The sequence below is a fragment of the Castanea sativa genome, chromosome 3 (genome assembly GCF_040712315.1).
Source record: "Castanea sativa cultivar Marrone di Chiusa Pesio chromosome 3, ASM4071231v1".
NCBI classification, from domain to species: domain Eukaryota; kingdom Viridiplantae; phylum Streptophyta; class Magnoliopsida; order Fagales; family Fagaceae; genus Castanea; species Castanea sativa.
In genome coordinates this window covers 17,557,390-17,629,478 of record NC_134015.1, presented here as the reverse complement: position 1 = coordinate 17,629,478, position 72,089 = coordinate 17,557,390, and the positions used below count along the sequence as shown (strand labels likewise).

Below are 72,089 nucleotides of genomic sequence, written 5' to 3'. Positions count from 1 at the left end.
GTCTTTTGAGGAATTAGTATTCTCTCACAACTTGATGAAAATTCTTGTATTCACTTCTCTCTCTCTCTCTCTCTCTCTCTCTCTCTCTCTCTCTTTTCCGGTTGAAGTCTTTTCTAGCTTGATGTACTAATCTTTTTTCTCACAGTTCAATACTTTTTCAAAATCTTATCTCTCCTTGATGGGTTTTCTTCCTTTCTAGCTTGATGGAGTGAATTATCTCTTTCTTTGATGAACTCTCTTTTCTGAACTTGATGAACTCTTCATCGGTCTCATTGTCTTCAATGAGGACCTTATCAAGTGGTGCTGAATCCATAAGGTCAACACTTCCTCATCTTGAATTTTAAGCAAGCATACTTAATTTTCCCATCCAAGGTTTAAGTTTTTAGTGGGTTCATTGAAAAATAGGCTAAGTATTTAGAGGGTCAAATTGGATAGGAATGGATAATTATTGTAATAGGTGTCAAGGAATAATGTGGATTACCAAAGGCGGCCTCCTATCCCTAGTAATGCTCACTTGCTAGCACAGTGTCTTAAGCTCTTTTGATAAGTTATTCTTGGAATAAGAGTTCAAATGCTCCAATGATATGACAAAATCTTGAGAGATTGGGATTGAGTGTATGTGGCTTGGGAATTATGAATGAATTGATGAATTTCTTTGATTGCCTTTTAGGACATTTTCTTCTTATATTCTAAATGTTTACCAAAAGTCCTTACATGGATTGAATGAAGTTAAATCCCTCTTTGGAACAAATTGATTGATAGAGCAATTAATCATCATGATTTGGAAAAATTTTTATCAAATGGATCTTCTTATATTCTCTTGAAAAGAAGGCTTTTGAAAGACTTTTGGATTCTTTGAAAGGGAGGCTTTGGGAAAAATCCTGTAGTCTTTGAAAGAACAAAAAGGGTTTGTCAAAAAAAGTTACTCAAAATGCCCAATGCTCCCAGTCCAATTTCTTTTGAAAATGAATTGAAGGCCTAGTGCCCCTAGTCCAAAAGATCTTTTTTGTTTTTTTTTGAATTTTTTATGTACATATGAACAACATGATGAATCAAAAGCATCAAACACAACATGGGCTTTATTGAGCAAATAACCAACTAGAAAGAAAATCCCAAATAAACAATAAAACCAGGTAGCCAATCTAAAAAATTGTAAGATGAAATTCAAGTAAAGTTTGGAGGAGGTCAAGGTTCAAGTGGGCCAAGATGCCCTTCAAGTTTGAGCTTTTCAAAAAATTGGCTTGTAGGAATGTGGAGTTCATTGAACTTTCTTTGAGGCCTATAATTGACAGTTGATGATGTTTGGGGAACTACAACATTGATTGCCTCCTCATTGGTGGTGTGGGTTGCAGCTTCCACTTGAGTACCAGCTATGACCAAGGCTTTGAAGTTCGGAAAGTATTGGGCAAAAAGATGCTTGTAGAATATGGGTAACAAATTCTTCACCACCATTTGGATTTGCTCTTCATCACTAGGTCTTGTGATCATCTGGGTTGCCTTGGCTCTCCATTTGGTTATGAAGGCGGTAAAGGACTCCTTCGGCTATTGTTTAGTGGTCTCCAAGTCTCTCCTCTTCACATCCACTTCTATGTTGTACTTGTATTGATTGTGAAACTCGCGGTAGATGTCTTCCCAACTCCTTACTCTAGCATAATCGAGGTTGAGGAACCACCTAAGAGTGGCTCTAGTCAAGGTATTCTGAAACATTTGAGCAAGTAGTTCTTCAATTGCTCCTAGGGGCTGCATAACCCTCATGTATATCTTTAAATGGGACTTTGAGCAGCCTGTCTTGTCAAACTTGCCTAAAGTTGGCATCTTGAATTTGGGAGGCAATCTCACATCTGGGAAAAGTGAGAGTGATTGGTAGTCCATGAGGTCTTCCATCTTGCGAGCTCTTTTGATCATCTCTTCTACCTTGTTTATCCTCTTATTGTTCTTCTTCTCACCCTCCATAGTTGGGGAACTATGATTGGTCTTGTTCTCTTCTCAGCCACCCTTCAGGTTCTGAAATTGTTGCACAATAAGGTCCATGTCTTCCCTCAATTGGATTTGACTAGCTACCATGGTGTTGAGTAACTATTGAGTGTTCATGGGTTCTTTAGTGTTTGGATGTTCTCCCCCTTCCACCATAGTGATGAAGTCTTTGGACTTCTTGTGGCTTAGGCTGTCTCGTCGGTTGAACACGAGATTGTGATGTTGCAGTAGTGGAGTGTCTTCTATGCTCATAGGCTTCAGCATTGTGATGGGCTTAGAATTGGAACTATTAACTTGAGTGTCGTCCTTAGATTCTCTTTGGAGTCTTCCCTCTGATCTTGATTGAATTCTCCCTTAAGAACTGGCTTGGTTAGGCCAAACAAAGCTAGGTCCCCATCTACATCAATCTCTCAAACAAATAAACATATACAAAATGCAATGCAATTTTAACATGGACCAGCCTAAGGGTAGGTTCTAAGTCATTACATTGTAGGGTGGGTTTGTAGTTTCATTATTTCCCATAGCTAGGACGTTGCACCTCCCAACTTGTAATGTAATGAATATTATGTGGATACAAATGGCATGGTCTATCCTTTATAGTCAACAAGAACTGATCCGGTGACTTTGACTCTGAGTTGGTGAGTTCACCACTAGGTACCCGAATCTAGTGAAGACCGATGATCCATGGTTACTACCACCATATTGTTGAGATGGGTGCATACATATTTGTTGTTTTGATGGCACACACTATAACAGTTAAGGAAAACTCTTAACAATCAATATGGAAACACAAACAAAAAATACCATACAAACATATCAAGACATAAATAAACAAACAAACAACAATGTCATGCAAAATCATGCAAAAGAGGAGGGAATATATTTGATCACTTAAAGTCTAACACGAAGCTTAGCTCTCGACATCCCTAGTGGAGTCGCCACTATGAGAGACTGTAAAGCTGGGGTGCTCTCAAAAAAGAGATTCGGGTGCTTTGAAGGGCACCTCTCTTTTTGGGTATGTGGTGTGGAGTTGCAACTTATTTTTTATACAAAAAATAAGAAAAACAAATACAAATTACATGCTCAAAATGCTTCATTGTCATTGATTGAATAAAGACAAATACAATCTTAGTAAATTGAACCTTACAAGGCTTTGAGTCCTAGTTACAGTCTATGCAAAAGAATACAAAACTTTTGGTCTTAGTTACAATCTACCAAAAAAAAAAAAGTTTTTAAAAAGGACAAAACACTAATTTGCCTTTTAAAAAATCCTAAGCTCAGGGGCTAGGTTATGGAATAGGAAGGTATTAGGCACCCATTCTACCCAGACTAAGCCTGGTCTTCTAGATTCTAATGACCAATACACCCTTTTTTGCATGATGTTAAATGTTATGTTGAACACATATGACAGACACTTGACAAAAATTAATTTGAATAAATTTGCCTTATGAATATGTTATTTTTTAAAAGGAAAAATTCAAATCTATTTTGAGGGTAAAAAGAATAAGACTTGGTTTGTAAAAAAATCAGGTCCATTTTTGTAAAAGAAAAAAAATGAAAGATTTTATCAAGAAAAAATCAGATCTATTTTGTGTAAAGTAAAAAAAAAGAGTGATTTTATCAAGAAAAATCAGATATTTTTTGAAAAGTATAAATAAATAAAAAAAGATTTTTTGGTTTATAAAAAAATAAATCAGATCTGTTGTCGGAAATAAAATAAAAAAAAGACTTTTGAAAGAGGATTCACATTCATGAGATAAATTCATTATGCATGCATCACATACTAAGAAAAAGAAAAGACTACAACCTAATTTTCAATCCCTTCTTTTAAATTTTAAAATCTGCAATTGTGTAACAACAATTAAAAATGATCATTTTTTGCGTTAAAAATGATCAAATCTGAAAAATTCAGATCAGTTTTGTGTTAAAAAAAAAAATTAGATCTGAAAAATTCAGATCAATTTTTGAATTAGAAAAAATCAGATCTGAATAAATTTAGATTAGTTTTTATGTTTAAAGATATCTTTGATAATCAGCAGATTTTGAGATTTAAGAAGGAACTCACAACCAACAATCATCTAAGAACATATTAAAGAAAAATTGAAGCAAAACATGGTAATTATATATCAAGAACAAGAAATAATAAAACATGTTAAACCTATTCATGCATCATCAACCAAAATTAATAAAGAAAAGAAATAAAATACCTCTTGCATGAGCTTGCTCTTCTATTGAAAGAATATTTTAGGATTCAAAGAAATTTATTTAACTTTTTAAAGCCTAAAATACTTCACTTACAAAAAAAGAAATTCCTAAGGCAAGTGCCTCCAAAACATCTTTAATGTAAGGGGAATTGAAAAGAAGAAAAGAGCCAGAAAAGAGGGGGGGGGGGGGGAGGCTCAAAATGTGTAGAAAAAGTGTGCTGAATTTTGAGAGGCATCTACTATTTATAGAGGCTGAAAAGCTTTGAAAAATTAGCTGAATGATCAGATACGAATTGGATATGTCCTTATCTCTAAAAAATCGAAAAGGGTAAGGTTTATCTCAATCCAGGAGTCCTCAGGCTAGTCCTCAAGTTTTTGCCAATCATCACTTCAAGAGTGCCAAATGGTCCTCTTAGGTGTCGGACCCATGTTCTAATTTTGGTCCACTTTGGACTTCGTTTTGGAGGATTTTTTAGCCGGGAATTGCATTTAGACGCATTTTTAACCCGTATTCTAAAAATTAAACCCCTTTTCTAGATATTCAGGCCTTTAAAGTGATGATTATCTTGTAGATAAACACTCCAAAAAAGTCTTGATCATCCACAATTTCTTTGTTATCTAATTATCTACTTTATTCCCACGCAAGCAAGTCTATTTTTGACAGTAACTACCAAACAATCACAAAATTATTTAATTAATTTTAACTACCTAGCCAATCAGAATTAATTTAAATTAATTATGCGTGGTTGGTTCCACCTAAGCAAAATGCATGCAAACCATGCAAACCGTGCAAACTTGATCATGCAATATCCTTCAATCCAACAGTCTGATTTGGAAATCGGACATATCGTCGTGACCGTTAGAACCTCAAGATCGTTTTTATGATATGCAATGAATGAATTAATGCATGTAATGCAACTCTAACTTTTGGGTATATGAAGTCATTCTAGCCATTTTCCTTGATTAAATTATGGGTGTAAAATCGAGTGTCTACACATATTCTTTTGTTTAGCAAACAAGCCATGTTCAAGAACACCAAAAAATATTCTTTTGTTGTTACTTTTCACACACCAAAAAATTCTGTATGTTTCTCCCTTTGTATCTAACTAATTATCTAATTAGGTTGGCCTTTTGGGCTTTTCCAATTAGGCTTAAGTGTATGGCTTGGAGTGGGACCAAAAGGGACCAATAAGACACTAGCTCCAATGGGTCTTGGGCTTTTTTGTCAACTCTTGACAAGTCTAAAGTTACCATTAATTATATTTAATACCACTATATAAATATATTTGCACTCTAGGTCTTATTTATAAATTATATCCAAAAACTTTATTGTACATGCAACCCCTTCATAAAATATTCGTAGTAATACAAAGTCATGAATATAGATTGCCACTTTGAAGATTACTACATCTTAATTCCTTGAGTACCTGGTTTAATCCTGCAAGTTATTCATCATATATTTATGAAATCCAATTCCATAAATATATACTTTATTAACTCCTTACTAAGGTGGTTAGGCTTAACTCTCTGAATAACTGAACCCATTAAACTTATCTTAAAGGAATATTTTGCATCTCCATTAAGAGACTATGAATTTCATCTTGAAAATATATGTTTCATCAACACTAAATCTGATTATCCAACATACTGAGGTTTTGATCGTTTCTTTAGACCTCACTCCTGATATATCAATACAACCTACACTTCATGATCAGGTTCATTATCATTTTAAGATTAAGGGTTCATGTAAATAGAAGTCGTGAGTTTATTATTCATTTGACAGTCGTTAGGAGAATAATAAATCACACACTGGCCTAGTTTAATATGTTTTAACTCTTAAAACATATCAACATACCAACTAGAAACCTACATTTCCCTAATCAAAACAAATCATCTTAGTTGATATGTTATAGTTTTCGCAGATGAAATGCCCAATTTTATCACCGACTACGAATTAAAATTCTGAGTTTACAAAGAACTTGTGATTTATATCTTCTGTGATTAAATCACATAAATCACATACTATATGCATCTTATGGACTATATGATAATATCCAAATATTCATGTTACCATTATTTTTAGATAATAATAAAACGACTTTATTAACCACAACATTAAGTCATACATAATGTTATACATAGTATCATACAATAGGACTTAATGGCACACATCCTAACAGTTCATATAATATCTATTTGTATTTGTAGTTTATTGGTTATACAAACAGTTCATTCATAGATTTTTGAAAGAGCAAGAAATTTTTATATGATTTAACTATATATTGGAAAAGAATTAGTTAATCAAGTAGCTCGTAAACAAATTTAAGCTTGTTCAATAAGAAAATGAGCCAAGTTTGAACATCAAATCTTATTTGGTAATGAGCTCGAACTCTGATTGTATTTGAAAGAAAATTAAATGAACAAACATCAACTTTTAAAACCCAACTCGACTTATCTATAGTCCTAATAGTATATTCTGATGTAATCGTGTTGAATCATATTATATTATATATTATGCTACTTGATGTTTCATCTAATTTTGATTTGTGGGGGATTGACAACTCCAATCGTGTTTAATATATTATGAGATTTTGTTATCAAATACTTATTAAAATATGTGTAGGCATCGTTTTTACAAAACTCGTATTAAAATAAAAACTTTAAAAGTCAAATTCTTAGAAAGGTATAGATGTGGAAAAAGTATTTTGTATCAAATGATATCATATCATCCATATTAGAACTCAATAAATGAGAGACGTGTATATAAAAATAACGACCCAGTAATACATGGTATAATTTGATACCAAACACCTTCTCATACACGTGAGGTTAGCTAATTTGCTTGTTTTAGTTTTTGAACTTGTTTTGCACCACTTGTCTTTTTTTTTCTTTTCTTTTTTTTTAAGATATTGCATCACTTTTCCTAATTTAGTAAGTTTCCATTATTTTCTTAACAAGGATTAATTTAATTGGACTATAACAAAGGTGGAGGTGCAAGTTGCAACTCGAATTTAAGGACTCCCAATGGTTAAGTTCAAGACCCCCAACTTTTAGGACACCCTACGACCCACAAATTCAAAAATAGTTAAATGTGCCAATAAAAATTGGGGCAAATTGCAAATTACATTTCCAAAGTTTGGGTTTGATTGGATTTTACACCCCAAAGTTTTAAAAACTTGATTTTACGCCTTAAAGTTTGGTTCTGTTAGTTATTCTCCCCACACAATTAATTTTTGCTATTAAGTGATACATCATTATGCTGATGTGTTTGACTTTTGCCAAATCAACCTCAAAACTACGTCATTTTAGTGATGACCAAGCGAAAAGATGGCATGCATCAAAACTATGTCGGTGACCACGATGATGGTAAAACCATCAGTGCTCTCTCTCTCTCTCTCTCTCTCTCTCTCTCTCTCTCTCTCTCTCTCTCTTAGTGTTATTGCTGCTGGATTTGTACAATTTTAGGAATACTAAAGCTTTTATAGATTAAGCAATTTTTTTTTTTTGAAAATTTAGTTGTTAGAAGTTGTGGATTATTATTAGTGTATATTTCATGATTCTATTTCTTTTTGATGCATTGGCTTATTGGCTGGTTTAAGTTTAGGTCTTCCGTAAGAGGAATTATACCCCACTTTAAAAAAAAAGAAAAAGAATTAAACTCCATTTATTCCACTTTCAATCATTGGTTCATTCATTTGATAAGATTAGATAGACATGTCTCTGTCTTACACTACCCACAAAAATTGAAATTAAGTTCCACAAATGATTAAGAACATATGTAGTATGTCTAAGCTTCACTTACTCCAGTGCTAAGAGTTGCAATAACTATATGTATTCAAGATACGCGGCGAAAATGGGCTTTTACCCTTTTCGCGAAAAAAAAAAATCAGCATGTTGCCTCATTTCCCAAACTAATTAGAGAAATGCTCCTCTTTTGAAACTCGATTTTTTTCAAAATCGAGTTAACCCCTATAGCGGCGTTTTAAGGAGCTTATAGTGGCATTTTGGAACTTGACCTCCATAAAATCGAGTTATAGGTAAAAAAAAAAAAAAAAAAAAAATCTGCATGGAACTCGAGTTCATGGAGCTCGAGTTCCAAAATTCCACTATATGTCCTTAAAACGTCACTATAGGCTCCCTAAAACTCTGCTATAGGGCTCGAGATTTTTTTTTTAACTCGATTTTGAGAAAATCAAGTTTCAAAAGAGGAGCATTTCCCTAATTAGTTTGGGAAAGGGGGCAACACGCTGATTTTTTCTTTTTTTGCGAAAAGGGAAAAGCCCATTTTCCCCTAAGATATGCAGATGAAAGGTTAAGGGCCAACAAAAATAATAAGAGCAATACAAATTGCAAGATGATATCAGAAGCCATAACATTAGGTACCTATTTATCCAAAAAAAATACAAACCCCTAGTTATAGACACACCGTGCTACCTCTCTAAAATCCTATTTCTAGATATTAGTAGAAAGTGTAATATCAATGGCCCCTTACAATGCAATTAAATTAGCATTATGTCTCAGGAACACAATAGGAATTCTTGATCTTGAATATTGTACATATCACTGTTATCTCATATTCTTTTGGTAATTTGGGCTACTTTTTTGCTTGAGATCTTTTGTCATTCTATAGAAGTTGTGGATTATTATGAGATATAATAGTCTAAATCATTTTATCATCTTCTCACACAACTAAGTTGAGTTAATTCCTAATTGTTTTCCATTCTTGTATATGCTTTTATTTTCACATAATGTTTTCCACTTGTAATCTTTCTTTTTCCTGTCATCCTTGAAATTCCACTTGAAATTCTCCTCTTGAATCGAATGATCATCTAAACGATTTATGATTTTGTTTTCCTTAATTCTTCTTGAAATTTTTTAACTTCTTAAAGATCTTTGTAAGGTATGCCACCTCCTTTTTAATGTCTCTCTCATCAGGATTTGAACTCTTCAATCCTTCAATAGATTTGAGAGCAATGGACTCTCTAGAATTGCGAGAGGGAAATCCCATCTCATAGGTTTGAAGAGATCCCACCAAACCTTGGATTTTGATTTGATCAATATCCTTTCTCTCTTTAATCACAACAAATTTAGGTTGAGAACTTCAGGCCAAGACCTTAAGACCTTTATCATAATCTTCTCATTTGGGATCCTTTCACCAAGGTTGAGCTTAGATGTCACTATCTCATTGAGTTTGGAGTAGAATGAGTTGAATGATTCGTCTTCACCCATCTTCAGCTCTTCAAAGTGAGTCATAAGCATTCGAAGTTTTGTGTCTTTGACTCCTTTGGTACCTTCATACTTGGTTTGTAGAATGTCCCACGCTTCTTTAGTCGTGTCCGCGTGAGATATCCTATGAAATTCTTCTAAGAGGCACACCACAAAATAAAGCATTCAAAGCTTTTTTTTTAGCATTAGATTTATATTTTGTAACCATATCCCATTTAGCCTTAGAACTACCGGGTGCTACCTAACTTTCCTCAATGAAAGTCCAAATGCTGTCATTAATGGAATAGAGGAAAGCATGCATGCTTCTCTTCTAAAAAACATAATTGCTCCCATCAAAGAGTGGATCGGTAGCTAGTGATTGGCCACATTCCATAATGTTATGAAACCAAAAGAACACCACAAAACAGGGAAAAACCATAAAAATGTAAAAGCAATCAGAAACAAGGGTTCATGGACCACAGTGAGTGATGTGAATCACTAAACAATTTGTACCTACTCAGATACCAATTGAAATATGCTATATTATTCACAGCAAATATTTAGAACCCTAAAAATCAAGGTTTTATAGCTAAGTTGATTTTAACACTAAACTAAACGATGTAATCCAAGTGTAAATGACTTAACCAATTTCCATACGAACTAACTACTCTACACAAAACAAGGAAATATAGTAAGGTAAAGGAAATAAAGAGGAAAGCAAGCAAACCACTATAAACACCAAGAAGTGCTTGGGACGAGGAAAACTCGAGCCTTGGACGTAAAAACCTCTCCCCCGACAACCCGTTAGAAATCTTTACTAGGCAAGGTAGTTGCAATACATTAGGACACTAAGACTGAAAACACGAATTTTTCAAGGGTTACCTTCCCACGAAGTTACTCGCGAAAAACGTCTCTGAAACACAAAATTTTTCGCAGGTAAGCTTTACTCGCAAAATAGTCGTGAGACAGTCGCGAAAGCTTTTGTCTGAATTTTGTGTTTTCACAAAATTTTTTGTGGATAAGCTTTACTCACGAAATAGTCTCGAAAGCTTCTGCCTGAATTTTGTATTTTCATTATTTCCTTTAACTCATTTTCGCGGGAAGAGCTCAGTCATGTGATACTCGCGAAAATGCCACTGAAGGGAATTTTGAAATTTTTTTAAGTGTGTTTTAAATGTATAAAGAGCAAGGCTATGTGTGATTAGATTACACATGTTTCTAACTAAAAGACCTAATGAGATCAAAGATATTAGTTAAATAGAACTCTTAGTCCTAAATAGTTTGGGACTTGTCTTTTTGTAAACATTCTAATGAGATTGGAATTGTTTTATGATTGAAATTCCTTAATTTATTTTAATTAGAGATTTTTAATGAGATTAAAATTCTAATTAAAGTTATATAGTTTCTAATGAGATTAGAATACTATATCCAGTAAATTAAGGATAGAGTTCTATACATAACTAATTTTTGATTCATTAGTGTTTAAGGAAGCCTAAATAGTTTAGGACTTCCATTTTAAGTAGTGATTCTAATAAGATTAGAGTCTTCAACAAGTACAAGGTTATTAGTTGTGATAGGATCACAATTATTTAAGAAAAACTCAAATAATGAGTGGGAGTGTTGAAATAACCCTTTTGTTAAGTTTATTGTAATGTGAATAGATACCTTGTCTTGACTTCAAGTCTTACATTTCATGCGGAGGGTATTTGCTTCACGGATTACAAGGTTAAACTTCTTTGTGATTGTGCAAATATTTGTTACGCTATTGTGACGTGACTTAGTTACATCACATTGAATTTAAACAATTAAACACATTTGATGTGTAGGGTTATAATTGTGATTAGATCACAAGGATTTCATGACAATCCACATGTTTTAAAATTTCTAGTGGGAGAGAGATTCAAGGGTTAATTCTCACGGCCTCCATTACTGGTTTATAGGAGTATGATTAGACACCTCGCCTTGGCGTATATGCCTTACTCCCTTCGGAGGGTGTTTAATTCATGGTACTACAAATTAAACTTCTTAATGATAGATGAAGTGTGTTTTTACATTGAGAACGACCACACTTCCGTGGAGTTACTTGGTGACTTACATAGATTCTAGGCAATGGTGTACACTAGACTAAGTGTAATGTTAAGCTCCCTTCGAAGCTATGTCATTATTACTTAGAGGCTAAAGGATAAGCAGCAAATTATTTTTGTTTGGTAAGAGTTACCATAATAGCATTTGATGATGCGAAGAAAATCAGTAGGATAGATGCTTCAGACTTGAAAGGACCACCTGCTCTCTCAATGGCCTGAAAAAGAAAGAAAAGCGATCAAAGGTGACCGGGGTTGCCAGCCAAGAACCCTCCAATGGCAAAGTTAGTTTTCTCTCTATATTTTTGGAGTTCCAACTTTTTGGGAGCAGTCAAAACGTACTTTTGCTTTGTCTGAATGAGCGTTTATATAGTATTCTAATAGACGGTTATCACACTTGTAACCTCCCCTGGATTCAAGGAGGTACAAGGATTTAAAGATAACTTCCATAACCGTTTAGGAGTTATATACTTCTTACACAACGGTTACCGGAAATTATGCGTGAAATAAGGAGTTGTCACATTACACTCGAGTTTCCTTCAAGACGAGCTCGTCGACTCTCTAAACGAGCGTCTCATTCCCTGGTCATGCGGACCTCATCCAAAGTTCTTCCTCTTTGGACAAGGTAGTTATAAGTAAGGTTTTTCAGGGGTTCTTGCAATACTAGCTGGGTCATGGATAACCTCTATGGACGACTTCAAGATAGGTTCTATCGTACCCTATCAGTTGCCCTCTCGTCCAAGGGTCGTCCAGAGCTTTTGGTTTTTGGACACATGTTTCATTATGTCACCCCACGTGTCTCGATCTTGATGGTGGGGTTCCCATGGCTTCGGATTGTGCCACGTGTCATCACTATATGGGTTAATCGTTGCGTCGATTTGGGTTTTCGAGGAAGTTTCCACGTGGTTCTTCCTGATTGAGCACGTCGTTCCAGGTTCCAATTTTCAACGCCTATAAATAATGGATTTCCTCCCATACCCTCTACATTTTTCAAATTTTCTGGTTTGACATTTCTCCTCCATCACCTCGTCTAGAAGTATTCCAGCGTTCCTAGTTTTCCTTCGTCTAGAGCCAAGTATTTTCTCTACACTCGTCTTTAGGTTTCTCTTAAATTTCCACAATGTCAGAAGTTTTTTCTTCATCTAGTAATAGTGTTGATAGAGAGATAGACGAATACCACAACTCAACTAGTTACAGTGGCTCTAGCAGTAATAGCAGTAGTAGTGGAGGTAACACCACAGACGAGTACGTTTCTGGGGTTCCCCTAGAAGTCTTCCAAGAGGAATTTAGGACGAGAGTGGCGTCTGGGTCTGGGCATGGTCCTTCCAGTGCACCCTCGTCCACTCAAAAGGACGAGGTTGAGACCATCTATAGCTGTGTTGTGGGGGTTCCTGCTAAGACAGACAAGAGGAAATTAGCATCTCTTAGGAGATGGTATCAGATTCAAGATGAGCTAAATTCTAGGTTGGCCGTCCGTGATGAGTGGTGTTGCCAACCTCACTTTGGCATAGGAGTTTACGAGGCCTGTCTTCTAGGAGGTCTTAGGTTGCCTCTCAATGCATTTGCTAGGGAGTTGCTCACTAGATTGGGTTTAGGGCTGTGTCAGTTCAATCCCAATGCATGGAGACTCATTGTTTCTATGCAAATTTTGTGGAGAGAGGTTTTTAAAGGGGATTGTCCCCTTACCATGGAGGAATTCCTTTTCTATTACAAACCCTCTGAAATTAGCCAATCCCGTGGCTTTTATCAGTTTACAGCCAGGAGAAGAGATTATAGAATTATAAAATCGTTGGTTACATCAGATAGGAATTGGAAGACGGAGTTTTTCTTCATCTCAGGTTTTTGGGCAGGGCACCCTGTTGAGGTGGGCAGGGATTCATTTGCCCTATATACAGGAGAGTTAGGGAACCTTCATCCTAAAGTTAAGCTTATCACTATTGTAGCATTACCGTTATCATATGTCTTTCTATACTAACTAAGCTCCTCGTCCTTACTGTAGGTGTTAGAAGGCAATCTTTGAATAAGTTTTATTTGGGTCGTGTTCAAAAGGCTCGTCTTCACCCAGAGAGGGACTTCCATTCTTTGGTTTCCCTTCAACATCTTGGGACTTGGGGACTTGGCTCTGAACCCTCTCTAGAAGCCCTAGCTCACGAAATAACAACTCATCGACGTAAGTTCTTGCCCTAAGATTTCATCTTCATTTTGTTCGTCTTGCCATCACCATAATCATATCGTCATAGGTACATATATGATGATTTGGTCATTTATTTTTTGCAGGGATGGCTACTATGAAAGAGAACAAAGGCAAGGGAGTTGTGGACGAGGCCAATAGGCGAGACACTAAAACTAGGGCTCGTCCTGCTGTTGGTGACAAGAGAAGCCTGTCGAAGGCTATTAATCTTGAAAACCTCCCTAGCCGTTTAAAGGAGAAGAGAGCGAAGCATAGGAGGTCGTCCAAGCCTGGGGTCGTCACTCCTGCTGTCCCTGTTCCTCTTCCGTCTCAATCACCGCCCATCCAGATCCTTAACATGGAGTCGTCTGAGCCTACCCACACTCCTCCGTCTAAAACTGGTGTTCCTACCTCGTCCCAGCCTCCTGTGGAAGTTGTTTCAAACCTCCCCGAGAATGAGGACTTGGCCTGGGAGAGGTTTGAGAAGGCAGTTTCTGGCGAGAACTTGGTTGCGTGCTATAACATGTCCTTGAGAGAGTTTGAATACTCAGGCGTCCACGACCTTTTCAAGGTAATTAATATTAACTTCTCTTCATTTTTTATTATTATTATATATCTTCCTCGTCATATGCTTATTTCCTTTGCTTTATACAAAAATTCGTAATTACTTGTGCAGGTTATGTCAAAGTTTATAGCCGTGTCCAGACAGGCTACTGAGCTGGATAAGACGAGGCTTTTCTTGGAGAGGAGGATACAGGAAGTCAGGGACGATTGTAAAGGCTGGGCTGAAACAGTGGCTAAGGCTAAGGAGGAAACCAAGGGTTTGCTGAACCTCGTCGAAGAGCTAAGAGCTAACATAGTAGAGAAAGACACTCGTCTTGATCACTTTCAGAAGAAGACCGACGAGTTAAGAAATTCTCTTGAGAAGGCTAAGGAAGATGTTGTGGAGGAATTTAAGGCCTCAAAGCAATTAATCGACCTTCTGGACGCCAACTATGCAGCCGAATTTGAATATTTTCGCATGGAGGCGAAGGAGAAGTTTCCCGAGGTTGATTTTAGCTCTTTCGTCCTTCAATTAAGGGGTGCTGCTAGTTCTTTTCTCCAGACTAGTTCTGAAGATGTCAATATTGAAGATGATGCCTCGACTAAGCCTGCCTAGGACGACCCCAATGCCTAATGCCCCTGCTACCTGAAGACTTTTTATCTGTTCAAAGTGTTCCTTTTATTTCTTTGCTTTGGTCCACTGTGTTTAGGACCTTTTTCAAATGTATTTGAATACAATTATTTCGTCCAACATTTTCTGGACGAGTTTATTTACAATTGCCTTTTAAGGCTTACTTCACAGGGGTTTTTGGACGATGGTCGTCTACCCTTGTTTTAAATTTCGATGAATATATACTTTTATCCAATACTGAATTTTATTGTATGGATGAATCTATGCTCTTTTCACCATTAGATGTTATTGGCTTTTTAAACAGTGAGCACTGTAGTGTTGTATGGTCGTCTATGAGCTTTTCTTATGGATGATCTACTTACGTATGGATGTCTTTGTTAACTTTTAATTTTCCTATTGTAACTCGTCTCAGGAATGGCAACAATGATCATTGTCTTTTTCCTCGTCCATGGGCTAGGCAGTTGGCATCTGTCTTTTGAATAGACGTTTTAGGTGTTTTTTTTTTTTCTCGTCCTAGATTCTGAGCATCTTGGCCAGATGCTCGTCCATGGACTAGCTTCACTGTGTGCCTTTTATGCTTTAGCCTCTCTTTACTTTACCCTCGTCTTGAAGAAAGCTTATGAACGTTACATTCCTGCGACCAGAGATTTCCATTCGTCTTAGGGTTTTGCCCCCCTTGTAGGTATTATTATGGGAGTTAGATTTGTGCGTAAAATACACTGAAAATCCAAACCATATTATTACATGGACATTGTCCACAAATATGGCACACGTTTAGAAGCTAGTGCCTTAAGAAAATGCTGAGTACATAACCTCATCTTTTGTAAGCTGGTCCATAAGTGGTGCAAAAGTTTAAGAACTAGTGCACTTTTTATTCTCAATACACACCATAGTAGTAGTAAGAACACAATAGTAAATATAAGCGAACACGCAGATCATGGCTGTAACTTCATCACTGACTTTCCTCATCCCTGCTTATTACTGATAGTACCTCCTGAGGTGCTCCACGTTCTAGGGATGCTCTAACTTCTGCCCATCCAGAGCTTCCAAGTAGTAAGACCCTTGCCTCTTGCAATTGATTACCCTGTACGGTCCTTCCCAATTAGGTCCCAATTTTCCATGAGCTGGGTTCCTAGTTGCCAAGGAGACTCTTTTGAGAACAAGGTCCCCCCCACACTGAACCGTCTGGGATTCACCATGGCGTCATGCTGTCTAGCCATAAGATTCTTGTATCTTGCTATCCTTTGCTCCGCATCCATTCTTATCTCATCAATAAGATCGAGGTCAAGACGAAGCTGTTCCCCATTCTCTTTCTCCTGATACTCCATCACTCGATGATTAGCCATATGAACTTCCGCTGGTATGACAGCTTCACTTCCGTAGGCTAGTTTAAAAGGGGTTTCTCTTGTCGGAGTCCTTACGGTCGTCTTGTAGGCCCAAAGAACACCTGGTAACTCGTCTGGCCATATCCCCTTTGCCCCCTCAAGCCGAATCTTGATGATTTTCAACAGGAATCGGTTCACTACTTCTGCTTGTCCAATCGCCTGTGGATGGGAGGGTGAAGAATAGTGATTCTTGATTCCAAAATGCTTGCAAAAGTCCCTAAAAGGTGTGTTGTCAAATTGACGTCCGTTATCCGACACTAATACCCTGGGAACTCCGAACCTACATAGAATATTCTTCCATAAAAAATTTTTAACGTTTTGCTGAGTAATTGCTGCAAGAGGTTCGGCTTCTACCCACTTGATAAAGTAATCGATCCCTACCACCAAAAACTTCATTTGGCTAGTTTCCATGGGGAAAGGGCCTAGAATATCCAGTCCCCACTGTGCAAAGGGCCACAGGGCCGTCATTGGGGTCTGGTACTTTGACGGCCGTCTAGGTACATTGCTATAGCGCTGACATTGGTCACATACCTTGACATAGGCCTTAGCATCTGCCTGCATTATAGGCCAATAGTAGCCGACACAGACGATCTTATGGACTAGTGATCTCGCTCCTGAATGATTTCCACATGCTCCTTCATGAACTTTCCTCAAAACATAGTTTGACTTGTCAGGAGTCAAGCACCTTAAGTAAGGTTGAGAAAAACCTTGCTTGTACAGTACTTCATTTATGAGGACGTACTTGGCTGCCCTGACCCTTAACTTCCTTGCTTCATCTTTGTCTTCTGGAAGCTTTCCATCTTTATGATAAATTACTATTGGATTCATCCAATTTTCTCCTCCTATATGCTGTATGTCAGGGATGTCTATGCTTGGCATATATTGGATGTTATCACACTCGTCCGTAACTCCTTCCGAAGCTGCTTTTGCCAAGGCATCCGCTTCCATATTTTCCTCCTTGGGGAGTTGAACAAAGCTTACTGCTGAAAATTTTCGTGCGAGTCGTTTCACCTTGTTGAGGTATTTCTTCATCCGATCTTCCTTAGTATCACACATCCCATTCACTTGGTTGATGACTAGCTGAGAATCTCCTCTGATTGTTATCAACTCCACCCCTAACGACTTAGCCAATTCCAATCCTTTGAGTAGAGCTTCGTACTTAGCTTCTTTGTTGGTGGTTTGATACTGTAGACGGCTTGCATACTCCAGCTTGTCACTCTCGGGGGATTTCAGTATAACTCCAATTCCTCCTGCATATAGTGTGGACGATCCGTCTACATTAATCACCCATTTTTCAACTCCTTCGTCCTTGTCTAGCTCATCCTGGCTAGGAGTGAACTCTGCGATGAAATCTGCTAATGCCAGCGCCTTTATTGCACTTTTTAGAAGGTATCTGATATAAAACTCGCTAAGTTCAACAGCCCACTGTATTAGCCGTCCAGCAGCTTCCAACTTGTTCATTGCCTTCTTTATGGGGTGGTTTGTTAGGACGTTGATGATATGAGCTTGGAAATAATGCCTCAACTTCCTAGAAGCCGTGATCAATGCAAAGGCTAGCTTCTCCATCATCGGGTATCGTCCTTCTGCTCCTCCCATTGTATGGCTTGTGTAATAAACCGGTTTTTGGATTCTCCTTTCTTCTCTGACCAACGCTGAGCTTATTGCGTGTGGGGACACTGCCAAATACAAATACAGCTCTTCTCTAGGTATAGACAGACTCAACAGCGGCACTGTCATGAGATATGTCTTCAAGTCTTGGAAGGCACTTTGACACTCGTCCCTCCACTCAAATGCCTTCCTGAGGACTTTAAAGAATGGCAAACATTTGTCAATTGCTTTCGACACAAACTTGTTGAGGGTGGCGACTCGTCCGGTAAGAAACTGGACTTCCTTGATATTTTTCGGTGGTTCCATATTCAGTATCGCCTGGATTTTGTCTGGATTTGCTTCAATTCCTCTATACGAAACCATGAACCCCAAAAATTTCCCCGACGAAACTCCGAAAGCACACTTGCTTGGATTTAATTTCATGTTGTACCACCGCAGTGTATCAAAGGTCTCTTGAAGGTCGTCCAGATGATTGTCCTCGTCCTTACTTTTCACCAGCATGTCGTCTACATAAACCTCCACATTTCACCCGATTTGAGGACGGAACATGTGGTTAACCAGTCTTTGGTATGTTGCTCCTGCATTTTTCAAACCAAAGGGCATTACTTTGTAGCAATACAACCCTTGGCTTGTAATGAATGAGGTTTTCTCTTGATCCGCTTTATCCATCTTTATCTGGTTGTAACCTGAGAAGGCGTCCATGAAGCTAAGGACTCTGTGACCTGCCGTCGAGACCACCAACTGGTCAATGCGTGGCAATGGGTAACTATCCTTGGGGCAAGCTTTGTTTAAGTCGGTGAAGTCCACACACATTCGCCACTTGCCATTAGCTTTCTTCACAATGACCACGTTCGCTAACCAATCTGGATAATAAACCTCTCGGATGAACTCCACGGTAACTAACTTTTGTACTTCTTCCTTGATGGCATTGTCTCGCTCAGGAGAGAAAACCCTTTTCTTCTAGCACACTAGTTTTGAATAAGGACACACGTTCAAGCTATGAGTAATAACACTTGGATCAATGCCAAACATGTCTTCATGACTCCATGCAAAGACGTCGAGGCTTTTTTTCAAAAACCGGACCAAAGCATGTTTTGCCCCTTCTTCCATACTCGCCCCAATTCTAGTGAACTTCTCAGGCTAGTTCTCGTCCAAAGGGACGTCTTCTAACATTTTAGTGGATTCCGCTGTGATCCTCCTCCCATCTATACTCATTGCCTACATGTGCTCATTCATTGCCAGCATGGCTAAATAGCATTCTCTGGCGGCCAATTGATCTCCTTGTACTTGGCCCACTTCGTGCTCGGTCGAAAATTTGATGGACAAGTGGTAGGTAGAGGTTACCGCCTTCCAACTATTCAGAGTTGGTCTTCCAATAATTGCATTATATGACGATGCACAATCAACCATAAGGAAATTTACCTCCTTAGTTATCTGCTATGGATATGTTCCAACAACCACTGGTAATGTGATGGTGCCTACCGGTTGTACCTTCATTCCCCCGAATCCCACCAATGGCGAATTCACTAGTTGAAGCTGATCTCGTCCTAGCCTCATTTGCTGGAAGGCGGGGTAGTAAAGAATGTCTGCAGAACGGCCATTGTCTATCAACACCCTTCTGGTCATGTAGTCAGAAATGAGTAGGGTGATGACTATCGCGTCATCGTGTGGGTGGTGGAGTCGTCTTGCTTCCTCATCTGTGAACGTAATAGCCAGCTCGTCCACTTCCCTTGTCTTAGGAGGTCGTCTAGACACCTGGATGTTCTTCACTACCTTCAGGTATGTTTTCCTCAACTTGGACGACTGTGCTGTCGAGTTTCCTCCTATAATTACCCTTATCTCTCCTAGTGGGGATTATGATGACTCTTCCACCTTAGCTTTCAGTTTCTCATCTCTCTGGTCTCATCCAAGGAAGTTTCTTAGCTTTCCTTGTCTAATGAGATTCTCTATCTGTTGCTTCAAATCAAAGCACTCGTCCATGTCATGCCCGTGGTCTCTATGAAAATGGCAGTACTTGCTCCTATTGTGCTTGTTAGGATCTCCCTTCATCTTATCCGGCCCCTTCAAGGACGGATCATCCTTGATTTGCATAAGAACCTGCTCTAGTGGCACAGTCAGGGGTGTGTATTGCTGATTCCTCATTGAGGAACTTGCCTTCTTACCATCCTTGTCTTTTCTCTCATCTACCTAAGCCTTCTTTTGACAAGGTCCCTGATCTGAGTAACATTGGTGGCCTACTTCCAAGTGCTCTGCTCTCTTTCTCTTCTTAGCTATAATAGCATCCTCAATATTCATGAAATTCTGGGCCGAATGGACGAGTTCGGCCATAGTCTGTGGTTCCTGCTCATAGAGCTTATGGATGAACAATTCAGAATTGACCCTATTATGGAAGGCAGCCAATAATAATTTGTCATCCATTTCGTCTACTATCAAAGCTTCCCTATTAAATCGGGTGATGAAGGACCGCAAACTCTCATTCTTTCCTTGCTCTATAGTCAGCAAACTAGAAGAGGAACGCTTGTGGCGTTGTCCTCCAATGAAGTTATTGACAAACAACTTACTCAACTCTTAAAACAATCCCACTGAGTTTGGGGATATTTTACTAAACCACACCTGCGCTGGCCCCTTAAGAGTGGTAGGGAAAGCTTTGCACATAATCTCATCTAGGACTCCTTGAAGGTACATGGTCGTCTTAAAAGTAGCAATGTGGTCACACGGGTCATGATTTCCATCATACAAATCCAAGGAAGGCATTATGAATTTCGGGGGTAGGGGATGACTGTTGATGGTAGCTGTGAAAGGGGAGTCTGTTCGGTGAACCATGTCATCCACTGGGTTTGCCCACCTCATGTTCTTCCTCATCTCATCCATGACTTTTCTCATCTGGTCTATCTCTCTTTCCAAGTGTGGTACTCTTCTTGAAGCGGTACCCCTTGTCTGATTTTCGGACTGAACATTTTCTCCTCCACCTTCTTGACTCTGAGCTCATCCCTCTGTGTGTCCATCTTGGCGCTGCCTCCTAAGGTTGATGTCTCTATTCAACTCCTGATTCTGACGGGTCAGTTCTGCCATAACGGCAGCCATGGATTGTATATGTTGAATAGAAGGCAGTTACATGACAGGCGCTGACCTACGATCGCGAAGGGGATTGCTAGAAGCATCCTACTCTCCTGGTGGCCTGGGCTGGTAGCCCTTGATCTTGTTCGAACCATTCAGCCTTTTGTCTAGGAAAGGCTAATCCTCGACAACTAAAACAGAGTCAAATGAAAAGAACAGTGAATAGTGTTGTTTTTCCCCACAGACGGCGCCAACTGATGATGCGAAGAAAATCAGTAGGCTGGATGCTTCACACTTGAAAGGACCACTTGCTCTCTCAATGGCCTGAAAAAGAAAGAAAAGCGATCAAAGGTGACCGGGGTTGCCGGCCAAGAATCCTCCGATGGCGAAGTTAGTTTTCTCCCTATATTTTTGGAGTTCCAACTTTTTGGGAGCAGCCAAAACGTACCTTTGCTTTGTCTGAATGAGCGTTTATATAGTGTTATAATAGACGGTTATCGCACTTGTAACCTCACCTGGATTTAAGGAGGTGCAAGAATTTAAAGATAACTTTCATAACCGTTTAGGAGTTATATACTTCTTACACAACGGTTACCGGAAGTTATGCATGAAATAAGGAGTTGTCACATTACACTCGGAAATTTTCCCAAGTATGATATTCTCATCCTAGTATCTTCTTGTCGAGTGTACTTAGCTTAGAAATAGGGGTTGTTCCTCCTACGGACAAGTTTCCTTCAGGACGAGCTTGTCGACTCTCTGGGCGAGTGTCTCATTCCCTGGTCACACGGACCTCGTCCAAGGTTCTTCCTCTTTGGACGAGGTAGTTATAAGTAAGGTTTTTCAGGGGTTCTTGCAATACTAGCAGGGTCACGGACGACCTCTATGGACGACTTCAAGATAGGTTCTATTGTACCCTATCAGCATTAATAATGAGAATAATTCTCACCTGATCATAGTGATTGGTATGACGTCGCTTCCGAGAGATATTAATTGCGGGATTAGGTTGTCGTTGCACCTAGTATAGTATTTTTTTGGGTTCCATACTATATGGTTATGGATGCAAAATATAATGTCCCTGTAATTATGTTCATAGTCTCAAAATAAAGTTGTCATTATTTTGTTCTCTAGCTACTATTTTAAATGAATTACATTAACTAAGAAATAATTTTGGACATAGTGCTTAAAGGAGCGGAAGTACATATTTATGTTTCGATTTAGCATTGTCATGATTTCCTACGCATGATGCATTAATGGAAGATAGCTTATGATATTATCATAGTCTCCATTGAAATGCTAGAATGTTACATTGGTTTTTATCTCAAATGTGTTATTGCATGAGATGCTAGAGTTAGTACTAGACTTAGACTTTGTATTAAGTCTAAATGAGATGTTTGGTATGAAATATCGTGCTACTAGACGATATTCAATATAAGTCATATTGAGTGCCAAGAAAAGCTTAAGGAATTTCAATTTTATATCATTTTATGAAAAAAATTTCATTTTAAAATGAATTGGAATTCTTGGATGTAAATATTAAATGTTAATCTCATTTGGATGTGATCCACAAGTCCTTGTTAGAATCATTTGATCAATTCAGATTATTTTGAAAATAAATAAGTGAATTTTTATGTTATCTGAATTGATGAGTGAGTTCTACGCAACGGAAGACATCCTAAGAGCTAAGGCTAGGATCAATATGATTTAATTCAAATTCTTAGCCTAAACCGAAAGGTAAGGGTGGTAAGAAAAGGAATTAAAATACCAAACAATTGGACAAGATAGTTGCCCTAGTAGTTACCAAAAGGAAATTAGACTCATAAGTATGACCAAAAAGAAAGTGTTTCTGGTTTGGTAATGTTAAGCTTTGTCCATGATTGTTTTCTAGATGGAAAATTTGCATGTTTTACTTTTTAAAGAGAAAGTTTCCATCCTTTGGTATTGTATGTTTTGACACTTATCTAAATCTTATTAATCTAAATGGTTTTCAAGATTGGTGAAAGATGGGCTTTTAGAACCATTGTTTTTGTTATATTCCCAATGTATGAATTCTATTTAGAGGATAATATGATCTAGGGCTCCTTTATTGTAAATGAATGTAGTTTCAATGACTTCTTCAAGTCAATGCATACATGAAGGAGGAATAAGACTCTTACAGAATTAGTAAATTACATGATAAGTATTTCCATTGGCTCATTTCTTTTGAAGATATGCTCAAATAATTACTATACATTTTCTGAAATTGATTTCAAAAGTTTGTTCCTAGGACATTTGTAAAATTTTGGATTGGGTGAAAACCTAGTATATGATACTTCCACTTTTGGAGATGTCCAGCACTTGTGCAAGATAGGAAGTCTAACAAATTGAAATCAAAAGGTAGAAAAATGTATGTTTATGATGGGTATTCAAAAGGAATTGCACAAGATTGTTTTGGTAGTCATAAAAAGGACAAGATGTTTGTAAAGTACAAATACAAAGTTCTTGATGATGACTATGTGAATAATCTTTAAGCTAAGCGTAGAATTGTTCTAGAAGAATAATGTCAGAATTTGTTGAAAGACAACTATAAAATACATTTAGAAATGAGATGATTGTATTAGATACACCATAAGGCATTATTCTATATATATAGCTAGTACACCGGTACAATATCGTAGTGGGAGGATTATCAATTATCAAAGAAATTCATACTTTTGGAATAAAATTTTGAAGTCATTCCACAAGGATATGAATTTGATCCTCGGTCTTACGTAGAGGCAATAGATGATATGAACATGAATTACTGGATCAAGGTTATGTAAATAGAATTAGACTCTATTTAAAGTCTAGAACTTGTAGAGGCGCCTAATGGCATTAAGCCTATTGTTCTCAAATAGGTTTATAAGAAAAGTGAGATTGATAGAATCGAAGGTACAAACTTTCAAAGTCAAGACTAGTAGCAAAAAGATTTATTTAGAAAGAAATGGTTTGACTATGAAAAGATTTTTTCACCAATAGTCAAGTTTGACTCTATCTAAATTCTCTTATCCATTATATTTTATTTGGATGAAATATGTCAATGGATATCAAGAAAGCTTTTTTTAGTAGCAATCTTGAGGAAGACATCTATATGATGTAACTAGACTTGTACATAGCAAAGAATCAGTAGTGTTCAGTATGAAAGTTGCTTAAATTCTATTTAAAGATTAAAGCAAGCATCTAAATCATAAAATATCATCTTTGATCAAGAAATTAAATTGTTTAATTTTGATCAAGTATTAAAAGACTTTATGTGTGTAAAAGCTATATAGAATAATAATAATTTCTTAATGTATGTTGATGACATTCTAATCATTTAGAATGATGTAGAGCTATTGTCATGAATAGAGTTTTTGTTGTCTAATCCAAATTGATATAAAGTACTTGGGAAAGACTAGTTATCCTAAGAATTTAACTTTGTTAAAATTCAAAAATTAGGATGTTGAGTCTATCTCAAACTGCTTAAATAGATTAGATTCTAGCCAAGTATAGCATGCAATGCTTCAAGAAATGATTCTTTCCTCTTTAAGTTTGAAGTTTCTTTATATAGGACTATAGTCTTAAAACATATAAAAGGAAGAGCATATTAAGACGGTTTCTTATACCATATCAATAAGAAGTCTTTATGCTATGCTATACACTAGGCTAAATATCTATTTTGCAGTGGGCATGGTAAGCAAATATCAATTAGATCAAAGATCACTTGACTTAGTGGGAATAAAGCATATACTCAAATATCTTAGGAAAATAAGGGATTATGTGCTTGTCCAGCAAAGTGAGGTTTTGATAGATACTGGATGTGCAAATACTGACTAGTAGTTTGATTGTGGTTCATGGAGTTGGACTTTAAGATATGTGTTCATCCTAGGTGGAGAAGATACACATTAAACTTAAGTATTATCTCATTAGAGAGATATGAGTACATGAGAAGTAGTAGTAGAAAAGATAATTTGTGCAATAAATCTGGCTGAAACTTGTTTCCAAACCTTGCATTAGAGTGACTATGGATTACTCTAAAGGGAGATAAATGTTGGATATATGGTAAATTGTCTTTGAGGGCAAGTGGGAGATTGTTGGGGTTTATGCCCTAAAATCCAATTTATTGGCATGTCATACATAATTAAATTGTTTAATTATATGAGACTATCTATAAATGAACTAATGGGATATTATCTTAGTCCATGAGATGCATTGTATGTGATTTATGTGATTTAGTCACAAAAGATGTAAATCATAAGTTCCTTGTAAACTCAAAATGTAGTTCGTATTTGGTGATGAAATTGGGCGTTTCATCTACGAAGACTATAACATATCAACTAAGATGATTTCTCTTGATCATGGAAGTGGAGACTTCTAATTGGTATGTTGATATATTTTAAGAGTTAAGACATATTGAACTGGACCGCGGTGAGATTTATTATTTTCCTAACGATTATCAAATGAATAATAAATTTCACGACTTCTAATTACATCAACTCTAAATCCTGAGAAAATAATGGAACTGATCATGAGATGTAAGTTGCTTTGATATATCAGTAGTGAGATCTATTAGTCACGGTCAAAACCTCAATATGTTGGACAACCGCATTTAGCGTTGATGGAACATATATTTTAAAGATGGAATTCATAATCTCTTAACGGAGATATAAAATATTCCCTAGAGATAGGTTTAATGGGTTTGGTTATTCAGAGTATTGGGCCCAACCACTTTAGTAAGGAGTTACTAAAGTATATATTTATGAAATTGGATTTCATAAATATATGATGAATAACATAAAGGATTAAACTGGGTACTCAAGGATTAAGATGTAGTAATCTTCAAAGTGGCAGTCAATATTCATGACTTTGTATTATCATGAATATTTTAATGAAGGGGTTGCATGTATAATAAAGTCTTGGGGTATAATTTATAGATAAGACCTAGAGTGCAACTATATTTATATAGTGGTATTAAATATAGTTAATGGTAACTTTGTACTTTCAAAAGTTGACAGAAAAGCCCAAGACCCATTGGAGCTAGTGTCTTATTGGTCCCTTTGAGTCCCACTCCAAGCTACACACAAGAGCCCAATTAGAATGACCCAAAAGGCTAGCCCAATTAGATAATCAGTTGTAAATATATAAGGAGAGAAACATACAAAATTTTATTAAGGTTTTCAAAAGACTTTTCATCAGGGTTTTCATGAAGATCATACAAGAAATGAAATGGTTTGTATGTGAGTGTTGGACACTCTCTTATTCTCTCCTTGGAAACTGATTGAGAGACTACACTTCTTGAGCATCAAGTGGAATTGGAGTAAACATTGAGAGTCTTCCCAAGTACTTTTATTCAGATTGTTTTGAATTTCACCATACCAAGGTACACTTTCTTGTTCTCAAATTTTGAAATTTACATAGCACATGTTATCAATTACAAATGAAGTAGATCCGTTAATTTTTCACTACATATGTTTTGTATGCGATACAAACATATATTTTTCCAACACTAGTTTCAATTAAAATTGGACTGGTCTAATAATATTTTTAGATTACTCACCAAATCTAACTTTGAACAAGTTACAATATTGCAAGGTACAAGAAAATAATATGAACGACTAGAGGTAACTTCTCCAAGAAATTTGTAGTGTGTAAGATTCTCCAGGCTTTTATCCAGAAGAATAACGAGAATAGACTATGATATATTCAAATCTATATTTCAATCCAATTAACATGTGGTTATGCCTCCATCCAAAGACAAGCTAAAGCCTACCAATAGATGTCATAGATTTGAATTGAGCAACTCACTAACCTTCAATGGTAGAAAAAGTAACTCTTCCTTGAGACCAATTAGAAAAATCGTTCATCGTAAACGTACATGAACTCAATGCTGTAATAAATCATTGATTACCATCTAAATATTAAGGTCAAAAGAACACCCTCATGCAACTAAAGTTATAAAAAGTTCTTTTGACTCATTCAAATTAACTACTACAGTGGACCTGTTAACATGTATAGTGTTGTGGGCTTTAGGTCTAACTAGATTACTTGTATAACACACATTCTTATACTACACTCTTACTTTTACTGCACTCATATGCCTCCTATATAAAAGCATTCATGTATATTGTTTCACTGAGAAATACAATACATTTATTCAGTATTTCTAACATGGTATCAGAGTCATTGCTTTAACCTTTTTGTGTTTTGCAGTCTTGTTTTTGTTGGTAATTTCCGCTGCCTTAACTTCTCCAGCCAGTAAGCCTCTTCAATGCCTCTCTTGACTGCCCTGTTGCTGTCAGAGGTCTCAAGGTTGAATCTCCGCCGCAGAAGCTCAATCTTCACCGCCAAGACCACTGCCTTCGTCAGATATGTCGTTTTTGACCTCTGACTAAAACGCAAATCATATCAACATGTAGCTTGTCAAACGATCCACTCAACCACGCTAGAAATGTCACCATACGACAATCCATGCGCCCTCACGCATCGTCCAAACTTTCGGTGAGTTCTACCACGCACTTCACGCTCCGCTGTACGCCTCCACGCGCCATCACGAGCTGCCACGCGCCTGGACCGCACCTACTAACATCATTGCTGACATCATTCTGCCACGTCAGCCCTAATTGCATCATCCGCTTACGTCATCTCCACCATGTCAAACTAACATCATCAGATCGCGTCATCGCTGACGTCATCTCTAGCTTGACTTTGACTTAGGCAGTTGACTCTTTCAAGCATTAACTTTGACATTGACTTCGGAGTTAACCTTTGACTTTTTTGCCAAAGTTGAAATTTTGCAGTCCAGTGCTCCTTACCCTGTTTTCGCGTAGATTTCATTTTCGCAATATGTTTTTGCATATTTTGTTTCTAAATGAAGAATAAGGACAGGTCTTCTTTTGGTTATAATAATCGTCGCCAACAATCCAGCAAACGTTTTTGCTATTTTTGTAAACGTTTTGGCCACAATATTAAGACTTGCTATCATCGCAACAAATCAGCTGTTTCAATTTCTACTACTATTGTTGTTAATACTGAGTGTCCAACCAATAGCTCTCGTCTCTGCACAGTCTAAGTCTTCTGGATCCATTTTCACCATTTCCAAAGATGACCTTATAAACATCATCGCTAATGTCATTCGTATGGTTGGTAATGCATCTTATTCCTCTTCTCTCTCAGCTTCATCTGGTATGTCTCCTACCTTTTGGCTTATGGATTCTGCTTGTTGCAATCACATAACATCTCACTCATCCTTATTTTTTGAACTTAAACCTGCACCACAACCTCTTAATATTCGCACAGTAAATGGTTCCATAATGTCTGATTATAATATAGGTTCTGTTTCGACCTCCAATCTCTCGGTTCTTGAGGGTCTTTAATGTTCTTGACTTTTCTTACAATTTATTTTCTATGGGACAATTAGCTGAGTTGGGTTATCGCATTATCTTTGATTATTCTGGGTGTATTGTATAGGATCTAAGGACAAGACAGGAGCTTGGGACCAGTCCCAGAGTTGGGCGTATGCTTCCAGTCAGCAACCTTTGTCTTCCCCTTGTTACTCCTGTTTTTGTTGTTGCAGCTGCTGCTGTTTCTTCTATTCCTTCCCTTACACCTTGGCATGCCCAACTTGGTCACACATCTTCCTCTCGGGTTCAAGAATTGGCTTCTAGAGGTTTCCTAGGTTCAATGTCTACAGAAAAGTTGAATTGTGTTTTATGTCAGTTAGGAAAACAACCAGTTTTGCCTTTCAATACTAGCGAATTAGTATCCACTGATATCTTTGACCTTATTCATTCTGATGTTGGGGGGCCTTCCTCTGTCTCTAGTATTGGTGGATCTCGATATTTTGTTGTCTTTCTTGATGATTAATCTCGCTATAGTTGGATTTTTCATATGAAACATCGTTATGAATTATTGCAACTATATTGTAATTTTGCAAAAATTATTGATACTCAGTTTTCCAAATGCATCAAAATTTTTTTATCTGATAATGCTCTTGAATACACTCAATATGCTTTCCAAGCTATTTTGCATTCCTATGGCACTGTTCATCAACTAACTTATCCGGGTACCTCTCAACAAAATGGTAGAGCCGAACAAAAACTTCGTCATATTCTTGACACTGTACGTACTCTCCTTCTCTCTGCCAAAGTTCTTGCTCCTTTTTGGGGCGAAGCTGCACTTCATGTTGCTCATGCTATTAATCGCATTCCCAGTCCTGTCATACAAAATCAAACTCCATATGAGCACCTTTTTGGGTCATCTCCAGATTATCATCACCTTCGCTCCTTCGGTTTCATTTGTTTCGTTCTTCTCCAGCCACGTAAGCATAACAAACTTGAGCCTCGGTCAAGGCTTTGTTGTTTTCTTGGCTATGGCGAAACTTAAAAGGGGTATTGGTGTTATGATATTGTTTCTCATCATCTTCGTATCTCTCGCAATGTTGTCTTTTGGGATCATCGCCTCTTTATCGAGCTGTCTCACTTCCGTGCCTCCTTATCTTCTGTAGCTGCTCTTGATCCTTCTGTAGTTTTTCCTGATTCTCCTATAGACTTTTCTATCCAACCACCAGATATAATTGATCCCTTTCCTAGTTCACCCTTTAATGAACAAGTGGAAGATGAACAAGTCAAAGACGAGCTACCCAACCCTAACCCTGAGCTTGGATCCCTTACTCCTGCTCTGCCTAAAGATCTTGCACAAGACATTCCACCTCGTCACTCAACTCGGGTAAGATCCATTCCTACACATTTACTTTACTATCATTGTTACACTGCCTTTGCTACATTACACAAGCCTCACACCTATCGTGAGGCTTCCACTAACCCTTTATTGCAGATTGTAATGAAAATGGAACTTGATGCATTATCTGAAAACCATACTTGGGATTTGGTGACACTTCCCCTTGGGAAATTTGTGGTTAGTTGTAAGTGGATGTACAAGATTAAGACTTGCTCTAATGGGTCCATTGAGCGCTACAAAGCTCGTCTTGTTGCAAAAGGTTTCACACAGGAGTATGGGATTGATTATAAAGAGACCTTTGCTCTGGTTGCTCGTATCTCATCTGTTCGTGCCCTCTTAGATGTTGCTGCTGCTAGTAAATGGGACATTTTTCAGATGGATGTCAAAAATGCATTCCTTAATGGGGATTTAAGTGGAGAATTTTATATGCAACCTCCTACTAGTCTCTCTGTTGAATCAAACAAGATTTGTCATCTTCAATGTGCACTTTATGGCCTTAAACAAGCTCCACGAGCTTGGTTTGCCAAATTCAACTCTACCATCTCTCGCTTGGGTTACATGACCAATCATTATGATTTTGCCTTATTTCTTCGTCGCACTGACAAAGACACTATTTTACTTCTCTTGTATATGGATGATGTGATCATAAATGGTGATGACCTCAGTGGCATTCAAGAACTCAAAGATTTTCTTAGTCAGCAATTTGAGATGAAAGATCTTGGACATCTCAACTACTTCTTGGGTCTTGAAATCACTCATTCTACAGATGGACTTTATATTACTCAAGCCAAGTATGCCTTTAAACTCTTGTCTCGAGCTGGACTCACTGATAGCTGGACTCACTGATAGCAAGAGTGTTGACACTCCAATTGAGCTTAATGAGCATCTGACTTCCTCAATGGGGAAACCATTGTCTAATCCCTCTCTTTATAGACGCTTGGTTGGCAGCCTAATTTATCTCACTATTACTCGTATAGACATTTCCTATGTTGTTCACCAGGAGAGCCAATATCTGTCTGCTTCACGATCGACTCGCTATGCTACTGTTCTGCGCATTTTTTGATACCTAAAATGCACTCTATTCCATGGTCTTTTCTACTCTACTCAGTCTCCTCTTATTCTCCGTGCATTTTCTGATGTTGATTAGGTAGGAAATCCCACTGATTGTAGGTTCACCACTTGTTATTGTTTTCTTCTTGGTTCTTCTCTGATTTCTCAACGAAGTAAGAAACAAACTCATGTGGCCCGCTCCAGTACTGAAGCAAGATATTGTGCCCTTACTGATACCACATCTGAGCTCCTTTGGCTATGAAGCCTTCTCAAAGACTTAGGTGTGTCTACATCCTCTGATACTCCTCTTTATTGTGACAACCAAAGTGTCATTCATATTGCTCACAATAATGTCTTCTATGAACGGACTAAGCACATCAAGATCGATTGTCATTTTATCCGTTAACATCTTGTCCATGGTGCTCTCCAGCTAATCTTAATCTCCTATAAAGATCAACTTGCAGATATCTTCACCAAGTCACATTCTAAGGGACACCTTTGTAATTTGGTTAACAACCTCAAGTTAGTCTCACATCCACCTTGAATTTGAGGGGGCTATTAACGTGTATAGTGTTGTGGGCTTTAGGCCCAATTAGATTACTTGTACAACACACACTCTTGTACTGCACTCATATGCCTACTATATAAAAGCACTTATGTATATTCTTTCACTGAAAAATACAATACACCTATTCAGTATTTCTAATAGACCCCTTATAGCAATTACAATGGATACAAGGCTTCTTCCTATTCCCACAAACGCCCTCTATTTTCTATACTTCCTTTCCTTCTTGATCTCTCAAAAGTGAAGCAAAATTGCCAGTTCCTGAGTTCCATCCTCACTTTAACTTTTTCCTGTTAACACATTTTTGCATTTATCCTACATATATTAATCGGCTTTGGACATATCCTTTAGTTAATTCCAAATTTTGTTGTGGTAATGTGTTCTCCAAGCTTGAACTTCCATAGTGTGTCAAACTCACAAAAATCATACATATGGCTGGCAAAGCAGTTATGTACTTATGGATTCAAATAAGACTCCCAACCATCATTCCTTGTGTCTTCTTAATACTGGCTCATTCTGCACAGGGCCGGCCCTAGGCTTAGGCCAATTAGGCCATTACCTATGGCCCTCTTACTAGAGAAGGCCCCAAATTTGGGGGCAAATTTTTTTTTTTTTTTTTTTTATATAAAAATATTTTTGGGAGATATTAAAACATTTTAGTTTGCATTTTTTTTATAATTATTAAGAAATCTCAAAGAATTAAGTAATGCTAGAAATAGAGATAAAACAAATTTAAATAAACAGGTCTTATAAATAGACGTGTTACAAATCACAAATAATTCAAATAGGAAAATGTTAAAAATACTATAAATTTTACTACATAACTTTTATTTATTTAATTATTTTTATACAATATAAAAATTCTACTTTAGTCTAATCTAACTGTATATGTATTTGAAACTTTCTTCTAGAGACTTAAATCTCGGCCATTGCTCCCCACACCCCACAAGAACTTATACTTGTAAAGTGGTCACTGTACCAAGGATGTGTGGTAGTCTCCATAACTTTTATACTTTGATGTGACAATGAATATGATAGGCGGATTTAACAAACTATTGAATGCATTTTTGAATGAATATTTGTGATTGGTGATATATTTTTGTAATTCTCATGTTAAAATTTTTATAATATTTCTAGTATTTTTGTAAGCCTCATTTCATTGATCACATTCATTACAACACCAATATGTAGTAAAATTTGTTATAACTTTAGCATTTTCTCAAAAAAGTAAAAAGAATGGTTTTTTAAAAAATTATTATATAAAATGTTAGTTAAATATTATTTAAGTAATAACATAAAGGCCTCATTTGAAGATTTCGCCTTAGGCATCCGAAACGCTTGGGCCGATCCCGATTCTGCAAAGGATATTATTCCCGAATCACCTCATGCAAGACTTATGACCTAAAGTTTTTTTTTTTTCTTGGTTTCATACCAAACACAAAGTTTTGCGTTACTTCCAGAGAGGGAAGACAGGAAACCTGTATTGGTACTTGGCAGCATTGTTTATTGCAACTAGGACACCCCTTGGCATCTGCATAATCATCAAAGGAATCAATAAAAAAAATTAGTACTTTGTGGTGATCAAATTTAAAACTTAGAAGGAAAAAATGTGTGGGAATAGAAATGAAGAACTATGTTTACTCTGAGGCTCTAAACTTGGACAATATTTAAGGCAATGGAATTAATTGTGCAAATCTGGGAAAATTATTAGGTACTCTCGGAGTACCATAAATGTGTACTCCTCCCTCTCACATAAAGTATGGGTCCTACTATAAATTTAATTAGTAGGACCCACCATTCATGTGAGAGGAGGGAGTACGCATTTATGATATTCCGGGAGTACACAATAATTTCCCGCAAATCTGAACATGATTAAGAAAGCATCCACATATTTGCACCATTCAGATTTTTTTTTTTTTTTTTTTTGGGATAGGTGGCATTCTGATATTATTTTAGTGCCATAGATATTCTGTACCTATGTGTGTGTGTGGTTTTTTTTTTTTTTTTGCGTCTCCAGGCACCTATTGGCTTAAAATATTGCCTCCATCAACTTGCCTTAATTTTAGTAGTACTTGTGCCAAGGATATATATGTGGTAATTGTAAATAACAATAAAAGAATAATAGTAATTCTTTGTGCCAAAAAACACATCCCAAAGAATTAAAAATAGAATTTCTTTCTTCAAATGAAGCAAACAAATTAATTAATCAAGGACAAGCAACTATAAAAATCTGAAAAAAAAAAAAAAACAAAACAAAACAAAAAAAGGGCAACCCTAAATTACTCCAGGATTTCAAACATCCAATTTAAATGCACTAGTTTTTCTATAAATAATATAAATTTTTTTTTTTTAAACTATTATTGTATTCATAGGATACTGGATCTTTACAACACCTACCTATTCCATAAATCTAATAATTTAGAAGAAAATGATGCACTTATATATATATATATATATATATATATAAAAGAAATTATTATTAAGACAAAACCGAAGCTCAGGTCCTAAAGAGGGCAAAGACAAAATGATGGGGGTGGGGGGAAACCGGCCCATCAGCCCAACGAACTAGCACTTCTAGCCCAACGAGATAGAAAATGATGTACCAGCACAATGCACAGGAGTGAAGTGGTATGGTGAGACCAAATCTAACTTTTTCCACTTTTTCCCAATGTATATAGACGTACTTTGTGTGTGAGAATTAAGATGAAGTTAGTTTCCTCAAAAAAAAAAAAAAAAAAAAAGATGAAGTTATGCCTTGTTTGACTTTTTCATAATTTTTTTTTTTTTAGATTTATATTTCGAAGATTCCTACCATTAGACTGCATATTTTTTTTCTTCTTCTTCTTCTTTTTTTTCTTAACACACCTAAATCCTATTCAGAAAAAAAAAAAAAAAAAAACCCTAAATCCTATGTTATGTATATATTATTTACCATTTGGATTTTTATGTTAAGTGTATATATATATATATATATATATATATATATATATATATATATATATATATATATTAGTTTCCTTTTGATCCAAAAACTCATGTTTTATCATTTATGTATAATATATTATATAAAAAAGTTGAAATATAAATATTTTACAAATGAAATAATTATGGATTATATCATTTCACTCTACTTCTTGTTTGCAACATATATATATATATATATATATATATATATATATATATATATATATATATATAATAATCATAGTGGTCATCCCTCTCACATTCATGATGAGGTCTACTCATTAAATTCATGGTGAGATTCATCATGAATGTGAGAAGAAAAAGTACAATTTTTCCGTGCTTTAGGAGTACCTAAGAATTTTTCGGTCACATGACTACTCTAACATAATTTTTTTTTATTATATATACTTAAAAAAATTAATGTAGATTGTTGACCATCTTAGAAAAAAATTTTGACCACCCTAAAATAAACTTAAACAACCTAAATAAAAATTTGAGCCCATTGAAAATAAAATTTGATCTCTCGAAAGTTTTGGTCTCCTGAAGATTGAACCAAAATATTGTGATATTTTTTTATATACCTAAAAAAAATTAATATGGTTTGTTGACTACCTAGAAAAAAAATTTGACTACCCTAAAAAGAACTTGAACAACCTAAATAAAGATTTGAGCCCATTGAAAATAAAATTTGATCTCTCCAAATTTTTGGTCCCTTGAAGAATGAAGAATGAACCAAAATATTGTGATAAATGTTATGTTTACAATATTTTCACAATACTTTCATAAATAAATCCTAAATGTTAGGTTATTACTAGCTATTACTAGTAAACAAAAAGGTAATTTAGTGATAAATTCAAATTAGAACCAATAACAACTTACTATTTAGGATTTGTTGTGGACATAGCACTTCTCAAAAATTACCCAAAAAATACAAGCCCAAATGAAATTTTTAATTGTGATTTTTTAAATTGTGTTTTCAAGAGGCATATTTTAAAATCTCTAAATATTTTTTTTCTTCTTAAAAACTTACATTTTCAAATAGTTAGATTATTAGTGTCTGATTTAGTCTTTAGCTGAATTTGTTGAATTTATATGATACATTTTGTATACATGCATATGTATTAAAGTAATACCTAAATACTTTATTGAATATGGTTAATGTAATGTTTGAATGCCAAAGTTGAATATATTGAATGAACTTATAGTTTACCCTTTATTCTTTTGCTAGCACCATGAACAAATTTATTATAAGGAAATCACTTGCATTGCAAGATTCAACATTTATAAGCAAATTCATATTGACTTGAATAATCTTTTTTCTGATCTTAGGCTATGAGAAAATGTCTCATTTTTGCGTCATAATGATCAAGACGAAGAGGAGCATATTTACAAAAAGGCTTTTGTCAACCTCTTGGACATGATTTCCCTAAAAAAAATAAATTAGTGGTGCAAGGCAAGGTGTTAGTAATTGAATAAGAGATGAATATAGTTTAATTATTGCTTAATTGTATTCATTAATTAAAAAAAATGTAGTTGATAGCATTGATAATAAAACTATCATACAACAATTTCAAAATATGAAAACTTGTAGAAGGAAAATTTAACTTTATATATTTACGTTTTTTTTTTAAAATGATATCGATATATTTTTCAAGTTCTATTTTTAATAAATTTTGTTTAATTTAAATTTTTTAATGATGACTCTTATCAATCATGTATAACTTGGTATGAAATAACAATATCTTCTTATTAATCATTAATGCCAAGATTGGCTATTTATATGGTGTACAACTAGGCTCTCATAAAATAAAACCACTTCCGAACCTTCCAGGTTCGTAACTCATTACTTTTTATTTTTTATTTGTTTAGGTGCAACGAGTGAGCCACACACAAAGAATAATCCTTCATCTCCCTTAAACCCACACAAAGATTCAATCTCATATCTTTATTATAACGCCAAGAGACCATACCAATTTGCCTTGATGGTCTGGCTCTATTCAATGAAAAGTTAAAACAATATGATCTGGCTTAAGCCTACGGCCTACCAATAGATATTACCCTCTAAATATTCTACTTCTTCTTCTATATTTTTGAGAAAAACCCTCTAAATCTTAAGATAAAAATAAATAAATAAATAAACACCCTTGTGCAACTAATGGTATACATTGAAGTTATTTTGACTCATTCAACTGAAAATTACGCATATTGCTGGCGAAACAATTGTGTACTTATGGTTCAAAAATTAAGCATATTTCTGGCAGAGTAATCTGGGCAAAATCCTTGGCAGATGTGCTCACCAAGAAAAAGGATATCTTGTTTTTGGTGCATACAGCCAACTCTCTCACAACATGTGAATGTGAGACTCCCACACTGGTGTATTGGCTTGAATAATGGTGTGGTGAAAACGTGTGACAGTGGCTGAAAGAAATTGAGAATTTGGTGACAATAAAATGATATCGTAGATTCGTAGTATCCCAACAACAATAAAAATAGGTTGTGACGCACACATGTATAAAATACCTTGAAAGAAATGAAGCGGTCAATAACTTGCACGAGCCACAGTTGCAGTAGCCTTATATGAACGTAAGTACGTAGTACAAATTTTTGGAGCTATTACTGATTTTAATGAGTTTTATTTAATTAAGGCATAAATGCACTTTTAGTCTCTACATTTTGACGTTTTTTCGTTTTAGTTTCTACATTTTTATTTTACAACTTTTAGTCCCTAAACCAATTAACGCATGTTATTTTAGTTCTTTCCGTCAGTCCACAGTCAGAAATAACAAAGGTGACTAACAGATGGATTAAAATATTATTAAAATTTTACTGAAGCACTCATCAGATAAATAAATAAAAAACTACGTTCATCTTTTCAACAAGAACACCAAAGAACAAAGAACACAGACCCAAATTTTAAACATAAGAACACATGCTCAGATTTACTTGCATTTTCTTGCCCTTTCTTGTTAACCAAACACAAATCGATCTCCAGCAAGAACACAAACACAAACCTAGCAGCAGATCTTCTCAAATTTTTTGAAACCTCAAAACCCAGATATACAAAATCACAACAAAACCCAGATTTTCTTATCTTTCAATCAACAATGAAACCTCCAGCAAATAAAATTCATAAACCTAGAAACCAAATTCATAAACCCAAAAAAATCAGCATAAAAACACCATAAATAATTTTAAAAAATCATAAATTCCAAACCCCCATCCTCAAACCCAAGCAACACAATCTCTGATCGTGCCTAACCTTCACTGGTCTGATCGTGCTGCAAGTTCAGGCCTCAGCCTCACCGGACCGTCATTGTCTTTGCCACGGATCTACACCGCCGAGAAGTTAACACAATCTCTGATTTACAAACCCAACCAAAGCCGAGAAGCTAACACCGATCCTCACCGCTGAGAAGCAAACACCGATCCTCACCGTCGAGAAGCAAACACCGATCTCTGATCTACAAACCCAACCAAAGCCGAGAAGCGACACCGATCTCACCGCCGTTAGACCCACCCACTCATCTCGCCTCCTTCAGACCCACCCACCAATCTTTGGTCCTTTACCTCTCTCTTTCTCTCAATCTGTCTCTCCCTCTCCATCCCTCACGATCAATGCTTTTTTTTGTTATGTTTTTTTGTTGATTTGGTTTATATATTTAGATTTCCTATTATAATATTAAAGTAGAGGGTCTGTGCTCTTTGGTGTTATGATGAGTGCTAAAATAAAAATGATGAACATAGATTTTTTTTTTTATCTGATGAGTGCTACAGTAAAATTTTAATAATATTTTAATCCCTCTGTTAGTCACCTCCGTTATTTCCAACTGTGGACTGACGGAAAGGACTAAAATAATATGAGTTAATTAATTTAGAGACTAAAAGTGATAAAATTAAAATGTAAGGACTAAAATAAAAAAAGGTCAAAATGTAGGGACTAAAAGTGCATTTACGCATTTAATTGTTGTATATTTTGGCAAATTAAGTAGGTGAACAAACTACTTTGAACAAGGGCTTCTGTGAACAGTTCTTATGCAAATGGTGGTATCTACCTTGCTACAAATATAGAGGGCTTCTGCTAATGAAATTCATCATTTGGATAAGATGTGCATTTACATACATACGTGTGCAACTTGATCTCTTCATTTCAAGTATAATAAAATTAACTACTTTGTAAAATAATTAAATAAACATGCAAGTGTCAATTAATAGTTTTCTTTTGAGAATTTAATATGTACAAATGGATCATGAGGAGTATTTTTTTTATTTTTATGGAATCATGAGGAGTATTTTGATTTTGAGAAACAAAATTTTAAGAATATCCCTGTATGTTAATTTTTTCTATTTGCCTGTATGTTAAATTTTGTTAGCATCTTCAACTATTTGGAATTATGTCGATGTGTTTCTTAGGGTGTCCAAACTATTTGCAACTTGCACTTAGACCTTTGTAAAAGCCCAATTAATGTCCATTAATACTGTTATTTGCTAAATGGGTCATGTTAACAGGTGTTTTTAGGGAAATTGTTAGTGAAGCATATTAGGAAATATAAAAAGCTGTTAACAAAATTAATTACTTTATTATTTTCTCATAAAATGTTTCTAAAAATAGTTCATAAAATAATGCATTTAAGGCATTCAACAAGTGCTACAAAATCTTAATAATAATAATAATAATAATAATAATAATAATAATAAAACAAAAAAAGAAGGAAGAGAGACAAGTGGTGCAAACGAGCTAGTTAGAAAATTAGAACAGACAAATAAGCAGACCTCCTACTGTAAGAAGTTTCGTAAAAACGATATATGTACATATTTTAACGTGTACGATAATAAAAATTTTAAAAAAAACTTATAATATTGTCACAGTAAATGCCGGTCACCACAAATTAACATAATATATGATGTAATAAATTATGATTATATTAGGATTTTTCGTTTAATTTAATTTGAAACACTAATTGAGCTTGAGCTCATTATCAAACAAGATTAAATTTTGAAAATTAGTTTCATTTTCTTATCAAACAAGTTTGAGCTTATTCATAACCTACTTGATTAACTTATTCTTTTCTCGTTTCTCAAAAAAAAAAAAAAACTTATTCTTTTCTCATCTATAGTAAAACCATGACTAAAATTTCTTACCCTTTCAAAATCTATGAATTTTACTACATATAAACTATTTATATTACAAATAACTTATGAATACAAATTTGATACTATGTGATCCTAGTTACAAATTAACTTACACAATCTATTTGCTCAAAAAAAAAAAAAAAAAAAAACTTACACAATCTATTCTTAAGTTTATTTAAGTATAGTTTTAGACAAGTATACATATAAAAATATAATATTGTATATAGTTAAATCAAGCTTTCTAGTTCACTAATTTGTTCACAAACAAATTATTTTATTTGAACTTAACTTGTTTAATAGTTGAGCCTAAATTTGTGCTTGAACTTAGCTTGTTTGCTAAGTAAACAAACATGAACAAACTTTTTCTTAAGCCAAGTTCGAGTTGTTTATAAACAAGTTTGTTCATTTACAACTCTTCTTAGTACAACTAAAAACATGCTTGTTACAAAAATGTTGTTATGTTTTATTTTATTCATAGAAATTCACTATGAGTCTATGATTACAACAAAATCTTGTAACATTTTAAAAATAAATCAAGCAGTCAGACCACCACAAATTAAAATAATATAAAATAAAATTTAAATATAATCAGATTACCTTAAGACTCACTACATCTCAAAACATGCTTGTTATAAAAAAACACTAAAGTTCGCTTTCAGCCCCTAATGTTACAAAAGTTTCATTTGGCCCAGCGCTACGTTTGGTTTCAATTTTATAAACACCAATTGTCTAACTTTGTTATGATTATCCTATTAAGTGCCATGTGGGAGCTAACACATGGCACATATTAATTTTAAATAACAAAAAATTGAGGAAATATACGAATCGATTCGTATATGCCACATATGATGGGTCTCACAAGTTACCTAACGGGAATGCATGGTTTTAAAATTGATGAATTGAATTAGCCAGTTCAACCTTGAACCAAACCTAAATCCGATTCGATACTCTTTATGGATAGTTCAATTGCTAAAGCTGCAAACCAATTGGTATAACTGGTTACTAATTGGTTATGAGAGAGGAATGTTGTGCTCGCCTGGAACATTTCTTGGGATTCTCCCTCAACTCATAAACTGAAGCCTTTCCGATCAATTTGCCTTTCTGGCCTTGTTCCTTTACTTGTTCTTCACATGATGAAGAACACAAGTGCAAGTTACCTAAAATAGGATAATGGGTGAATATGGGTAACCAGAACCGAAAAAAAAAATCCAAAAACTACTACATTAGCTTACATAGTTCCTTCCTAATATATAGATTTTAATTATAGTTGCTCTCTATCTTTAGGGAGCGTTGTTTATTTTTTAAACATCTGTTTATTATTTTTGAGACTTGGTAACTATGATAAAGAAAAGTGGGTGTTTTGAAAAGTGAGAGAAATAATAAAAAATTAGAAGAAATAAGGGAAAAGTGCAAATTACACTTCTAAAGTTTGGGAGTGATTAGATTTTACACCTTGAAATTTCAAAATTTAGATTTTATCCTCTGAAATTTAGTGATGCCTGGATTTTACACCCTAAGATTTCAAAATTTAGATTTTACCCCCTATATTTTAGAAGTATTTGGATTTTACTCTCTAAAGTTTTGGGGTATTTGGATTTTATACCCTAAAGTTTTAAAATTTTGGGGTGTAAAATCTAAACAATCCTAAACTTTAGGAGGTAAAATTCAAGTTCTAAAACGTCATAGTGTAAAATCCAAACACCCCAAATTTCAAGGGGTAAAATTCAAATTCTAAAACTTTAGGATGTAAAATCCAATCACTCCCAAACTTTAGGGATGTAATTTGCAATTTACCCAAGAAATAATATTTAAATAAAATTGTGTTTAGAGTATAAAATCTGATGTGGGTGAAAAGAAGTAGTTAGCTAAAAGAGGAAAAGTAGGTTCTTATCCTAAAATATGAAGTAATTGATGTATGTGTTTGAGAGAGAGAGAGAGAGAGAGAGAGAGAGAGAGAGAGAGAGAGAGAGAGAGAGAGAGAGAGAGAGAGAGAGAGAGAGAGAGAGAGAGATTTTGGGAAGTTTTTCTTCATTTATTAGCTGTGAGAGAGAGAGAGAGAGAGAGAGAGAGAGATTTTGGGAAGTTTTTCTTCATTTATTAGCTGTGCATGCATTCAACTCTCCCCCAATTTTGGGAAATTATTGTGTACTCCCGGAGTACCATAAATGCGTACTCCCTCCTCTCACAATAATAGTGGGTCTCACTAATTAAATTCACCATTCATATGAGAAGGGAGACTACGTATTTATGATACCTCGAAAGTACTTAATAAGTTTCCCAATTTTGGTATGATTAATCTACCTTCCTTTACTTTCCTTTTTTTAACCTTTGTTGTAGGTTTGAACTCTAAATTTTAGGGTAAATTACAAAGTTGGTCCCTATCGTTTACACCATATTTCAATTTAGTCCTCAATCTTTCAATTGTGTCAATTTAGTCCCCAACCTTTCAACGTTATGTCATTTTAGTCATTGTCGTTATCTCTTGGATGGAAAAATCTGATGTGTCAAATAGAATAATAAAAAATTAATTTACTTGTCACACCAAATGCCAAATGTTAAACAAAATAAATAAATAAAAATTAAAACACCTCTCACTCGTTCTCATGCTCATCTATGTCCCTAATAACTCTCACGCTCATCTTAGGTTTACTGATTTGGAATTTGGGTTTGGGGGTATTGAAAAGGTGGATTGGGTGATTGTTTATGGTTTCTACTTTCTATCCTCTTTGTCAATGGTCATAATAGAGATCGCGTATAAAAGTTAGAAATACAAATTTATCAATCTACTAGTTGTATATTCAAGCATATGGAATGGGAGATTCGACTGTTTTGGTACTCTAGAAGATAATGACCACATGATATCATCGAAATCATTATTACCATATTCAATCCATGTCCATAAACTACATGTACCAAATTATAAAAGAGGAGTTTGCTCAATTACTCGAAGATAGGTGCATTCTTTGATTTTGTTATTTGTTTTATTTTTCTTTTTTTGGTTGGATTTTTTTTAATCTCATTTTTCAAAACTAGAAACAGTTTGTGTAAACTAATTAACAAACAGAGTATGGGCAGATTAAAATTTAAAGAAAATTCCAAAAGTCAATTGATGTGGCTAGAGAGAAAACCCCGCCGCCTGACCTCACCATTGCCATCTGTCTGCAACTCCAGTTTTAGCCAAGAGAGTTAGGGATTAGGTATAGAGATGAGAGTGAGAGTGAGAGTGAGAGGGATTTTAAATATTTTTGCCCAATCTCACATGAGAAGTGAGAACAACAATTTAGTTTTTTTCTTTTTAAAAAAATTTAATATAATGTGGGTGTACAGTTGGCAGTTAATGTGGCAAATAAATTATTTTTATTTTTATTACATTTGATACATCAAACTTTTCCATCCAAGAGATAACAGTAATGACCAAAATGATGTGACTCTGAAAGGTTAGAGATCAAATTGACACAATTAAAAGGTAAGGACCACATTAAAATATGATGTAAATGATGGGACTAATTTTGTAATTTACCATTTCTTTTATTTGAATCTTGACTTTTTTTTTTAATATAAACTTTGAACCTTGAGTCCTTGGGGAAAAACTTACATATTACCTTGGGCTCTCACAAAGGGAGTAGCCCCATACATGGGACCTACCATGAGGCCCACGCCATTTGTGAGAGCCCAGAGCAGGAGTATGTAAGTTTTGCCCCGAGTCCTTGACTTTGTGTACGCTGTGCGGGTGGTAGGGATTTTTTGAGGGAAAATGGGCTGTCTTTAATACAAGAAAGTAAGATCCTAGGGACTGCTTTGACGGTTATAAACATTCCCTATTGTTTGAGTTGCTCCACGTCTGATTTCATGATATGTTCTTGCCACGAAGGGGTTCTTCTACCATGGCAGACAAATGATATTTTGAAAACCCAAAATTAGTTAAACTTGGAAGGGCTATTTGTGTTAGTTCATTGATGTTATTTTATCTTTTAAACAAATTCCTTTAATTTACTCAATATCTAATCACACCTCATGGTTAAAGTGTACATATTGAAGTTGTTCATGGCTTTTCGTCCAATCGGATAATCACTGGCCATGGGTAAATATTTGTGAGTTGAGACCCCCTAGATTCTGGACCGTGGTTTAAAGTTGCATGCTAGCTTGCAAATCATCACTAATATTAAGACTTCTATTCTTTGCGAGTTGTACAACTCCGTCGTTTGTTTGAATGTTTTGGTTTGGGGGAAGAGAAGGTTAGAGCAAAATACGATAGGCAAGTTGCAATGATATTTTTCAGTGAATTGCAAGGAAAAGACATATTTTCGTACTGGAATTAGTAGATGATGCGCAACAAAATCTTCTTGTTCAACATGATAGCAAAGTTATTGCCTCAAAAAATGCTATTTTCACTTCCAATTTAAAATTGTCCCATTGAAGAAAAAAATCCACTGCCAATTTGCCATGATGTGTAGCAGAAGGGATTGTGCATGGATCAGGTTGGGCGGATTGAGATTTAAAATTTTAACCAAATTGCCATTGGTAGGTTGGAGTGGAGTGGACCAGTTAGCAGATCAAGAGGTTTTCTTTTTTGTATTTTGTATTTATTTTTGTATTTTATTTATTTATAAAATCCCTATTCAAAGAATTCGGCAAAATAAATAAAAATGATGCAATAAGAATTAATTACGTGTAAAGCCTAATTTTCTGTAAAATGTGAAGCACTCTTTGTCACTTTCATGTGTAACTAAAATGTGAAGCAATTGAATTGAAGGCAAATATGGATGACAAATTCAGCCAAATTGTTATCAAAGTCCAACGATAACCAGCACTTAATCACACACAAAAAAGAAAGGTTTAAAAAAAAATGGTTCGGCTTACTTCTAGTTAAATTTTTAATAAGACATCTCATTTACTTTTGAACAAATGGCTGAGATTATAACGTAAAGCTACCTTATTTTTCTTTTGTGAAAAAAAAAAAAACTGACATAAGGATAACACAAATTGTAGTAAGCTTGAGATCTATCTTCATCAATATCTTTATTTTTCTTCTTTAGATAAACTCAAAAAGAAGTCCAAAAAGGATCCACATCCTTTTTTCTTTCTATTCTTTTTTATTTTAATCAAATGGTATGGTGAGCATAATTCCAAAGGCCAAATCTCAGTCTCAAAAGAAAAGAGAAAGAGAGAAGGCTTTGGTTTCTAAATTATCGGTCCACGCTATTCCCTTGGATTGAATGAAAAAATCAATGCTAACTGACCTCCAAAATCAAAGACATAAATAGAGACTTGAAGCTAAAAACGGAACACTTGTTAAAACTCTGTATGAGATTACATATCTGAATTTTTTTTCTTTTCTTTTCGAGTTCCTGTGAAGAAGCAGAAGACATTGACGAAAACATCTCTCTCTTTTTTTTCGTTTCTTTAATTCAAATAAATTCCCTTGATTTCACGGCAAAGAATATTGGAATCTTCACATCATGTAGCCTAGTCACTAAGGCAGGCATTACCAAACTGTGTCCAAGAAGGAAAAAGCGTGGCAAAGAAGAAACCTTCTCTTCATAGAGGAAAAGATCTCAAGTTTGGCAAACGATTTTAGGGGTAGTTAGAGGCTTGGACTTGAAGAGGCCCTTCATCATCTTGGTAGTCAACATTGAACTCTGAAGGAACCATTGCCTTGTTGCTTCAGAGGTCTGCCTTTTCATTTTAAAATGACGCGTACTTCTTTTTTAATCTCAGCCATTTGGTAAGTTTATTAAAAGTAAAGGAGATGTCCTGTTAAAAATTAAGCAGATGTAAGCTGAACCCAAAAATAAAATAAAATAAAATAATTCAATCCTTTGTGTTGTAACATTTTTTTTTCGATATACTTTAAATCTAAGATATTTGCTCTTGATAATTGTCTTTTATTATCAGATCAAGATATTAATTAAATTTTTAGTATAGAAAAAATATCTAATCTCAAATATCTTATTTAATGACAAGTCTTTATGTTGAAACTTGAAATGGAAGATTATAAAAGAGAGAGGGGATGTATCATTTGAGTAAAGATTTTGTTTATGACTTGGATTTTGTTTGATTTTGCTATAAATGAGAACATAATAAATAAACGAACAAAACTTCCATGGAATTGATAATCTTTTTCTTTATGTATGTTAAAAAAAGAAAAAGACAAAAGCTGGCAAAGGAAGACCCTGAGCCACTGACCTTAGTGACCTATAAGTTCTTTGGCCCATTTTTTGCAAATTGAAAGAGTTTAAATGTTTAATACGGCAACCCATAATTCATTTTTCAAATCTTTGCTAGGAGGATAACCTTCCATATAAGACTTTACCATATATAAATAAAGATAAAAGGGGTAAAAAAGACATTGAACTCCTAATGTTATCATAAATTATGAACCAAACCTAGTACATTCGCACGTTAAAGTTTTTACAAGAAAATCTCATTACATTTAAAATGAAGCGGTCAGTAACGTGCCCATGCACGTCTTATCAAACCAACCTGGTCAAGCACATTTGCAGAAGCTTTATATATACGTAGATAGATGCCACCATTTGCATAAGAACCATTCATTGAAGCACTTGTTCAAAGTACGTAGTTAGAACTTACTTTGGCGAGAGAAAATGAAGGTTGAACTGGAAGTAATCTCCAATGAGAATATCAAACCATCTTCACCAACTCCCACCCATCTTCGCTATTATCAGCTTTCCTTTCTCGACCAAACATCCCCCCCAATGTATGTTCCACTTCTCTTCTTCTACACCAAGAATGGTGCTTACTCTAAAATCAGCATTGATCCTACCAAATCGTTCTCTACTGTGCTCAAGCAATCATTGTCTGACGTCTTAACGCGTTACTACCCTTTAGCTGGCCGCGTTAAAGACAATCTAACTGTAGACTGCAATGATGAAGGTGTGTTGTATCGCGAAGCCCAAGTCAAGTGCAAGCTTTCAGATATTGTTACACATCATAATTCTGCAGAGTTGAAGAAATTTCTTCCATGCGATATTGATGGCACGCACCATTTTGCCTCCGCTGTTCAAGCCAACTACTTCACTTGTGGTGGTATTGCCATTGGTGCATGTATTTCCCACAAGATTGCTGATGGCACATCCTTTATCATGTTTATGAAAACTTGGGCAGCCACAGCTCGAGGTGATAGTGATATATATCCCCAATTTCAAGCATCAACTCTCTTTCCTCCTACCAGTACTTTATCTGGGTTTCAACCAGAAAATAGTATGATAAAAGAGAAGCTTGTATTAAAGAGGTTTGTGTTTAGTTCTGCTTCAATAGTGGCTCTTCGAGAAAAATACGGGGAAAGCTCAGAGTTAGAATGCCCATTACACCCCAGCCGTGTTGAGGCCTTGTCAGTCTTTTTATGGAGCCGATATGTAGCTACTACACAAGCAAAATTTGGGCCTAAAAAGCTCAACATGATGCTTTTTGCAGTGAATTTACGAACAAGGATGGATCCACCATTGCCTAGAAATTCTTTTGGAAATATCTTCTGGCTTGCAACAGTCTTTCTGTCTAGTGAAGAAAGGAATGGCCTTGTGGGCAAAGTGAGAGCCGCGATAAGAAAAATCGACAATGAGTATGTGAAAAAATTACAGGACCACGCTCCACACTTGAATTTTCTCAAAGAGGCTAGTGCAAATCTCCTGAAAGAAGATATAGTTCCATTCAATTTCAGTAGCTGGTGCAAGTTCCCTATGTATGAAGTGGATTTTGGTTGGGGAAATCCCATGTGGATTGGTCTGGTTAGCTTGCCTTTCAAGAACGTAGTTATATATATAGAGACCAAAAGTGGGGATGGAATAGAGGCATGGGTTAACTTGAAAGAGGAAGACATGGCTAAATTTGAAAGTGACACAGAGCTCCTTGCATATGCTTCCACCACAACCTTAAATGCTTAACATGTTAGTGTATAAGCATGCTGGATGCGTAGACTGAATGGCTGACACTGCAAAATTGTTTAGTAGTTTCTTCGTTTGTTTCCATCTTGAACTAAAATAAAGGTAGTCAAAAGCTTCCATGTGTTAAAAGTATTCCAATTATATCATCTTGTAATGTTATTTGTAATATATTGGTGAAACTACTAGAGTTTTAGTTTCTTCTTTGGGTCTTTGGGTTGGTATTTGTATGACTATATAAAAATAAGTTTGCAGTGTGATTTTGTATATGTGTGTAAGAGTATGTTTGGATACCGTTTATTTTGCCAAAATTGAGAAATTATTGTTGAAAGTATTGTAGATAAAAGTAAAAGTTAGTTGAAATAGTACAGTAGGCTTATAAATAGTGCCAAAAAGTGTAGTGAGACCCATGAATAGTAGCAAAAATAACCTAAATAGTGAAATAATTTTAATTTTTAATCTCCACCCAAACACACACTAAGTATCATTCTCCTAATTTTAATATTTTTAAAAATGTTTATCAATTAGCATCTTCTCAACTGAAGGAAAAGTCACCAATACTGATGATGATTTTATTGTGGCTATAGTACTCTACTAGTCACCAATACCAACAATTTTAACATTTAGTTTTATTAGGAATCTAATACGATTTCTGAAATATGTAATTTTTATGTTTCTTTTATTTCTAATAAAAATATTAAATGAATTATTTATTTTTTCGAGACTATTTTAGGATTTGTAAACACTGTACGGGTCAAATTTTTATGTATTGACATATCCAAGTCAAAACAAATTTTACATGTATATGAGTCTTAATTTTAAGTATGTTCAAAAACACATTCAAGTGGTATGAATTGAAGACATAAGATTGATCAAGAAAGCCTGTCAAAATAGAACTTTAATACCTATTGATACATGTTGATCTATTAAGCTATGGGAAAACTAAACAGTAATTTATGTTTCAACCAACAATGACTTGGCTCCTCTTAAAATCCTTGCATTAGGATTCTAGAACATAAAAAATAAAAAAAAATAAAAAAAAGATATTTATGGCCATCATCAAATACATAAAGAGACACACGCATACCTAGAGTTGCTACGAAGTTCTATGCGGCTAAGATTTTGTACCAAGCTACTACCGGTTCATCAAAGCATAATTTGAAGAACATTGCAAATGCTACAAAAATTAACTAGTTGTTGTGGTGTTAGACACAAATAAGAGATCTATGCAAAAAATAAATCTTCTGCAAGAAGTAGTCCAACTGGGGATTGGAACTGAGCTTTCTTATAGATTAGTAGGTTTTACTGTAACCTCTAATCTTGTTAATGGATTCTCTAGAGTGGTAACCTAAAATTCACTTGGTGAGATTTTGTCTTCAATGGTTTTTCCCATTGTGATCAAATGACTATGTCAAATTTATTTTTTGTGGCACTTAACTAAGTTTGGTGATTTGGTTGTACCTTAATTTGGATCTGCATGTAATTTGTACTAATTAATCAACTTGGGTAACTGGTTAATTTAACTAGGGTCAATCTATAACCCAATATTTACTATTTTAAATTTTGTTTATGATGAAATCAATGTAAGCTATATATACTATATTACTCTAAGTTAACCCTAGTCTTAGTCTGCTTGTTATACAAGTATATGCCCTGCAATAAGTTTCGGTCTACTGAGTCATAATATCTCTAAGAATTTTATTTTATAATTTTACTAGTTTGAAATGAAACAATAACTTCTTTTTTCAATAATTCAATAGTTACAATAACAAAGAAGGGGAATGGAAAATATTACTAAACTACAAGTTTCTTGAACACAAAAACGTCAACTTCGCAAGCTTGTCTTGTAGTTAAATTTGTAGCTCTATGTATATATATACTCACCACCATTTGAATAAGAACCCTCCACAGAACCACTTATTCAAATTTTCTGAACTTTACATAGAGGAAATGAAGGTCTACGTTGAAGTAATCTCCAAGGAGATTGTCAAACCATCTTCACAAACCCCTGTCCATTATCTGTATTATTTTCTAAACCAAATACAGCTTCCCATACAAGCTTCTTTCTTCTTCTTCTGCCCAAAAGTTCACCACCAATATTGCCAAATCAAGTCTGTTGAAGCAATCATTGTCCAACGCCTTAACATGTTATTACCCTTTGGCCCGGGACATCAAAGACAATCCTTCTGTTGATGAAGGTGGTTACCACTGTGAAGCTTTATGCAGTGAATTTTATGGTGCCCAATGAACTTGGCACTTGGGGAAGAGTGGTACGGCATTGTGGGCAAGTTGAGAGATGCAATAAGAAAAACCAACGAGGATCAATTACAATATAAAGTGTAATTTTGTTTATAGACACAAAAATGGGGATGGGATGGAAGCGTAGATAAACTTGAAAGAGGAAGATATGGCCAAATTCAGAAGTGACAAAACGCTCATTGTCGCTAGAAACTTATTTCACAATTTCTTCACTGGCTGCTGTCATTAGCTAAAATAATTTAAAAGATTTTACATAGAAATATGTTAAGAAGCTAGGGAGGGCACAGATCTGTGGCCCTCCCTAGCTTCTTAACATATTTCTACGTGACAATAATAGTTGTATATTACTTACTTTTTGAAATTCTGTGTTAGACGTATACTAGTACTATTTGCCATTTTATGTATAATTAAAATAAAAATAAATAAATAAAACTTGAAATGTAAACATTTTATAAATGAAATAATTATGAATTTATAATTATTTTAATATTCTTAATATTGTTTCTATCTTGAAGGTTATAATGAAATAATATTACCGTTGATAAATTAGTCACGTTCAACATAAAGTTAAGCTATATATTAAAGACAAGGTTTGGCTACAAACTTAATTGTAACTTAAAATTATAACTTCATTTAATATCTTTTTATTTAATATGAATTTTGACAAATTCACCATTAAATTATATTTTCTTCTCTTCCTCAAAAAAAAAAATTTACATTTTCTTCTTATATTTTTCATGCTTGCAAAATTTTCAGAATATCAAAAATCAATAGTTATGTCATCAATCAATTGTTTACATTGCAAGTTTTTTTAATCAAATTATATATAAAAATAAACTTATAGATCATATAATAAATAACATCTGATTAGCACAAATTTTAATGTGTGCTAAAAGCGGGTTTAGCTTATCTCCAGTAATTTTTTAATTGAAATCTCATTTTATTTTAATAAGAAACTGCTACATCAGCCACTAACTAAATAAAATATAGAGATTAAACCTATTACCACTTGCTCTTGTGTATTTTAAATAAAAGGAGATGTCCAGTTGAAAAAGTATTGAAGGTAAACTAAACCTGTTAAAAGTCTAAAGAATGTGCAATCTAATAGTTAGATTTTTAAAATATGTAGTAATATTAATTTTCTTTTTTAAAGGAAGTTGTTGCCAAAGTTTGTCCTTATATTAATTACCTAATTATAACTTAGTATTTGATAAATAATAATCTTTATTCTAGTATCATGAATGTCAAGATTGGTTATTTATAGGTAAAAATGTACTTTTGGTCCCTACATTTTGGGTCAATTCTCATTTTGGTCCCGAAATTGATTTTTTTACTAATGTCATCTCTAAATAAACAAAATCGTTTTTAAAATGATCCCTGTCATTAGCCAACCAACGGAAAAATCCTACGTGTCTAATGGAACGCCCAGTTTGCTGACATGGCGCTGATGTGGCCATTAAAATATTATTAAAAAAGATTATTTGGCATTTTTTAAATGCCACGTTAGCATTTTAATTTTTTTTTAAAAGCCATGTCAGAAAATTTAAACAAAAAATAAATTAAATTAAAAAATAAAAGCCTTAAATCTAATTTAATCAATTTTTTTTTTTTTACTTTTCATTATTTTTTCGTAAGAACATAAGAGTTTGTTCTTCATGTTCTTCCCAAATCCAAGAAACAAACCCAGTAACCAAATCCAATCTCCATCAATGCCAGGAAAATAAGAAATAAATCCAACAAACCAACCAATCCCCAACAAACCCGTAAACTCATAAATTTCACATTCAAATCATCAATATTCCAAATTCATCTTGATCATGAACACACAATAACAACACACAAAAACAACAAACCCAGAATAGTCAATCCCAAGAACAAAAGAATAGAAACCCACCATCTCCTTCGTCAACCCAATCATATGGGTTTGAGAGCCACTGCCTGGGGTGGCGACATTGGTGAACAGCAGGGGTGGAGGTGAGGGTTTTGGTCATGGCTAAGATCAGGCCAGATCACAACCCAACCACTAATCCGTGTTCATAACACCCACCGATCCGAGTTCACCAAAACCACCGAGCGGCGGCGCTCTTCTTCATCGAGCAGTAACGCTCTTCTTCACCAGACCCACTTCTCAAAACCCTCGCTACTCACATTCTTCAATCAACCCCACCAAATCATCACCAACATCAACATCATCCCCATCACGATCCTTACTCTCATCAATCTATGAAACTCAACCTCCACAAACTCCATCCTCAAAACCAACACCAACATCATCAAAATTCCAAGAAATCCCATGATCAAACCAGATTCGCTTTGATCGTGGGATGGGTTTTGTGGGTCTTCAATTTAAAGGGTTATTCTCTTGATCTTGATTTTTATTTTTGAGAGACTGAGAGAGTGAGAGATAAGAGATGAGAGATGAAAACACGATGAGAGCTTTTTTTTTTTTTTGCTAAATGAGAACACGATGGAGCTTGAGCTTCAATCTTTACAGCTTAAAATTAAAGGGTTTGTTTTGAGCTTCAAGCTTGAGCTTCAATCTTTACAGCTTCAATTTTTTGCTGAATGGGAACACGATAAAAGGGTTTGTTTTTTAATTTTTAATTAAAATTAAAACTATGAAATCTGGCTTTTAATTTTTTATTTTTTTTATTAATTAAAATGCTGACGTGGCATTTAAAAATGCCAAATAATATTTTTTAATAATATTTTAATGACCACGTCAGCACCATATCAGCAAACAGGGCATTCCATTAGACATGTAGGATTTTTCCGTTGGTTGGCTGACGGTAGAGATCATTTTAAAAATGATTTTCTTTTTTTAAAGATGACATTAGTAACGAAATCAATTTTTAGACCAAAATGAGAATTGACCCAAAATGTAGGGATCAAAAGTGCATTTTCGCCTTATTTATATGTTTTTAAAAATTGACTTATAAAAAAAAAATCTGTTGGGAAGCTTGTGTACTGTGTACTATTATCTCTTCTGAGCCATCAATTTTCAACACCTTTTTTCTGACCTTTCTTTAACAGGTGCAACAGGTGGGTTACACTCAGAATAATCCTTTATCTCCCTTAAATTTACCCAGCCAATTTATGATGATCAAGATTCAATCTCCTATATTTACTATACCAATCTGCCTTGATGGTCCGCCTTTATTCATTGACAAGTGAAAGCAACATGGGCTTGCCAGTTTCAATTAAAATTGGACTGGCCTGCTAATATTTTTTAGATTGCTCCCCAGATATAACTTTAAAGACGTTATAACATTGCAGGGTACAAGAAAACAATATGAACTTCCAGGATTAGAGGTAACTCTCCAAGAAATTTGCAGTGTAAGATTCTCTAGGCTTTTATCCAGAAGAATAACAAGAATAGACTATGATATATTCAAATCTATATTTCAATCCAATTAGAATGTGGCTGTGCCTCCATCCAAAGACAAGCTTAAGCCTGCCAATAGATATCATATATTTGAACTGAGCAGCTCGCTGACCTTCAATGGCAAAACAATTGCTTGGGACCAAATAGAAAAATTGTTCATCGTAAACGTACAAGAACTCAATGCTGTAACAAATTATTGATTACCATCTAAATATTAAGATTAAAAGAACATCCTTATTTAACTAAAGGTATAAAAAGTTCTTTTGACTCATTCAACTTAACTACTACAGTGTCCCTCTTATAGCAACCACAATGCATACAAGGCTTCTTCCTATTCCCACAAACGCCCCCGCTGTTTTCTATGCTTCCTTTCCTTCTAGGTCTCTCTATAAAGTTGTTATTTACAATTATTTTGTGTTGGTTTTAATTCCATACCAAATTTGATTGTGATTTTGTTCAATCATGTTTACCCTGTATTTTATGTGGGATTCTTTTCTTAAGGGTGTGTGTGTGAGAGAGTGTGAAGACTCAAGATTTCATTGAAGACCAAGTAGATTTCGCGAGAAGATTTGCGGGAAGCTATCCCGCGAAGTGAGCCACGTGCAGAGCACATGACTGGAATGCGAAAGGTTATGACAGCTGATTTTCGCAAGTAATTCATGAGTAAGGCCTTCTTGCGAGATGCCCGCAAAATATTCTATTTTACTATTTTGGCATATCTGCTACACCATGTCTTCACCCACACTATATATGCCCTCATTACCCACATATTGTAAGGAGTGCTTTTTAGAGAGAAAACCCTAGATATTACTCTTGAGAGTTAAAGATTAATATACCCACAATTCTCTACACAATCCTTTGTGGTTTTCCTCAACTCCTACCTCTCCATATCTAAATATTTGAGAGGTTAATAGCCAAAACACTTACCACACCCATTCTGAGTGTAAAGTGGGATTTTGGTGCTGCTGGGAAGTATTGGAAGAAGCCAATCATTTGGCATATGCAATTACGTTGAATTGTGTGATCCAGAAAGTTAGAGAAGACAAGACTTCATCAAGTCAGTTGGTAGCAGGAACTTGGAGGACTCAAGTACATGGGGTAGACTAGGCTTGGAGGGTCTTTTGTTATTCGTGTACTCCAACTTATTCTTTAGTGGATCGATTTACCGTTTGGAGGGCGGCGGAGAAGTTTTTCACCGAATTCTTCGATTTCCTCTTTGATAACACATCACGGTGTTATCTTATATTTGCATCCTTCTTCCCTACTCTTGTAGCTTTCATTTTATTGCTATTATTTGATGAAAATGGCTTAGAATAGTTTTATTGTTTGTTTGCTCGTATTTACTTTTATTCCGCACTTAGTTAAGTTAGAGTAAAATCAACCGAGCCATATTTTTTAATTTGGGGTCTAAACAAGCTCTTGTATTTTTACACAAATTCAAGTTTTCAATTGATATCAGAGCGGGTGCACTTGATGTGGTTTCATTACCTAAGTGTGATCCTAGACCCCTTTTGAGATGGATCAATCTCAATCACTTAATACTCCTCCATACTTTAATGAGAGCAATTATGCATTTTGGAAAATCCATATGAGGGTATTCTTTTATTCTATTGATGATAGTGTTTGGGATGCCGTTGAGATAGGATAGACTAGGTCGGAGGCCACCAAATCCACTTGGGATAGGGTAGCTCTTGCGGCAGCTAATGCTAATAGCAAGGCCTTAAATGCTAATTTTTGTGGTGTCTCACCTGGCGAGTTTCACAATATCCCCCATGTTACAATTGCCAAGGAGGCATGGCAAATTTTGGAGACTACCTATGAAGGCACCAAAAATGCGAAGGATACCAAGTTGCAAATGCTCGCCACTCGCTTCGAGGAGCTGAAAATGAGTGAAGACAAGTCATTTGACTCATTTTATGGAAAGCCAAATGAAGTGGTGATTGGCAAATTCAACTTGGGAGAAAAGACGGAGGACTTCAAGATTGTGAGGAAGATTCTACGATCATTGTTAGAGAGCTTCCATGCAAAGGTTACTGCCATCGAAGAGAGCAAAGACCTTGATGAGATTAAAATTCAAGGACTCATTGGTTCTCTTCAAACCTATGAGCTATCTCTGCCATCACAAAGGAAGTGCAAATCTCTTGCTTTCAAAACAATCAATGGGAGATTGGAAGCTCAAGACTCCTCAGATGAGGATGAGGTTGAAAAGAAGTGGCGTACCTTGCTAAGAACTTTCGCAAGTTCTTAAAGTTCAAGAGGGATAGGAAGTCTTTTGAGAAGGGAAAATTCTCAAATTTCAAGAAGGACAAGAAAGATTTCAAGAAGAAGGATTCCAAAGATTCTTCTACATCTCAAGCGGTCACGTGCTTTGAGTGCAAAGGGCATGGGCAGGTGAAGAAAGAATGCCCCACGTATTTGAAAGCAAAGGGTAAAGTTTTTGCAACTACCCTTAGTGACTCGGACGGCCCCAATTCGAATTCAGAAGAAAGCTGTGACAGAGAAGAAAACTACTCCACATTTATGGCCATTGCACCCGTGGACTCGTCAGAAGATTTGAGCCTTCTAGTGGAAGAACTCAATGAGCACACCGAAGTAGAGTCTATGGGAATTAGGGAAGAATCCGATGATGAAGATGAAGGAACCAAGTGATTGCAAGAATCCTATAATTCTCTTCTTGAGAAAACCAAAGAGTATGCAAGAGTGGCTAAAGTAGCCATTAGAAAAATGAAGAAAGTTGAACATGACTACAAGAGCATACTCACGAGATACAAAGAAACGAAGTGTAAAGTTGAGGCACTAAATGAAGAACTCACCGAAGCCTATTCCAAGATCAAGTTCCTTAAGCTTGAAGTGATTCAAGCGAAAGCCAAAGTGGAGCGAGTTGCCTCCAAGAAACTTGACGAAGAGCTTGCTCATCAAAAGCATTTTTACGACAAAAGCGGCTTAGGATATACCGGAAAGAGTAGTTCAAGTGCCAATGTGTTCAAGGAGATGAAGCTTGTTAAAGCTAAGGAACCAATGGTAGCAACTCCAATTGTTGAGAATGTGAAGGTTGAGAAGAAGCCAAATGGAACTATTCAAAAGTTTTTAACAAAACCTCAAAACCCATTTGTGGCCAAACCCAAGGCTAAAGGGAAGTCTCTTCCAAAGTCTAAAAAAAAGTCCTCAAGCTTATTTTTGCCACTATTGTGGAATCCGAGGACACACAAGACCTAACTGCTATAAACTTCACGCATTGAAGAAAGCGGATTCTCAAAGGCTAAGAGGATAAGGAAAGGGGAATTTGAACGCCAAGCAATCAAAAGGGCGAGAAGCTGATTCTAGTTTTGGTGATGTGATGAAGAAAATAGATACCATCACTTCTTGTTTGGCAAGCTTCAGCCAAAGAGTTGAGAATCACAGCTCCAGTACCCAATCCTCTAGGGATATCACCCCAAACACATGTGTCGTGTGGGTAATAAAAGAGAACAAGAGAACAAGAAATAATAAAAGAGAACAAGAAATATCACCCGAATCACAGCTCTAGTACCCAATCCACTAGGCAGACATAATAAAAGAGAACAAGAAATAATAGAGATTTTAAGCAACATAGTCAGTGGGCCCTAATGAAGGGTGGCCGTTTTACAATATAACATCAGAATAATAAATGTCAGATGAGAGTCAAAAGCGTATTAAGTAAATAAACGTTAGGCTGCCGCGATGGGCTGTTTCACAGAGCTCATGTCAGGAAAGGGAACCACTCCCTCAACGCGACTAATTTCTCTGAGGGGAAATTAGCTGCTTTGAAGGAACGGACCTAAGTGACTTTGGCTGATCAAGGTTCTTTGTTTGGTTAATAGAGAGCATGAGTTAGAAGGGGAGAGGGAGATCAATCCAGTCGATGCATGCCAATCACTCCATTCACTCTATTTCTTTCTTGCTTCTATTTTCTTTTTCTTTTACTTTTCTTTCTTCCTTTCTTTTATATTTTCTATCATTTCTTTCCTGTGCCCTCTAATCCCCTGTTTTCTAAAATTTTTTTTTTTTTACTATTTTTTATAGAGGTTCTCTTTCTCCCTTTTTTTTCGTCCTCCTTCACTGTTCACTATGGGACTCCTTATATAGGATCAACCACGCTTGGTTTTTTTACCCTTTTAGCCCTTAACCGTTTTTTTCTAGCCTTTAACCGTTTTTGTCTAGCCTAGGCTCCTTTGCCAACCGTCACTGACTAGTCAGTCACCCAGTCAATGCTACCCTGCCTCAGTCAGAGAAGACTTTCTTGTTTTGCTCACTCCTTGCGGCATTCCTACCTGCCACGGGATGAATACTCTCCTTCCCTTTACCCCTTACGGCATGCACCTGGTGGTTCCCACTCATCCTTGCCTCTTTTGGTTCGCATGCCTCCCCAGCAGGACATTGCTTCCAAAAGAACTTGAGCAGGAAACACAAAAATGGATTTTTCCCCCTCCCCACCACCAGACCATACCCCCTTACCGCTGACCCATGACTTCACCATTTCCTGTATTGGCTGGATACAGGTTGGTAGTGCATGGGCTTTACGCGTGCCTTACCTCCGTGCTTATTCTAATCCTGCATGCCATGGTCTGAACGTCAAACTGCTCAGCCTACTGCTCATTTTTTGTTTCTTTTGGCGTGGGTTATTTTGCTCGACCTTTCTTTTATGGCTTGCATCTTCTGAGGACTGGGTCATGCTTATTCGTGGGCTGTTCCAAGCCTTTTACTCCCGGCCCCTATTACTTGCTTCCTGCCACACAATTCTGTCGTGCCTGCCATGAGGCCTTTTTGACCCCAAGCCTGCTGGGCCACTGTGGACCTTTTCCGTTCAGTCTTTCTCCGAAGGCCCAATGATCCCTCTAGGCCCTTTTGCTACTCGCAAACTCCTATTGTCCCACCTACTTCCATTTAGGCGTCCTTGGCCCACTTACTCTCTCGGGCGTCCTTGGCCCTTTTTCAATTCTACATCTCCCATGGGTTTTTACTAACTTCTTAGGCTTCCTCGGCCCAAGCATTTCTCACTTTTCCTTTGGGACTTATGTGTTTTCCACAACCCCCTACTTTCTTTACTTGCACTACTTTGGGCCTATCGTAACAGTCATGGCCCATTCTCACTTTTCCACCTCTATACAGCTCATGGGTTCGTGGTTACTTTCTTCCGGGCCTTTTTAGGCCCACTTGCTTCCTCAGGATCTATTTATTTGTCTGTTAGACCCACTATTCGTTGTTCCTACCACTCACTTAGTGGTATTTCCACTATACTTTCTATAACCCATGACTTTGGGCCTTCCTCTCTTTAAGGCTTGTCAAAAAATGAGCGTCTACACCCGCGAAGTGAGCCACGTGCAGAGCACATGACTGGAATGCGAAAATTCATGACAGCTGGTTTTCGCGAGTAATTCGCGAGTAAGGCCTTCCCACGAAATATTCTGTTTTGCTATTTTGGCATATATGCTACACCATGTCTTCACCCACACTATATATACCCTCATTATCCACATATTGTAAAGAGTGTTTTTTAGAGAGAAAACCCTAGATATTACCCTTAAGAGTTAGAGTGCTATATCTACAATCCTCTACACAATCTTTTGTGGTTTTCCTCAACTCTTACCTCTCCATATCCAAATCCTTGAGAGGTTAATAGCTCAAACACTTACTACACCCATTCTGAGTGTAAAGTGAAGTTTTGGTGCTACTGGGAAGCATTGGAAGAAGCCAATTGTTTTGCGGATGCAATCAAGTTGAATTGCATGATCTGGAAAGCTAAAGAAGACAAGGCTTCATCAAGTCAATTGGTAGCAGGAACTTGGAGGGCTCAAGTACATAGGGTAGACTAGGCTTGGAGGGTCTTTTGTTATTCGTGTACTCCAAGTTATTCTCTAATGGATCGATTTACCGCTTGGAAGGCGGTTGAGAGGTTTTTCATTGAGTTCTTCAGTTTCCTCTTCAGTAACACATCGCAGTATTATCTTATGTTTACATCCTTCTTCCCTACTCTTTTAACTTTCATTTTATTGCTATTATTTGATAAAAATGGCTTTGAGTAGTTTTATTGTTTGTTCACTCGCATTTACTCTTATTCCACACTTAGTTAAGTTAGAGCAAAATCAACCGAGCCATATTTTTTAATTTGGGGTCTAGACAAACTCTTGTATTTTTACACAAATTCGAGTTTTCACTCTCAAAACTGAAGCAAATTTGCCAGTTCCATCTTCACTTTAACTTTTTTTGTTGACACATTTTTGCATTCATCCTACATATATTGATCTGCTTGATGCCTTAATTAGACATATCCTTTAGTTAATTCCAAGTTTAGCTGTGGTAAAGTGTTCTCCAAACTTGATCTTCCATAGTGTGTTAAACTCACAAAAATCATGCATATGGTTGGGAGTCTTATGGATTCAAATAAGACTCCCAACCATCCTTTTCCAGCTTCTCTACTTTTCTCAAGACATCATTTCTTGTGTCTTCTTGATACTGGCTCCATCTGCAATGAATATTGTAAGGACACAATTCGAATCCCTGACCCACAATCAGAAGGGAAAGGGCCTGAAAGACCTTTTTACAATAAATTTGTAGAAAATGGACTTGAAATCTAGGTTCTATAGATGGTTTAAACAACAAAGAAATATGGGCTTTGGGCCTAATGGCATAAACAAGGAATTGTGTATGAATATGAATGAAAACCCCTCCTCGGATACAATCCGAGGAAAATTTATAATAATACTTCTCAAGATAAATTACAATTATGAATAGTCAAGTTTACAATCTCCTCTTTTCTTTCTTTTTTCTTCCCATTACTGAAGGTCCCTTCTTTCCTTTATACTCCCTCCTTCTTCCCCTTCTCATCTTTCACCTCATGGTTAGACCACTGATTTTAAATTCTTGTCCCATCTATTTCCCTGAAGTCTGTGGAGGCAGGGGCCAAGTTTCAAACCTGATATTCAGGTCTCATTTCTTCATTAATACGGTCAGAATATCAGTTGCAGAGTCTTTAATGCAAAGGCGGTAGTAGCAACTTTACCTTAGATATTCCACCGCCCTTTCTCTTATCCTCCACGTGTACCGTATCTTCCCTAAACCACAGAAACTTCTATAACATAGCCTAGGGATATCAAACAACCCTTCTCATACCTCGGCTTCACTAGCAGAGAACATGATCTTCCTCGGACATACTTATTCAGACATTATCACTTCTTTACTTAGTATTTTCTTTATAAGTTAACATTCACACACTCTCAGATCACTTGATATCCTCGGACTGGGCTTTTAGCCCAAAATATATTATTGGGCCATCCTTCATAAATTACTGGGCCCAATGACCCTACAAATATTATTCCAAAATCAGCTCATGCAAGACTTATCACCTAACGTTCTTTTTTTTCTTGGTTTCATACCCAACACAATTTTGTATTACTTCCAGAGAGGGAAGAGAGAAAAAAACCCACCTTGCCAATAGGTCAGCATCGCGAATCCCCATCATCCTACTACGAGCAAACCTGCATTAGAAGCATTGTCTATTGCAACTGTTGCAACTGGAACACCTCTTGACATCAAGTCTTTTGGCTAAATATTGTAAAATTAGAGTTAATAGGCTTTATGTGTACTTCACAAAGTTTTTTAGCAAAATGAGAAGAGATGCAAATTTCGGTATTGGTATTGTCGAAATATAAGTAAAAGAAAAGAGAGAAACTGACAAATCTGACATAATTTTGATATTTTAGCATTGATGTTGCCAAAAATGAAGAAAAATGAGGATAGAGAAACTGACAAAAATTCTTATCAATTTTGTCAATGGGATTGCCGAAGTTCAATTGTTATTTTGGTGGTCCTGTTAGTTCTTTTCTTCATTAGACCCATGAGCATGGATACTGCTGCACCTGCATGGCATGTTCAATGTTTATGAAAACTACATTAATTTATTCTGTTCAATGTTTATGGAAACTACATTAATTTATTCTAAGCCTAGTAGATATTTCAAGTTTTCAAAAACACACACACACACTTTTTTATTTTTACTTTCCAGTTATGATAACAAGGTAAATTCAAACATTGACCATATTTAGAGATATCAAAAGTGTCGATTAGCATAACTTGATATAATTTTAAAATATGTATTTTTTTTAACTATAATTATAATTAGTATATTTATAATATTTATTGTAATTAGTCTACTCTCAAAATAAAATATTATTTTCCAAAATTTTGAAATTATGTTTTTTGTTTATGTACTCATCCATGTACCTGAATGATTAACTATATTATTATTTTTTATTTAAATTAAGGTTACTGACTTTGTAATACTAAATTTTGTCATTGCAAGTAGCTCTTTGTTTATCGTAACAAACCAATAGAAAAAGGAAAAAGAATATTAATCATTTACAATAACGATAAACCCATTTTGGCCAAAGAACTTGATATATGACATGGTAACCTTTTTTTTTTTTTTTTTTTTCACCTCAATGGAATTGTTAGATTATTTCGATAGACCAAAATAACTCAAAATTTAACACAAATTTTTTATAGTATTTTACTTTTAATTCCCATTAAAAAAAACTATGATTTTGATGTAGTTCATTTTCTTTTTTTATTATATATTTTTTTACATTTTAATTTTTTAATTGGAGCTAAGGGGTAAAACTTTGGTTAGTTTCGTATTAAAAGTATATGATTCTTGATAATTTTATTTGTTGCAAAAGCTAATATGGGAGCAAGATTTAAGAATATAAATTGTTGAAATATCTGTAAAACAAAAGGTTCATAGTTTTGAGGTCAAATTATAGTTCAACCACAATGATGTCAAAATTAATTAATATTAACTAAATAAAAAATAATAATTTTGTAAAAACTAGTAACCTTAATTAAAAAATTATCAACAAAAATCTGAGTATTTTACAAACATATTACATGAATTAAAAAAGAAGATAATGATGTCATTATTTTTAAATTTAAGATAAATTTTATTATTTATTTTATATTATTTTAATAGTATATCATAAGAATTGGTTTAGTAATCAAAGTTCGGCAGTACAAGTCATACTTGCATGATGTGTGTACAGCATAATTTTTCCATGACTTTCTTTTTACTTTTGAAAATTCATATGACTTATAAATAGATTTAAAAAATTGCTATTATAGTTCAAATTTTTGGAAAATAATATTTTATTTCAAGAGTAGACTAATTACAATAAAAAAAATTATAGATGTATTAATTATAATTATAGTAAAAAATAAAAAATACACTTTCTTAAATTTTATCGAGTTATGCTAATTAACACTTTTGATATCTCTAAATATGCTCGATGTTTGAATTCTCATCCTCATTATCATAACTATCAATTACTTGAAAGTACATAAAAAAAATGTTTTTTTTTTCCCTGCGAACTTGAACTATCTACTAGTTTTAGAATAAATTATTTTAGTTTCCATATACATTGAATATGTTGTGCATCAGTTTCTTGGTTTGTTGAAACTGATTTGTTCTTAGGTGGAACAAACCAAGAAACTAAACCAAGAAATTGACAAAAATTAGGATTTTGTCCATTTCTCTCTCATCCTTTTTCTTGAATTTTGGCAACATCAATCTCTTTTACTCGTATTTCGGCAATACCAATACCAAAATTTGCCATCTCTCCTCATTTAGCTAAAAAACTTTGCATAATACACATAAAACCTATAAACTCTAATTTTTACAATATTGAGCCAAAAGACTCATCAAAGGAATAAATAAAAATTAGGATTTTGTGGTGATCAAATTTTCCTTGTACACTGTGTACCAAGTGAACTGTTTCCTTTGCCGTATTTCTTATTTCTCCTTTTTCAATAAAGCTTCTTAATTACCGATCAAATACCAAAAAACAAAGGGCAATTAGAAATCAAACATGAACTTTTTTTGAGGGGGAATCAAATATGAACTTGAGATAACGAATGAAGCACTATCTTTTCTGAGGCTCCAAAATTGGACAATATTTTAAGGCAATGAAACTCATTGTGCAAATCTCAACATGATTAAGCAGGCGTCCGCATACTTCCACCATTCAGATCTTTTTTTGTTTTTTTTGATAGGTGCCGTTCAGATATTATTTAGTGCCATAGATATTCAGCACCAATGATTTTTTTTTTTTTGGCTCCACAGAAATTCAGCACCTATGATTTTTTTTTTTAAATTTATTTAGTGCCATTGATATTCTCATATTCAGCACCCATTATTATTATTTTTTTTTTGGCTCCAGGCACCTATTAATTAAATTACTTCAAAAAATAAAAAGAGGTTTTCTTCACCTCATAAACATGGCTTCAAAATATCGCCTCCATCAACTTGCCTTAATTTCAGTAGTATTTGTGCCAAGGAAATATATGTGGTAATTGTAAATAACAATAAAAGAATTATCGTAATTCTGTGTGCAAGAAAACACATCCCAAAGAATTAAAATAGAATTTCTCTCATCAAATAAAGCGAACACATTAATTAGTCAAGGATAAGCAACTATAAAAACCAGAAAAGGGGCATCCCTAAGACTCTAGAATTTCAGACATCCAATTTAATTGCCCTAGTTTTTTAGAACTAATATTGTATTCACAGGATCCTGGATCTTTACAACACTTACCCATCCCATAAATGTAATAATTTAGAAGAAAATAACATACCTGCACAATGGACAGGAGTGAATCAAGTCCATCCAATGCAGAAGCACGCACGGGCACACCCAAATCATAATGGTGAAAATTTTGGCGCATACATAGGATGATCATATTCATACCTAATTATGAATACATGCTGGCATATCATGCAAGTGAACCAAACAAGTTCAATTATAGTTAGAGGCACTTCAAAGAATTCTTACTAATATATGTTGCAAATTTAATCATATGTCCAAGATTAAAATATGTAGTCATATTGCAGGATAAAGAAGAACATAGAGTCAAGAATAAATGCAAATTCAAAAACTAAAAAGTAAACTAAATAGTATATCCTCATTAACCTTTACCAAGGGTGCCCACTTTTCAACATATAAACCACGATCAAATCCTCCAAGAGCTGTGAAAATTCGCAATTTAAAGTTAAAAGGAAATGTAAGGGCTCGTTTGGTACATATGTTTAAATACATGTTTTCAGTTTTTAAACAACATTACACGTATTTCCACACTTTTCCAGCCACATGTATTTCCAAAAAATACAAACAACGTTTCTAAAACAACATTACCAAACGGCCCCTAAGTGTCCACTTATATTAATTAAAAGAACAGAGACTGGTTCATAAAAACAAGATGTTGGACAGAGGTTATGCAAATCAGAAGGAGAGAAAATTGGAAATGAGCAATATAGATAAGCTGAGCTTATTGAAGCAGTGTATAGGTATAAAATGTAGCTAGGATGAATAAATTAGTGGATAGTTGGACAGACTGAGAAAGACAATTTTAATAATGAGAGACTTAAGACAAATACAGCAGCAAAATATTGTGATGTTAACTGCTAGTGGAGAAGATTTCCAAAGAATAACTCATACACTTTGTTAGGAACAGTGGAAAGAGAAGAGAAAGGAAAACATATGGAAAAACTGAGGGATGGAAGATTGATTTCACTGTTTGGTTCCAAAAATGTAAAGAAAAGGCTAAGGATTTAAAGGTAAGAGATTTCTGCCAGGGTCCAAAAAACTCTATCTGCCCAAAATGGATAGAAAAAAAGGGGGAAAGTTGGAAAGGAAAACTGCTGAGTTGACAAAATTGAAATTAATGTGTTATTAATTTACAAATATACTCTTAACTTTTCAACACAAATTTGAAATATATCACATTTTTAATATATACATGACGGCATAATGGTAAAAACAAATATTTTTCCTTTCCCTGCTATTTGCAAACCAAACAAAGAAAAGATAGATTTTTTTTTTTTTGATCATTAAGATAGATTATTTTATTTTCTTGTTTCCTTTCCTTCCTATATCCAAATAGACCTAAGGAAAATAATTTTCTTCTCTCTTTCCTTTACCTTTTCCTTTCCCTTGCTCTCTTCCTTTCTCTTACCTTCCCCCAGCTACAACCAAACAAAGAGTAGATCTAAAAATAAGAAGTGAGCTAGCGAGAAATACAGATATAGAGGAAGGAGGTTGAAGGACTATATGAAAGCTAACAGAAATAGGTTCAGCCATAATTGTCTATCAAAGTTAGAGAACGCAGAGACTTTAAAAACTATAGTAATAATAATAATAAGTTATACAACACAGAGCTTTCAAATAAAATAATCATGTCAAAATATGAGCTTTCAGTGGATCACTTGTTGCTACACAGTCCTACAACAAGGGATCTATGGTCCTCTGTTTTGTCTTTTTGGGTGCAATGGGTGATGACTAAGAAGGTTGTGGAGCTGCTACCTTGTTGGCCATGGCTTGGTGGTAGAAGAGATAATGGAGAGATTTAGAAGGCTATTCCTCTATGTCTTATATGGGTTAATTGGAAGGAAGGGAATAGTCAAACGTTTCAAGGCTGACTGTGAAATCTAGTTTTCTACGCCTTTTGTATGCCTGGATGGCTTCTCTAAGCAGTCATTCTTTTACTAGTTTGATGGAGGGTTGAGGCCATGGGTTAAGACCCATTAGGTGCACATGTAACTTACCAATCCAAAAAAAAAAAAAGATAATTGGAGCATTACATGGTTAATAACACAATTCAAATACCAAACATAAGAAATCCCAACAATAATAGCACTTAAATCCTTAATAACTAAACATATCACCAGCTACAGCAGAAGAGAGCTCCTCCTCACTGTGAGCAACAGCATTTCTACGCCCATCATAAGCTAACCTTTTCATAAGAGGATAACCAAATAGTTCACCTGCTCTCTTGGCACCTTCAAGATCATCTATCTGTGGTAGCCATGTTTCATGATCAACAAATTAAAATTTCTCTCATATTGGATATGTGAAAATAAAAGGTAAAAACCATTAGCTAAATCATCCAGTCAGATAGTAATGAAAGTGGTAAACCTGCATAAACTCAGGAAGTGGAATGGCATGTCGAGAAAAATGAACCTTTTGAAGATATTTGTCCTGCAAGAACCAAAACATGAATCATGGAACTAAAAGTCATATTTTATTGCAAAAAATATATGAATTAATATGTACAATTACTTATTCATCTTAATAACTCTGCCTTTGTCTATGCTTAGTGTCATGTATTGTTCAGAGTCACTCTCAATTCTGCAGGAAAAGGAGGGAGAATTGTGGTAGGTTGACAGCTTCCCTAAAATTTAGTCACTCTATTATTCATTTAAGTATAACAAGAGAGAGGAAAGAAATTCTAGCACATAGCTAACTAATCTTAGGTTGAAAATGGATTACTTAAAAGCATAGTCTAACTACAAAGAATAGTCAAAATTAGCTCTAAAATGCCAGTTCCATTGTGTCCTTGTGTTACGAATGACAATAGGGGAATAAAGTAACCCCTGACATTTCTACACTTCCTATAACAGAAAAGTACTTGAACAAAAACCTAAGATTAAGGGAAGGTGGGCATCTAAAGTAGCACCAAGATCCACAAGGATCCACTTTTGTGATTTTATAAAACAGAATGCATTTCCTCAAAAGGAAAAAAGCTTTATGCATAAGGAAATGATTTCATTCAACTTCTTATTTTCTCATATTTTGCAAGACAGCGGTCAATAACCAAATGGCAAAGTGAAAGAAAAGCATATCTGAATTATTCAAATAGTTGAGGCTTTAGGTTGGCAGGCCACTCCTTGTTGCTCAAGCATCTCCATGTTTGCAACATCAACATGCTCAATTTCTACAGCCAATACATTCCATCTATCTACCAAGAACATAGACATATTATTACCAAATTATAACAAAAGAATATACTTACAAAAACTATTGACTTTAAAAAAACAAAAAAAAAACAAAATATCATCAATCTCATAAAAATAGAACCTTTTCACAAATTCACGAACTGTAGCACTATCATCAAAGCTATATGATGATATGAAAGTGCACTTGCAGGGCAGTTCTCAAGCGGATCCAAAACCATTACTTTAATAGCCATTTGTGAAGCTGCTTGACATAGAATATGACCCAGTTGCCCTCCTCCCAAAACACCAACAATCACCTCAGATAGTCCGTGTACAGGTACATCATCTTTGCAACAAGAACAAGTATTATGGTGGAAGGTTCCGTGTTAGATGAATTTTTAACTCCAAATTAAAATCCAATTAGTAATATTAACAAGTTCTTTCATATAAGTCCAAGCAGCGGCCAAGCAATCATGTAAGAAGAAGTGATACTTTTTTTGGATGGACATTTTTTATTAACAAAAGAACACAGTACAAGAAGCACACATCTAACCAAACCAAACCAACACAAATCAACCCGCAATAAACTATCTGAAACTACAACCAAAATCACTGTCACATCCTACTGATCAGAAGGCTTAATAATTACAGTGAGGAAACATATAGCCTTGCAAAGGATTGAGTTGCAGTAGCACCATTTGGCTTCCACCCTTGCTTGAACTTCCCACATATCCTACCGTCTCCTCTGTTCTAACAAATGAATTAGAGAATTCCTTTCGGCGCCAATAGCCAAAATTCTTAATTTTGCATTGGTCATGAATAATTATTTTAAAAATCAGATACTGTAAAAATCAAAACATGTTTCATAAGACCCATATCGTGCAGTGTGTCTCTTTGTGTGTACATAAACGCATTATATATATATATATATATATATATATATATATATATATATATATTACTGTGTTAACGTTTGCCTAGCGTTTTTTTTAACTAAATTTACTTTAGCTTCCAAGTAGCCAAATAAAAATATTATATTACAAAGCAGAAAAAAAAATATATATATATATATATATATATTACCCATCTCTATTTTTCCGCCACATCCGAACCCAGAAATCGATTTTTCAAAAAAAAAAAAAAAAAAAAAAAAAAAAAGATTTTCCCAAGAATTGAAGGTTACTATTAACTATTTAACTTACCTGGGTGAGGTCTCGAGAGTGTCACATGAGGCCCGAGAAGCGAAGACTGGAGTTGAGTGCTTCAAAGAAGAAGAAGAAGAAGAAGAAGAAGGAGTTGAAGGGAGAAGAGGGTTTTGTTTGGTAGAGTGGTTCATGGAGAAGAAGAAGCTGAGTGTGGCCGGTGGTGGTGGTGGTGGTGTTATTCGTGGAGGCAAACAGGGATTAAAGCTGAAGAGAGTGTCTGTATTTATGGTTGTCGCGTTGATGGTTACGCTTTGTTGTAGCACTTTTATTGCAGCGGTTGGGAATTTCGATTCACAGTGCTACTCCCCCTCAGCGCCGATGCTTGTGAAAGAGAGAATACCTTATTTCAGTATTTTGAACAACGCCTTATATTTGGCTATTTTGACTTAAACAAAAATAGCTTCTAACCACGCGTGATTAGATGATATTCTAATTTTGGAGCAGGGTTAATCTAGAGTATTTATTATAATTTAAAATTATTATATTTTTTAATTTAAAAAAATTTTATGGGTGTGATGAAAAATTATTTCAGCGTAAATAATATTCATCACATTCTTAATATTATAGATATAGTGCATTATAATGAGTATTATGAGTGATGAAATAATTTTTTATCACACTCCTAGGTTTTTTTCTATAATTAAAAAATGTAATAATTCTAAATTATAATAAATACTTTAAATTAACCCTTACTTAAAAAATAGAAGAGCCTTTGAGCACGCGCGTAATCAAAGGCTCTTCTATTTTTTAGGTAAGGGTTAATTTAGAGTATTTATTATAATTTAGAGGCTAGTATTTCGTAACTATTATCTGTTTTTGTCAATTTTATTTATACAGTAATCAACGTGTTATTAATTGGAAAATGATGCAATAATTTAGAATAACCTTTAGGAGAGGAAAAAAAGATTCTCTGAATAAATCTTATAAATAGTGTATATATTGAAAATGCATAATAAAATTGTAACAATAAAACTATTTACAAAATACATGTGATGACCTTTATGTAGTTTTTTTTATCCTAAAATTTAGTCATTTACTACACATCCATAACATAAGTAAATAAAAGCTTAAATTGAAATTTTATGGCAAGAGATACACGTTAATTGTATAAAACCACAATTGTATTTTAAGATTTTTTTAATAAAGTATTAAATGGTGCTTTAACCTTAACAAAAGGCTAATACAATTGGGAATTAATGTTTAGAAGTATCTAGAAAAAACTTATTAATTTACTTATGTACCTTATAAAAATGCAATATAAGTATTGATAATCATAGTTTGTCAATTTTAAACTCATTGAATACTCAGCTATTATTAAAATTAGTAGAAGCATCCAAATCCCAATCCAAAAATGTAAGCCATGTACCAGGTGGTTGGGTAGTTTTTAAACGTGAGATAGAAAGTAGGATTTTTTTAAAACAGTACATAGATAGAACATGAGATATTTTTAAAATGTGTAGTTTTTTTTCCAAAATATGGAAGAGATTTAAAAAAAAAAAGAAAAAAAAAAAAGAGGAAAACATGAATTTGGGTTAAAAAAAAAAGGTGGTCAAGTAGTTTTTAAATGTGAGATAGAAAGTGAGATTTTTTTTAAATAGTACATGGGAGTTTTTTTAAACGTGTAGTTTTTTTTTTTTTTTTGATAAACTTTTAAATAAGGATAGGGTCACACCAATTCCCCATCTTAAGCTTTTAAAATTCCCTAAAATTTTGCATTTTATTTTCTTTCAAAATTAGATATGTTAGTGCCTAAATATAAGGATATGGATGGAGAAGTTATAATAGTGGTTTTATAGTAGGAGTCTTTTTTTTTTTCTTCCAAAATATGGAAGAGATTTAAAAGAAAATGAAAAGAGGAAAATGTGAGATGTTTTTTTTACAAAAGAAAACGTGATTAAGGGAAAAAAAAAAAAAAAAAAAGAAGATAAATCTTGATAAAAGAAAAAAAAAGGAAAAAAGAAAAAAAGAAAAAGAGAGAGAGAACGTGAGGTGAGCGTATCTTTCTAGATAAGGATGAATAGTTTTTTTTTTTTTCAACAAACCACATGGGACGTAATTAAGGAAGTTAGTTGAGTTCAAATGGAACATTAGCATTATTTGGATTTTGAACAAACCGAAAGGAAACCTGAGATTGTTTAAAAATTAAAATTAAACGTGGGATTGTGGGTTAGATTTTTAACTTTTGTTATGGATGTGTAGTAAGTGGCTAACTTTTAGGACTAAAAATCTAAATTTTTGGATTAAACAAAAATTGATAAATATTATTAACTTTTTTTTAAAAGAACAACAATACCAAAAGAAACACTACACATCCATAACAAAAGTTAAAAATAGTTTAAATTTAAAATATATCAACAACATCAACAACCTTTGAAATTGAGAAAAAGGTACGTAACATTTTTTATGAAGTAGTAAATTAATATTTATGGAAAAAAATTTAAATTGAATTTGACATAGAATTATACAAATGATAAATATAATTTCTATTACAAAAAAAAAAAATTTACAACAATTTCTTAGATAACAACCACTTTATGTGAGGTTTAATACATATAATAATTCTTGTAAAGTTTCTCATCCGAACTTATCTAATATTCCATTCTAATGACTCCTGAATGCAATCCAAAAAAATTGTGTGTACGTGAACCTGAGAGAGATAAAAAAAATTAGGGTTAAACCAAGTATTTTTTTTTAAAAAAAATTAATCAACAAACCAAAGTTAGAATTTAACTCTATCATGGACTATTTAAAATCTAATCACCACATCATCAACTATTTAAATAAATAACTAAATAAAAAAAAAAAATTTAACGCCAAAAACATATACAATGATGGTAAAAAAAAAAAAAAACTAAAAAACTTTAATGCCAAAAACATATACAATGAAGGTAAAAAAAAATTCTTAAAAAGAAAAAAAAATACGTAGAAAGGGAAAAAGAAGAAGAAGAAGAAGTGAGAAAATAGAAGATAAAGATTTTTTAGAATTTAACTCTATCATGGACTCTTTAAAATTTAATCAAATTCAAATTTTCAAAATTACATTTTTTAAAAAAAGAAAAAAAAAAAAGAGTAAACGTGATACATATAAAAAAAAATAAAAAAAAATAGAACTCAAAGAAAATTATTCATAAACCAAAGAAAAGAAAACAAAGAGAAACTTGCAAAAGATATAACCTGAAAATTTGTTGGTTGAATGCTTCTTTTGTAGCATAAGGTAGCTCTGTCTTTGAATCACAATACCTACAACATGAAATGACAATTCATTAAGAAGTACAGAGGTAGAGTACATGAAGGAATCATTCATTTCAAAATTACATTTAAAAAAAAAAAAAGAGTTAACGTGATACATATATAAAAAATAAAAAATAAAAAGTAGAGCTCAAAGAAAGTCAACATAAACCAAAGAAAAGAAAACAAAGTGGAACTTGCAAAAGATAGAACCTGGAAATTTGTTGGAGCCTCTGACAATAAATTTCTTTAATCTGAAGAAAAAGAAATGAGGATGTAGAGCTAAACTAAATGTCTTCAATCTGAAGAAGAATGAGAGATAGAAAGTGAGATAGAAACTGCAAAGTGTACATGAGTTTGTAGGTTTTAAAATGTAGGAGTTTTAATTTACATATTTATCCTTATTAGTTGAAAACTTTTAAGTGGATATGATGAGGATACTTTAAGCATCCAAAATGTGGAATCCAAACAGGAGAAACCCCTTAAATAGTAGTATAGATAATACAAATATATAAATAAACAATGAATGTGAATGCTGTTGCTAAAAGGGATTTTTTTTTCTTTTTCAAAATAACATCATTTTTCTAACAATTTCGTTAGTTAGCATTATTTGGAAACTATTTAGGGAATTAACATCTCGAGTTTGTGAGAATCGAATTTACTGTAGCAAATCGAGTGGGCTAGGTTGGAGTTCAATAGAAACTCGAGTTCCTTGCTCTTTTTCGTTTTCCTTCGTCCTTTGTTCTCGAAAACAAACCCACAAAGACCAAATCAAGAACTACCTCAACAACCCATAAACAAACCCAAAAACACCCACCCACGGCAGAAACCACACCCACTTTAGGAACAAACCCACAAATCACAAAAATGTTTTTGGTTCGAGTTGAGAGAGATGAGCTGGAGATCAGACCACTGCCAATGGTGGCGATGATCGTTGGAGGAAGAGCCAAGGATCTCGGCCACGGAAGTTCAAAGAGTAGAGTAGTGGGTTCGTTGTTTTTTATTGATCTGGGTTTGTTGTTTCCTTCTTCTTTGTTGAT

The 72,089-nt window shown here is 34.8% G+C and overlaps 1 protein-coding gene and 1 long non-coding RNA gene across 2 annotated transcripts; one reads left to right on the top strand and one right to left on the bottom strand.

Moving 5' to 3' along the window:
- Nucleotides 1-45,902: 45,902 nt before the first annotated feature.
- LOC142626950 (stemmadenine O-acetyltransferase-like) lies at nucleotides 45,903-47,411 on the top strand. The gene has a single exon (XM_075800700.1). It carries the CDS (start codon nucleotides 45,903-45,905, stop codon nucleotides 47,196-47,198), a length of 1,296 nt encoding a protein of 431 aa, XP_075656815.1. The 3' UTR covers nucleotides 47,199-47,411.
- A 15,237-nt stretch (nucleotides 47,412-62,648) lies between these two features.
- LOC142627236 (uncharacterized) lies at nucleotides 62,649-68,140 on the bottom strand. Its single transcript, XR_012842791.1, has 4 exons — nucleotides 67,819-68,140; nucleotides 66,759-66,962; nucleotides 65,817-66,635; nucleotides 62,649-65,696 (listed from the first exon to the last, which is right to left on the bottom strand). It is a non-coding gene; the product is annotated as an uncharacterized LOC142627236 (long non-coding RNA).
- Between the last annotated feature and the right edge of the window lie 3,949 nt (nucleotides 68,141-72,089).

Bases quoted from the DNA above. Each gene is read 5' to 3' on its own strand.
- LOC142626950 (XM_075800700.1), top strand. From the start codon at position 45,903: ATGAAGGTTGAACTGGAAGTAATCTCCAATGAGAATATCAAACCATCT.